Source organism: Polyodon spathula, chromosome 1, assembly GCF_017654505.1.
Source record: "Polyodon spathula isolate WHYD16114869_AA chromosome 1, ASM1765450v1, whole genome shotgun sequence".
In the NCBI taxonomy this organism is placed as follows: Eukaryota; Metazoa; Chordata; class Actinopteri; order Acipenseriformes; family Polyodontidae; genus Polyodon; species Polyodon spathula.
The window spans coordinates 832,813-903,816 of NC_054534.1; the positions used below are offsets into that span (position 1 = coordinate 832,813).

General features: G+C 42.2%; 4 protein-coding genes across 22 annotated transcripts in view; 2 read left to right on the plus strand and 2 right to left on the minus strand.

The window, feature by feature from the left end:
• The first annotated feature begins 434 nt into the window (after positions 1-434).
• LOC121303279 (aquaporin-10-like) lies at positions 435-4,046 on the plus strand. Its single transcript, XM_041233903.1, has 5 exons — positions 435-453; positions 556-588; positions 1,422-1,540; positions 3,172-3,389; positions 3,884-4,046. Exons 1-5 carry the CDS (start codon positions 435-437, stop codon positions 4,044-4,046), a joined length of 552 nt encoding a protein of 183 aa, XP_041089837.1.
• Positions 4,047-6,041: 1,995 nt separating this feature from the next.
• Positions 6,042-16,382, minus strand: tpgs2 (tubulin polyglutamylase complex subunit 2). Of its 2 annotated transcripts, none has more exons than XM_041237904.1 (7): positions 16,209-16,382; positions 14,983-15,062; positions 13,497-13,584; positions 11,804-11,935; positions 11,165-11,278; positions 10,901-11,064; positions 6,042-7,135 (listed from the first exon to the last, which is right to left on the minus strand). In XM_041237904.1, the coding sequence occupies exons 1-7, from the start codon at positions 16,324-16,326 to the stop codon at positions 6,938-6,940; spliced, it is 894 nt and encodes a 297-aa protein (XP_041093838.1). In that variant the 5' UTR covers positions 16,327-16,382; the 3' UTR covers positions 6,042-6,937. The 2 variants fall into 2 exon arrangements, with proteins under 2 accessions (XP_041093838.1, XP_041093757.1); XM_041237823.1 differs by having other exon boundaries at positions 6,043-7,138.
• A 605-nt stretch (positions 16,383-16,987) lies between these two features.
• On the plus strand, positions 16,988-54,027 carry kiaa1328 (KIAA1328 ortholog). 3 transcript variants are annotated; one of them, XM_041238004.1, is made up of 11 exons: positions 16,988-17,049; positions 18,211-18,246; positions 18,421-18,638; positions 19,616-19,713; positions 20,646-20,761; positions 25,064-25,191; positions 38,126-38,742; positions 39,694-39,801; positions 43,240-43,349; positions 43,612-43,693; positions 52,704-54,027. In XM_041238004.1, the coding sequence occupies exons 1-11, from the start codon at positions 17,019-17,021 to the stop codon at positions 52,957-52,959; spliced, it is 1,800 nt and encodes a 599-aa protein (XP_041093938.1). In that variant the 5' UTR covers positions 16,988-17,018; the 3' UTR covers positions 52,960-54,027. The 3 variants fall into 3 exon arrangements, with proteins under 3 accessions (XP_041093938.1, XP_041094078.1, XP_041094006.1); XM_041238144.1 differs by having other exon boundaries at positions 38,129-38,742; XM_041238072.1 differs by lacking the exon at positions 18,211-18,246 and having other exon boundaries at positions 17,013-17,082.
• A 13,388-nt stretch (positions 54,028-67,415) lies between these two features.
• The window catches only part of LOC121306465 (CUGBP Elav-like family member 4), a 257,123-nt gene continuing 253,534 nt past the window's right edge, over positions 67,416-71,004 (minus strand). For all 16 annotated transcript variants that reach the window (XM_041239102.1, XM_041238388.1, XM_041238701.1 and 13 more), the window contains one exon: positions 67,416-68,365. The gene's annotated coding sequence lies outside the window, so the exon portion shown is untranslated. The remainder of the gene's footprint in view (positions 68,366-71,004) is intronic.

Genomic DNA, 71,004 nt, shown 5'->3' on the forward strand with positions numbered 1-71,004 from the left:
CACTGCAGTCCCTGGTTCAGGCTTGGTTCCTGTGCTTGATCTCTGCAGGGTCTCATATGAACACTGCAGTCCCTGGTTCAGTGTGTTCAGGCTTGGTTCCTGTGCTTGATCTCTGCAGGGGCTCATATGAACACTGTAGTCCCTGGTTCAGGCTTGGAAAACTGTGGTAAATGCATATTCTAACCATGGAAAAACTGCAATAATACTCTGGTAAACATTCAAAAGGGTAGCAGCTGTATGGTCCTTATTAAGCATGTTTGAAAACACACCAGGCGTTTAAGCGTATTTCACCCTGTAAAAGTTTGCCTGTGGTAAAGCTGCAGTTCACCAGTTCTCCTGCTTGTCCTATGCATTTGCAGTGCTGTGGGTAAGCGTGTGTTTTTCACAGCGCTTGACAGACGGCTTTCTGATTGACCTTGCTGTTCCACTTCAATATGCTCCTGGGTGTTTCATGTCAGTCACAGCTGCAGCAGCAGCCAATGTTTCCAGTTGTGAGTTTGCCTTTATAAAAGTTTACCACAGTATATTTACATGGTGCTTTTGCACTTTCCCCAGGGTTATACTATGCATTTCCCATAGTTTACCCTGGTTTGCCACGTTTATTAATGTGATTTGCGATACCTCACTTTTCTTTACAATGCTTATTTATGCTTTCCCATGCTTTCACTGTGCTTTATTAAACTTTTAAAAGGGTGTGTAGTGCAGTGTGTGTGCTCCTGTCCGCAGACTCTGTGTGCAGTGTGTGTGTGTGTGCTCCTGTCCTCAGACTCAGTGTACAGTGTGTATGTGTTCCTGTCCTCAGACTCAGTGTGCACATGTATGCTCCTGTTCTCAGACTCTGCAGTGTGTGTGCTCCTGTCCTTAGACTCAGGGTAGTATGTGCTCCTGTCCTCAGACTCAGTGTGCACGTGTATGCTCCTGTCCTCATACTTTGTGCAGTGTGTGTTTGCTCCTGTCCTCAGACTCTGTGCAGTGTGTGTGTGCTCCTGTCCTCAGACTCAACGTACAGTGTATGTGCTCCTGTCCTCAGTCTCTGCAGTGTGTATGCTCCTGTCCTCAGACTCAGTGTGTGTTCCTGTCCTCAGACTCTGTGCAGTGTGTGTGCTCTTGTACTCAGACTCAGTGTAGTATGTGCTCCTGTCTTCAGACTTAGTGTGCACATGTATGCTCCTGTCCTCAGACACTGTGCAGTGTGTGTGCTCCTGTCCTCAGACTCAGTGTGCAGTGTGTCTGTGTGCTCCTGTCCTCAGACTCAGTGTGCAGTGTGTGTGCTTCTGTCCTCAGACTCTGTGTGCAGTATGAGTGTGTGCAGTATGTGTGTGTGCTCCTGTCCGCACTCAGTGTGCAGTGAGTGTATGTCTGTGTGCTCCTATCCTCACTCAGTGTACAGTGAGTGTATGTTTGTTTACTCCTCTCTCCAGATGCTCTGTTTGAGTTCTGTGGAGGGAACTTCACAGTGACGGGCCCGAGAGCAACTGCTGGGATCTTTGCTACATACCTGGCGCCATACCTCTCAGTGGGAGGAGGCTTTCTGGACCAGGTGAGCAGGCATGCGAGCACAGTGACTGAAAATCAAACTACTGCAATACTACAATAATGTACTGCTTCCTGTTTTCCATGAGTTGTTGATCTTTATGCAGCTGAAACAGATTTGTAGGTTTGCAGAGAGCTGTCCATACTGCTGCAGGACCACAAAGTGTGCAGCTGTAATAATTTGCTCACCTTTCCTGCGACTCCATTCAACAAGCTTTCATTCATTGAAAGCTTCTTTTAAACTCCAGTAAGACAAAAGCTACGAGATTCTCCGCCAGAAGGACAAATGCTGCTGTTGATTCAACTTTAGTTAAGTTAGATAACAAAGTCATTGAGTTAGTTGACAGCTGTAAGTATCTGGGTTTTTGGCTGATAGTAATCTCGATTTCAAGGCTCATATTAACCATCTTGCAAAGAAAATTGAAATTCATGATTTCTACCACAAATGGATTATGATGACAGTCCATAGGTTTGCATCACCCTTAACATTAAGCAAATAGGGTCCCATAATAGGATGCAGCCTTGAGATATATTACAAACTCAAGTTATAGTTCTCATCATTGTGTGTTATATGGTGCTCATCATTGTGTTATATAGTACTCATCATTGTGTGTTATGTGGTTTGGTTGGCTGGACCTCTTTGGCATTGTGCAGGTTGAAGTCCTGGTATATATATTTTTTTATACAAGGCTATACTAAGTTTTAAATAGCAATTCAACTTTAGTTAATGTTGATAACAAAGTTCATTGAGTTAGTTGACAGATGTAAGTACTAAGTATCCCTGCGAGTTTTATCGGCTGATAGTACAATATCGATACAAGGCCGTCATATTAACCATCCTTGCAAAGCAACGTGAAATTCATGCCTTTTCTACCAGCAAATGGAATTATGATGACAGTCCTCCATATATAAACGAATGCTTTACAGTTGCTTGTAGTAACTACGATCTTGGATCACACTCATTTTTGTATTTCACAGTTCCTAAAGTGTGCACTGAGGCTGCTAAAAGATACTTTACTTATTTTGCTCCTTGGTCTTGGAATGAATTACTGCCTAACTTCAGTTGCAGTCCCAGATAACTTTAGTACAATTCCAGAGTAAGCTGCATGATTATCTAATTGAGAGTTGTGCTTGTTTTAAGTAGTTGATTACACCTGTATTGATTGTCAATGACTGATTGCTTATTGTACTGAGTATGACTTGTCTGTGTTTTAAAAGTATTTTATTTCTGTATTTGTATGTTTGTATTGTAATATGTTTTATTGTATTGCTGCTGCCTTTCTTGGCTAGGTCTCAAGAAAGAGATTTTAATCTCAATGTGATTTCCTAGTAAAATAAAGCTTTAATAATAATAATAATAATAATAATAATAATAATAATAATAATAATAATAAATAATAATAATAATAATAATAATAATAATAATAATAATAATAATAAATACCATGGATATATATCTTGTAAGGCATAGAAACTGAGAACTGTCTTTATCCTCAAGTAGTACCATAGATCATGTTTTAAAATGCAAGGAATTCTCAACATTATTAGAGGTAGGCACCGAACACTGTGGAAGTGCACCGCAGGTAAGAGTTCTGAAACGGTTTAGTTAGCGACAGTCATTCTGTGGCGCTGTTCCAGGTGCTGGGCACTGCCTTGCTGCTGCTGTGTATCCTGGCACTGAATGACCGCAGGAACAGCCCGGCGCTCAGCGGCACGGAGCCTCTGCTCATCGGCCTCCTCGTGGTGGTGATTGGCATCTCTCTGGGCAGCAACAGCGGGTACGCCATCAACCCCGCCCGCGACCTTCCCCCGCGCTTCTTCACCGCCATGGCAGGCTGGAGTCCTGACGTCTTCAGGTAGAACAGCTCTCAACACTCTCACAGCTGCTGTTAGGTGAACAAGGCCACAAACACACTGACTGATCTGTAAAAGCAATGTAGGCTTTGTTGGAAGTAGGGCTCACTGCACTAGGGAAAAGCACTTAGGGGCTGGTTAAACTCCAACCTGCCTACCCCATGCTGAGGATGCATACTGTATGCATGGCACAGTTTTGCATTTATCTGGAGAGCTTGTCCAATTGTGAGGAAGCTTGCTAAGTACATAATTTAGCGCAAGTTATCGATAGGATCATAATATGATCTGTCAGTATGTCATTTTACATGTGTGCATGTGCGCACACGATGTAAGATGTAGGTCCTGGTGATCTACTGTGCTTTATGTGGCTGATTTTGAATGCACAGCCGTGGTGTGGGGTGAATATCACTGACATGCTTGTCTGAATCAGCAAAGCTTTTCAAGTTTTGACTGACTGATTCTGCTGACCTCATTCTGTCTGTCTCTGTCTCTGCAGTGCTGGTAACGGCTGGTGGCGGAAACCTGTGGTGGTGCCCATGGTTGGCAGTGTGACTGGCTCTCTGCTCTACAAATTCTTCATCGAGTATCACCACCCGGCTGAGGAGCATCAAGAAGAGGGGGGAGGCTGCTCTGATCAAAAACACTGCCTTCGCTTTTAACACAACCCTGTGCGGGGACTGTGCCAGAGACACTGCCTCCGCTTTTAACACACCCCTGTGGAGGGACTGTGCCAGAGACACTGCCTCCGCTTTTAACGCACCCCTGTGGAGGGACTGTGCCAGAGACACTGCCTTCGCTTTTAACACACCCCTGTGCGGGGACTGTGCCAGAGACACTGCCTTCGCTTTTAACACACCCCTGTGCGGGGACTGTGCCAGAGACACTGCCTCCGCTTTTAACACACCCCTGTGCGGGGACTGTGCAGAGACACTGCCTCCGCTTTTAACGCACCCCTGTGCGGGGACTGTGCCAGAGACACTGCCTCCGTTTTTAACACACCCCTGTGCGGAGACTGTGCCAGAGACACTGCCTTCGCTTTTAACGCACCCCTGTGCGGTGACTGTGCGGAGACACTGCCTCCGCTTTTAACACACCCCTGTGCGGGGACTGTGCCAGAGACACTGCCTTCGCTTTTAACACACCCCTGTGCGGGGACTGTGCCAGAGACACTGCCTTCGCTTTTAACACACCCCTGTGCGGGGAATGTGCAGAGACACTGCCTTCGCTTTTAACACACCCCTGTGCGGGGACTGTGCAGAGACACTGCCTTCGCTTTTAACACACCCCTGTGCGGGGACTGTGCCAGAGACACTGCCTTCGTTTTTAACACACCCCTGTGCGGGGACTGTGCCAGAGACACTGCCTCCGCTTTTAACACACCCCTGTGCGGGGACTGTGCAGAGACACTGCCTCCGCTTTTAACACACCCCTGTGCGGGGACTGTGCAGAGACACTGGCCCCTCCAACTTAACTTTTGTTAAATATATACACCAGGGATGGTAGTCTGCTAAATTTCCTAAACATTTAAACTTCAAAATATTGGGCATTTTGTAACCAAAAAACACACCAATTAGAAGCTTTTTATTACAGTGCTGCTACTTTTTTTATGATAGACCAGGGGTTCCTTTCTTACCTGAGGCCCACCTGTTCAGCTGCATTAGGCACTGTGGCCACTATTAGCGCTCCCTGGGAAAATGTCAAATTAAAAACATTTCATACATTTAAACCTGAAACATTATAACTAACCCTAATCTAAACTGTCCTTCATTCATTTCAATAAACATTGTGAAAGACGGAAATCACATAGAATATGCACTGAGTCAAAATATTGTTTTAAACACTAATTTTAGTAATTAAAATAAACTGCAAAAACTAAACAGCCGATTTTATCAAACCTTTAAATTAGGCTCCTTTGTATAACTGAACATTTTAGAAATTAAAAAATAGACAGAATGTCACTGCTGCCGCGGCCCACCGTTTGGGAACCCCTGTGATAGACTACAACATAAAATTAGTTTCAGACTACATGCACACAACATTTACGTTTGCGTGGAAAAGCCTGAATGAATAACCTTACACTACATACAATATACTTTATAAACACTACAGCTGACCTCTATTTGACATGCATATCTTTTACAGTGGTTAAATGTTGAAGAAAATTTAAATTCTTAAGGGGTCATCCAAAATGATCATAATGATCATTCAAAACAACTATCATACACAGCATGTTCTTTTCAATACAACAACCCCCCCCCCCCCAAAAGTGTACATAAAAACGATGAGATCCAAAGCAGGCCCTGGTCTGTTACACTGCTGTGCACTAACACATAAGAATTCAGGGAACTCTGACACCCTTCCCAGCGTATGCTTTAAAAAAATGCTGATCATCTTGGACGGTCCCTAAATGCTTAACCCATGTGACATGTTTAAACTCTGAACTAATAACATCCCTAATATTCAAGCACACAGCAGGCCTTGAGGGTTGTCAAGGTTAAGAGCTTCAGAAATTAACAATCATGTTTGCTTGTAAATAAATTAATTTTAGACCACTATACCACACTGCCTCCCAGTCCTCAGCTCTCACTGTTAGACCACACTGCCTCCTGGCTCCCAGTCCTCGGCTCTAACCACTAGACCACACTGCCTCCTGGCTCCCAGTCCTCAGCTCTAACCACACTGCCTGTCCTATTAGCTAACAGTATTTTTCACTTACCTGCAATTTAGCACTAACAACTCGCCAATTATCTCTTGTAGAAAGAAGGAATGCATTCTTCACCTGGTTAAACAGCTTTAATAAATAGATAAATAAATACATATCACAGGTGAGCAGGCACAAGTTTGTACAAAGACTCAGGAAGTCAAACCCGCTAATGCGGCAATGGAAAAGGAATCACAACATGGTCAACTGGAAAGACAAGGCCACGTCCCCAAGCATCCCGGGGCTTAAACAGGCAAGGGCTGGATCAGCAACCAGGCACTGGAAGAATCCTTTAATAAGGGCTGGCAAAGGTCTCGCTTTCTGGCAAGCTGCACTTCAGGAAACAACATTCTGGAAGTCAGCCTCTCATTTAGGTAAGGCGGGATGCTGGGCAGACCTGGGGTGAATTTCAATGTAATTGTGCAATTTGTAATTAATTGCAGTTACAATGGATTTGTAAATTGTAGTTAAACCTTGGCACGCCTGCATAACCGCAATTGTAATTATACCCTATAATTGATCAATCAAATTTCAAAAGCGGATTTAATTATCATTCAATCATTATTCTTGTATTTTCAAACACTTTTTGGGACCCCGTTGTTTATGTGTCTGTATGTGTACCTGTGATTATTGCTGGTTATTTAGAATAGATAGAGTAAACCTGCTAATGTGTGGAGTTTATGTAACTTTTAAGTGTAATTGTAATTACTGCTGTATAATTGTAACTGTAATTGAATTGTAATTGCAATTCCAGCACACAATTCTGCTTTAAATGTAATTACAATTATAATTGACCACAGCTCTGCTGTGGGGGTCACTTTCTGGCAATTGTTCAAGGGGTATGAGAGCTCACTTCCTGACAGCGCTGGCCACCACATTCCTCCCTCTCTGAGCCCCTGTGGACTGGGTGGCAATCTTCTTTTTGGGGGTGGGCAGCTTGGCTTTGCCCCTGAAAGCTCTGTTGGGATCCAGCTTGTTAAGGAAGGGCTCCCCTTGGTCAGTATGGGAGTCACAGCTGGAAGTGAGGGGCCGGTACAGACACGACCACTGCTGCAAAGAGACAGGGATACTCTGTGAATATTCATAGCCTACTGCTGTAAATCCACAATTCAGGTAGGTTGAATAACCTAGTGAGCGAGTTAAACATACTACACCGTTTATATAAAAACTACAATCCATCCATCCAGCACTCCACCTGCACGTTCATGCACTACACTGTTTATATAAAAACTACAATCCATCCATCCATCCAGCACTCCACCTGCACGTTCATGCACTACACTGTTTATATAAAAACTACAATCCATCCATCCATCCAGCACTCCACCTGCACGTTCATGCACTACACTGTTTATATAAAAACTACAATCCATCCATCCATCCAGCACTCCACCTGCACGTTCATGCACTACACTGTTTATATAAAAACTACAATCCATCCATCCATCCAGCACTCCACCTGCACGTTCATGCACTACACTGTTTATATAAAAACTACAATCCATCCATCCATCCAGCACTCCACCTGCACGTTCATGCACTACACTGTTTATATAAAAACTACAATCCATCCATCCATCCAGCACTCCACCTGCACGTTCATGCACTACTGTTTATATAAAAACTACAATCCATCCATCCAGCACTCCACCTGCACGTTCATGCACTACACTGTTTATATAAAAACTACAATCCATCCATCCATCCAGCACTCCACCTGCACGTTCATGCACTACACTGTTTATATAAAAACTACAATCCATCCATCCAGCACTCCACCTGCACGTTCATGCACTACACTGTTTATATAAAAACTACAATCCATCCATCCAGCACACCCTCCACCTGCACGTTCATGCACTACACTGTTTATATAAAAACTACAATCCATCCATCCAGCACTCCACCTGCACGTTCATGCACTACACTGTTTATATAAAAACTACAATCCATCCATCCAGCACTCCACCTGCACGTTCATGCACTACACTGTTTATATAAAAACTACAATCCATCCATCCAGCTCCACCTGCACGTTCATGCACTACACTGTTTATATAAAAACTACAATCCATCCATCCATCCAGCACTCCACCTGCACGTTCATGCACTACACTGTTTATATAAAAACTACAATCCATCCATCCATCCAGCACTCCACCTGCACGTTCATGCACTACACTGTTTATATAAAAACTACAATCCATCCATCCATCCAGCACTCCACCTGCACGTTCATGCACTACACTGTTTATATAAAAACTACAATCCATCCATCCAGCACTCCACCTGCACGTTCATGCACTACACTGTTTATATAAAAACTACAATCCATCCATCCAGCACTCCACCTGCACGTTCATGCACTACACTGTTTATATAAAAACTACAATCCATCCATCCAGCACTCCACCTGCACGTTCATGCACTACACTGTTTATATAAAAACTACAATCCATCCATCCAGCACTCCACCTGCACGTTCATGCACTACACTGTTTATATAAAAACTACAATCCATCCATCCAGCACTCCACCTGCACGTTCATGCACTACACTGTTTATATAAAAACTACAATCCATCCATCCAGCACTCCACCTGCACGTTCATGCACTACACTGTTTATATAAAAACTACAATCCATCCATCCAGCACTCCACCTGCACGTTCATGCACTACACTGTTTATATAAAAACTACAATCCATCCATCCATCCAGCACTCCACCTGCACGTTCATGCACTACACTGTTTATATAAAAACTACAATCCATCCATCCATCCAGCACTCCACCTGCACGTTCATGCACTACACTGTTTATATAAAAACTACAATCCATCCATCCAGCACTCCACCTGCACGTTCATGCACTACACTGTTTATATAAAAACTACAATCCATCCATCACTCCACCTGCACGTTCATGCACTACACTGTTTATATAAAAACTACAATCCATCCATCCAGCACTCCACCTGCACGTTCATGCACTACACTGTTTATATAAAAACTACAATCCATCCATCCAGCACTCCACCTGCACGTTCATGCACTACACTGTTTATATAAAAACTACAATCCATCCATCCATCCAGCACTCCACCTGCACGTTCATGCACTACACTGTTTATATAAAAACTACAATCCATCCATCCAGCACTCCACCTGCACGTTCATGCACTACACTGTTTATATAAAAACTACAATCCATCCATCCAGCACTCCACCTGCACGTTCATGCACTACACTGTTTATATAAAAACTACAATCCATCCATCCAGCACTCCACCTGCACGTTCATGCACTACACTGTTTATATAAAAACTACAATCCATCCATCCAGCACTCCACCTGCACGTTCATGCACTACACTGTTTATATAAAAACTACAATCCATCCATCCACTCCACCTGCACGTTCATGCACTACACTGTTTATATAAAAACTACAATCCATCCATCCAGCACTCCACCTGCACGTTCATGCACTACACTGTTTATATAAAAACTACAATCCATCCATCCAGCACTCCACCTGCACGTTCATGCACTACACTGTTTATATAAAAACTACAATCCATCCATCCATCCAGCACTCCACCTGCACGTTCATGCACTACACTGTTTATATAAAAACTACAATCCATCCATCCAGCACTCCACCTGCACGTTCATGCACTACACTGTTTATATAAAAACTACAATCCATCCATCCAGCACTCCACCTGAACGTTCATGCACTACACTGTTTATATAAAAACTACAATCCATCCATCCATCCATCACTCCACCTGCATGTTCATGCACTACACTGTTTACATAAAAACTACAATCCATCCATCCAGCTCTCCACCTGCACGTTCATGCACTACACTGTTTACATAAAAACTACAATCCATCCATCCAGCACTCCACCTGCACGTTCATGCACTACACTGTTTAGGAAAAGCTAAAATCTTAGCAAACACCCGCTCTTGTGGGTGGGGTACTCTGTGTGGACTGACAGGTGAGTCAGCTGGTATAGATTGGGCTGATTGGTGGAATATGGCAGGGCACCTGTCCTTTGTGTTGTCCATGTTAGTGTTATTATGTTATTTTAAATGTTTACTGAAAAAACAGAAGCAGCTCATCCATGGACTTATCTCTGAATCGATCTGCTCACGCATCCGACAAATGGTAATAGTGGATACCCGCTACGAGCAACTCCGACAAGACGACACAGACGCTTAGGGGCAAGTGCTGGTAACCTCTGCCTCATGTCGTGGACCGTCTCTGTTTTCAGCTATTCGAAGGTCCAAAGAAGGAACTGAAGAGGCAGCCAGGACGGCACTTGCAGGGTTAAGGAGAATGGCGTGATGTTTTCAAGGCAGGGCGGTCAGTGCAAGACGACTGTTTTGTTTTCCATATACTGTTTTGTTTTTGCTACTGTTATGCTTTTCATACAAAATGTTCTAGTGCAGAGTGACTTTGTTTTACTTTTGATGCAGCCGCGCTTGCAAAAGATTAGGGAAAGAATGTGTTCAAGGTTGCTGTATTTGTGTGAGTGTAGAACTGCTTACCTGGGCTTTGAGCAAAAAACAGCTCCTTAAGGGAGGACTTTGAGACTGTTCTATGATATTGTTGATGTATTAATCTGCTCAATGTTGCTACGCTGAACATGTATAAGTATTGGGCCACCTCGTAATAAGCTAAGAGAGAGTGTGTTTGTGTAACTGCTGCTGTGCGTTCATGTAACTGCTTCTCTTCCCTGTAATAAAACTTCTTGAACTCCTACCGATCAGAGTCACCATCTCTTGGCAGTCAGGGAGTTTACCTTGGTCTGTGGGCTGGGCCCATACTTGGTGAATCGGTATTGCCACTCAGGCAGCCCCAGGTGGGTGACCATGAGCCGATAGTAGGCAGTGAAAGACTCAGTGAGGAAGTGCCAGTATAGCGCGCGGTCCAGAAACCACACCTCACATTGCTGCGCCACCAGCTCTGGAGAGAGGGGAATACAAACACGCACAGACACAGTCATACTACAGCCAGGAGGTACAGACACTGATATAACTGACTGGCGTGTGATAACAATAACTACCTGGTTTGGTGTTTCTGTAAACAAGGCAGACTTTTCCATTTCCGTTGCAAGCGTCCAACTCAAATATCCGACTTCGGGAATCAAAATGGGGCTTCTCTGGCTGGCTTTCCACCCCTAGGAACAGAAAGCAGAGTTACTGAGAGTAGTGAGGGGACTGAGAGGCAGTGCTTAAAGCTGTGTTTACCAACCTAGGGTCCAAGCCCAGGTCACCCTTGTTAAGACTAACATTACGGGCATGTTGCTGCGCTATATTTCCTAAACTTGAGACATGTTCTTTGAGTAGATTTGCTGACTTTTAAACAGGTAGAATAAAGCTGGTGAACACCATTTCTAACAGTAATTTTCAAAAGAATAAACTTTCCATTTTGTACTGCAATGTGTTTTTTCCCTGTTAAAAGTAATAATGCACAAAAAATGAACAAAACATGTTAAATGCAGATTCTCTCCCTACTTGTAAAAACAAAGATTTACTCAAAACAAGTTACCAAGCTTAAAGATAACCCCCAAAAAACAACCACCAAGAAACCCAAGTAGACATTGTAGTGCTATATTAGGGGGTTGTTCACATCTATAATACTCAGGTGAGAGAATGATTTGATTTTGTACACCCTGTTTATTCTACCTTTAAGCAATGCTTACCCTCGCTGTCTGACTCGCTGTCCAGGTCTGCCAGGGTGGGTGCGCTGGGCAGGGAGTACAGAGCAGACTCGCACAAGGGGCTCAGTGCACACACGCTGTTGATAACCATGGAACCCAGCGGCAAGGGCTGCCCTGCCAGAGAGAAGCAGGGGAACAGTCAGCACGCTCTGCACAGCCACAAGGGGGCTCCTGACAGTGTGGCTCCTTCAGCCAGGGCTTTACACACATAATCACAGATTCAGAGTTAGAAGCTAAGGGATAGGTTCAATCAAAATACAGTGACTTTTTGATCAGTGAATTGGAACAGAACAGGGTTACTACATGCTTCATATAGCAAGGCTGTACTGTACTTCTTACAGTATTGGTGTTCGTACAGCAGACTTTCTTCAATACATTAAACTGCTGTTGTCCTGGATTGGGCAGCTTGCATTCTAGAAAGTATAAGAGTGCAAGCTGCCCAAATGATGACAACAGCAGTGCAGTGGACTGAAGGAAAGCTGCATTACTAATATCGCTGTTAGTGATTAATAGAGAGGCAGCTGGGGGTCCACTATGGATGCTGTATTTGAGAAACACAAGTCAGAAAGGTAAGTTCTTGAACCAGTGAGAAACTACTATGTAGTTTCAATGTTCCCAATGTGCATTAGTCCTGCACTCAGTCTTGGGTTTCAGAACTGCCCTTGTTTAGTTATATTAATAAAATGAGCAGGGGCCAGGATCTTGAACAATCAGGCCCCTGCTATCTGCTCTGGATTAACTGACAGCACTTCCTTATAAATAGTGAAATTAGGAGTTTTTGTTGACTCAGAAATGTCTTCATCTAGACAATGTGGGGAAGCTATAAAAAAGGCCAACAAGATACTCGGATATATAGTGAAAAGTGTTGAATTTAAATCAAGGGAAGTAATGTTAAAACTTTACAGTGCACTAGTAAGACCTCATCTAGAATACTGTGTTCAGTTCTGGTCACCTCGCTATAAAAAAGATATTGCTGCTCTAGAAAGAAGAGCGACCAGAATTATTCTGGCTTCAAAAGGCATGTCATATACAGACAGGCTAAAAGAATTGAATCTATTCAGTCTTGAACAAAGAAGACTACGCGGCGACCTAATTCAAGCATTCAAAATTCTAAAATGTTTTGACAATGTCAACCCAAGGGACTTTTTCGACCTGAAAAAAGAAACAAGGACCAGGGGTCCCAGGTGGAGATTAGATAAAGGGGCATTCAGAACAGAAAATAGGAGGCACTTTTTTACACAGAGAATTGTGGGAATCTGGAACCAACTCCCCAGTAATGTAGTTGAAACTGTTTCCGGGATCCTTCAAGAAGCTGCTTGATGAGATTCTGGGATCAATAAGCTACTAACAACCAAACAAGCAAGATGGGCCGAATGGCCTCCTCTCGTTTGTAAACATCGTTTCATCATAGCATGAATAAACCACACCTCAGACTGTAGGCTTATTAATACGAGTTCATGCAGCTATAACGGAGAAACAGTCTGTTTATAATCGAACTCCAGATCATTTAAATACTATAATTAAAGAACCCAGGACTGGGTGCAGGGCTAGTGTGAGTTTCAAGCACTGCAGTGATGGGGCTTTTGTAGCGTTACTTCCCTCCAAAGTACCAAACAGGCAACAAAATCCATATTTCAAAAAGTGCCGTGTGACAGAATTACTCTTCATAGCATACCATCAAACTTGACGCTCCAGGTGAGCTGAAAGCCATCTGTGGTGAGGTAAAAATCTCTCAGGTCCTCAGGCAGGATGCAGCAGTGCCTCTGGAGACACACAGACACACTCTGGTTATACAGCAGCTCTGGATCTGGAGGGCCATTCTAGACATGATTTAACAGGTACAATGACTGCTTTAAATGCAGGTTTAATCAGCTCAATTAAACAACTTGGAACATGGGAGAACAAAGACACGGTCTGGAAGAGCCAGAGCTGCCCATCTCGGCTACAGAGACACATACTGCTGCGTTCGGGTACCTTTGCTGTAGGTCAGAAGATCTGATTACAGATAAACCACAGGGGTGAGACTGAACTAAAACACAACAAATAATAAGGGAAAAGGAAGCAGGAGCAACTTCATCTATAGCCTTGTCCTTTTAATATCTGCACACTTCAAACAGAATTGTAAAATTCACAAACCAAAAGACTTCCAAAAGAATGAAAGGGGAACCGATGAAGGCATTGCTGGTGCTAATAAGAAGCATGGAATCTTGGTCAGCATTCCTTTTAGAGACAGTATTGCTTTTGAAACGACTGTTTAAAGTGCTAATTACACGTTACTGTAAGTCTACACAGTGTTGGTAGTAAAAGCTACTCTAGCTGGTTCTATTAATGCTATTATACCCATATGTTTAACTATTAACTAACAAAAAAACAAAACAAGTGGTAGTTCAGGTTTAGAGTTGAATCCTACCTCTCGCATGGTTTCAGTGCTGCCACCTGGTGGTTCTCTCTTGCACCTGCCTCCATTCCAAACAGCAGTGACAACACTACTTACTGGTTCAAAACCACAATGCAGAAACTACTGTCTAACTGCTGTTTTCAGTAGCACCCTATCAGTGATGATGCAAATGTAAACCCAGGGACTACATTTGCATCATCACTGATAGGGTGCTACAATTAGCCCTAACATATACTGAGGGGCCCTACCTGCTTTTTATGAATTGCCCTTAAATACCTGGATTTATATTTGAGATCTGCTGTAAAATAAAATCTGTCCTTTATTATAACTTTATTATCATTATGTGTTTCCAATAACATTAAGAATTATTAAATATTAAACCATGCACTTGAAAACAGGATATTTTATTTTACTTTCATAGCCAGCTTTCTATATTTTTTAAAAATGTAAAAGACACAGACACATGAGAGAGAAAAAAACAGGGCCCTAGGCACATGCCTGTGAGGCTGTGAGGCTGGGCGTACACCGGTGAACAGTGAACCAGGGCACCGCAAGCGAGCGTCTTAACCTTCAGTCGTGGTTACAGAGCTTTTAACCTCATCTCATCTCATCTCACCGACAGGGGACACAATCCGGAACGGCAGCACATCACACAACATTCCCCTTTCCACTTGTTTCGTGTTAATCCAGCCTATCAATGGCATTAGCGACCCCTCCTATTCCTGAACAGCCACCCTTACTGCAGGCCCAGTATTGTACCCACCAGTTCCCAGGACAAGATGACGTGGCGCTCTGCTGGCTCCTTCTGCACAAACTTCACGGCTGTGACACCTGGGCGGCTTTCTGCAACGACACGGGAGGCAGAACTGACACGCCAGCAGGACAAACACTGGCAGCCACCTGCCTGCTGGGGCTCAAGGACAGAATGCCACTCTTCAGGGAAGGTTCCCTTATAGAAAATTCCCCTCAAATGAAAGCATGGCAAAGTGTAATAAAACACAGTGGTATGGCAAGCCATACAGAAGTATTGTAAAGAAGTATGGTGAAGCACACTAAAACAAACCTGGTATACTATGGTGAATGCACAGTACAGAACCATGGGACAATGGCCGTGGTAGAATTTATAGGGTTTGACACTACAGTATAGGCTGTTTCAATTGTTTCTGAACACTACAAGCTCTGAATATATAAAGCAGAGCGACTTAAACCAGCAGAACATCTACTGGCAGCACCCTATTGGATGACAAACATGTGCATGCACTACAGGTGCTGGATGTGTGCAGTAGCTGGTATAATAACCAAACAAGCAAGTGCTAAACCAGTGCTACAGATCACTTCTAGTGCAAGGCTTCTATCTTCTTATGCCTGCAGCTCATGGCTCCCAAGGCAGTACCTTCAAAGCTAGACCCTCAGCCATAAGGTTACCACATGACTCCACTCACTGGAACCGTTCAGACTTTTTAACTCACATCGCAATGCATCCCGGTACGTCGTACCTGTCTCAGGTACCTTTCGCGTGTTTCTTTTCTTTATGAGACGCAGGACTACACTTCCCAGCATGCATTGGGTTGCGAGTTAGAAAGCCCGCATTACCCCAAACTGCCGCTGTGAACGCGGAGTCATGTGATAACCCTCTCAAACCTGCTGCCACAGCAGGAGTTGTTCTGGTAAAATACCACTGGGAATTCAAAATGTATTTAGAAGTGTCGTATATGATAGCACGTTTCTAATATTCTATTCTAGTCTCTGTCTCTAGGCAAATGTGTCTGTCTAACATAAAAAGACGGACGATACAGCTTGCATTTTTTTTATTATTATCATCACTATTATTATTATTATTATTATTATTATTATTTTGCTCAAAACCGTTAACAGCCTTGAATCAACACACTTGTTCCCCGTCTTTATTGCGCTGCAGTTAGTTACCACAGCAACCTTGTTTTTGCTACCTGCCAATCACCCGTCTGTCCGTTATGGTGTTTGACTTACCCAATATCCGCGTAATACCCAACGTGAGCACGTCCACGAACCCTTTCATACTGCCCCCATTCCTCACTTCACCCATAACTGTATTACTCTGCTTAATGAATGTGACAACACAGCGCATTCATTCAAACTGGTCCAGCATTGCCAAGCCTTCTCCGCCGCACTTCCTGCCCCTCTGTAACCAGGATATACAACCGCAGCAGCAATTTCTGGGAAGCGTAGTTTTTAACTACACTTACGTTTGCCCAGATCTATGCAGCGACAAAGATAGAAAAAACTACAAATACCACAACGCATAGCCCAACCCAATTCCCCGCACCGATCAGCACCAGCGATGCAGAGGCAGTGTCTACAAAGGAAGTCACCACCTCCCGTCACTTGTTCTTTTTTAAAGTAACAAAAACGCTTCTTCACTGCCAACCATGAACTGCTTTAGATGTGTGAGGGCTGCAGTAGAGGATACTGACATTAGTGTTAGGGTTTCGGTGTTGGGAGAGGATTATTCACTGTTTTATTATCAATAATATGATAAGCAGTCAGAGTGCAGTGTCCTGACAGGAACATTTAGAGGCCCCTTTGCAAGGACAGCACTTTAACAACGCAGCCATATATACAGCTTCCCTTCCAGCAATTTCCTCCAACCCAAAAAACTCCAAGATCCGCCATGCAAAGCAACCGTAAGTTGAGTGATATTAGCTATATCCAATAGAATCGTAGAAATGTAGGATCCACCCAATCAGAATTTGACAAGGAGGCCGTGCTTGTGCGGTACCCGGCCGCGCTTGGGTCGCTGGGAGTGGCGGTTGTTTCAATATGGCGGATGTCGTTTACTGGAGTAAAGACCGTATCCTTTCTAAAAATAAAACCGTGTTAACAGGTCAGTTATATTCAGCCCTAACAGTGTAATAACTGTACAGTACTTAACGGATTCAGTAATACGTAACATGTTTAGAGAGGGTGGTTTTAGAGGTAGCTGAATATATTTTAGAAAGGTAATTTAGAGCTTTTTGAACAGCCTCAGTCTGCAGAAACAGGCTGTCCTATCTCATATATTTCTAAGGTACTGTACGGTATTAACTGTGTGTATCTAAGTGATAGTTGTGTGCTTGACATTGCAGGTGCTCGAACCCTCCTTTCCTTCCTTCATGTACTCAACCAGTCATTCTGTCGGTATTGCATAGTGATTGATTGCTTTGCCACAGTCCTAGTTGTATACATAGTTAAAATAGCTGTAAAGGGTACGGTACCCTTAACTCAAAAACGCACAATTCCACCAAATGTCTCATCTCTGACTTTTATTAAATTAATATAAGAAGAAAAAAAGCGCAAACTAAAACAAATGGAAACTGATTTACAAAAATATAGTAAATCAAAATACAGATGTACCATGCATACAACTAAAAAGCACAAAAACCAACGCTGGAAAAAACAACTAACCTTAAACGGGGTAACTTTGATAAATCATTCAGTTAAAATCTTATTTTTCCCCTTCACAGATCTAATTGAACTAAACGTCATGTTAATCCGTCATTCCCCTTACCTAATTTATAATTACTAACCACACCATTTATTTGTCCTAGCGCAATTTCAGTCCGTGGCACGTCATATGCGACTTACAACAAGTACTAAGAAAGGAAGGGAAAACGACAAGCACGTTGTTTTTGTACTAGTCTCTCTGTGTCATCAAAATAATGCAATATATCGAAGTATTTGAGAAGTTTCAGCTGTCTCTGCACCTTTCTGTGACTTAATTGACTCCAAAATGTTTGTGTATATACTTTAAAAACTTGAAAGTAGTTATGGAAATAATGGAGAGGGGAGGTTAAATATATCTGCTTCTCTTGTTTCCATTTTGGATAGCATGGCAGAGCAGAGTCATGTACAGTACTACTGTAATCAAGAATGTCACCTTTAATTGGTAAAGGGATAAACCACACCCGGTAGTAAACATAGTACAATAAACTATAATGCAACATCAGCGTATTTCCGTAACTATAATACACAGTATCTGATGAAGACCAACCCATGGTGGTTATTCCAGGCAAGTACAACTAACCCTTTAAAAAAACAGGTGTTACTCTTTCCCTAGAAAACAAACAATCCCAAACCATTCAAAGCTGAAACAGAAAAATGAAATGAAGTTTGACAATGTGAAGTTTCACATTTTGGCTAAAATAACGCTAATTCTTTCATTGCACTGTGTATTTCTCTACAGGCTTGACCAACAAAGGGAATCTGCAAATGGGTTTGACTGCGAAAGGTCGGAGGAGTGTGGAGGGGATAAAGAAGGTGGCAGCGCGGGTCTCTGGTGGTCCTGACGGCTCTCTGAAGGAATCTAAGGAAGGGCTAAAGAAGGTGGTCGCGCCCCGAATCTTGGAGGGTTCGCACCACTCTCTGAAGAAATCTGAGACGAGGCAGGCTAATGCCAATCAGGTGAGATGCACACTGTGGGCACTAGCAAAAAACGCAAACGTTAGGGATGAGCATACCACAGGCAGTTGTCAGTTTAAGGCATTTTACAGGCCACAGACTTGTATGCTGTCTGGTATCCTGAGGATTAAAGTCCAGCAAAACCATCCAAAAAAAGTTGGTTTGCTGTAACCAGACTGGTTTCAAATTGTGTGTATGTAAGTAGGTACAGAAATATTTTATATTTCTTCTCAATAAAATACAATGGCAAGACTTTTCTGGTATGAAGATGCAGGTAGGCATATAAAAGATATAAATGATAAATCTCGAGGTGTTCTAGTAAATTTGCACACAACTGTACTACTTTCTGTGCTTTGATTGTCAAAAAATGTATATGTTTATATTCTCCATGGACACAATATATTGCTTAAGGCTGCATTGATGAGTAAGGTGACTTAGAGCAAATCCATGTTTTTTTATTATTATGGTTCTAAAGGCTATTGGTCTGTACAAGTGAAAGAACTCATCTTAACTTTTATAAGAATCTCTCTACTCTAGTGCTGGAAATACTAAGGAGACAGCAACATAAAGTAGTGACAATCAAGAGTGTTTGTGTTATAAAAATAAATACACTAGCCTGACCCTGAGGTTGAGACATTAAACTGAGTGGGCATTAATTACCTCATGGACATCTTTAGAAGAGAGTCCCCTGGTGTCTCATGGTTAAAATCCAATACAGGTCAGAAAATGATGGCCTGGTTGTATTCCCCCCTGGCAAATTAAATGTCTTCAAACAGTATTTCACCAGAACTTGGATGTGAACGACCAGCTTGTTGTTTTTGTTGTATATATATATATATATATATATCTATTATATTATATATATAATATATATATATATTTATATATATATATACATGTTCGGGAAACATGACATGTAATTTAATCCTTAAGTGCAGCTCGCAGCTGCCTGAACTGCGAACGACTCCCCTGTTGTGCAGATTCTGGCTGATGCAGCAGAAGGCAGGAGTGCTTCCCTGAAGGATCTGTGCCCAGAGGACAAGCGGCGCATCGCCAACCTCATCCAAGAGCTTGCCAGGTACCAGGGCTGTCATAATGAGGGAATAGAAGTTTGAAATCGGGGTTTAGTTTTGCATAGGGATATTCTGTAGACAGGTGGTATTTAGTGAATAATTCCAGTCTGCAGTTTACTGATGTGCAAACAGATCAACACAGGCAGCTGCTGTAGTGTTCTTGGGGGTGCCATAGGGAGCTAATTAAAAGTGAAGGGACTTGACTCTAGGAAAGAGCCTTGGGAATGTAAATGAAACCTGGCAATACATGCTACTTGCTTTCAGTGTGATCCTTGCTTCTGTATTATGAAAAGAAGATACCAGAGAGCCAAAACTACCCATCTTAGAACTGAAGAAAAGCAACAGAAGAATTAAGCTTGGCACTAGTTTGTGCTTGGTATTTAAAGGTGTGATAATGTCTTACCTTTTGTTAGGATATCATTATTCTGTTACCTGTAACATAGGAAATTAAGGTAAAGGTACTTCACGTGTATGGCTGGTTTCTTTTTCAGGTAGGAGTATGGAAGGCACACAGAATCAAGGACAAGTCTCCATTACTTTGCAATAGAATTCAGTATTGTCAAGAAATCTGTATCGGGTTGAAAGCTGAGAGTTGTAACCATAAGTCTTGCCATGCAACAGCTTCCTAAAAGCATTCTAGAGACACATTTAAAATGTTAACCATAGACCAGAGAAAGTGTAACCTTTCTTGGGTTACTCAATGCATTCTAGGAAGGCTCATTTCATACCTTTTTGACAATAAAAGATATTCGTTTGGTAGCTACAGAAGAGAGGAAAAATAAAAAAAATGAGCATTTAAGAACAATGATTTTTAAACTGAGTTAGAACAATGGAGGTCAACAGGTCATCTAGGTGTTGTGAGGATTTCTTATAAAGCTTTGACCGTGCAAGCCACCCCAGACTGTCTGTAGCCTGCTGTTGTGTGTTTGACCTAAAGGGTGAGCGAGGAGAAGGATGAGACGGCGGAGCGACTTCGTGTAGAGCAGGAAGGCTTCTCGAAGAAGATCCAGCAGCTGGAGGCGCAGAACGAGCTCATCGCCAACGAGAGGGAAAATATCCTTCCACACAAAACAGGTCCTGCATTTGCAGCCTGGGGATGGGTTTGTGACAGGGGGTATCTCCTATATCAGAATTCAATTAATTTGAACAAATCATAAGCTTTGAGTTTGGTGACTGGAAAGGCAATATTTTTTTACCAAAAACACAGAACTTGCATGTAGCAGATGTTCACCTATTTACTCTTTTTACAATTGCAGACCTTCAGAAACTATAAACAAGTTTTTATCATTTTCCAAAAGGTGGGACTTAGCAAGTACTGGTGCATTGAAGTATATTACCCTTTGAAACTATTAAACAAATACAAAGAGGGCTTACTGGTGTTCTTTTTTTACCCTTTAACTTTCTTGGCTTTAACTTACTCTTTCCTAAATAAATAACCACTTTGATAACTAACTAAATAAGTACGTACGTATAAGAGAACATAAAGCCTGCTGTGAGACCTCCATTTGTTAGACATCTCCCTGTTTTCATTAGCATCCAGTAATTGATGCAGTCTCCCAGACTGCCGTGCTAATGAGTCTGAAAGATAATCACCTGTGTCTCCTGCAGCCCGAATGCATCTCAGCTGGGGCTTGGTTTCACAGCGCTGCACATTCGTTTTCCTCCCTTGCACTGTACCCTCTCCTCCCGGCCCTCTGCCGCGTTCCTGGTAATGGCTATTCAAGGAGGCTTCCATCCCATTAGCTGCCATCAGCACCATGCAAAGTTCCGCTGACCCCTTCGTGTTGTGCAGAAATTATTGGACATAATGACTTAAGTTTACATGTCAAAACTGCAGAAGTAGATGCAGATTTTTTTTTTTTTTTTTTTTTTGTACAACAAACTGATACAGTTCCTGCTTTTTTTATTTATACAAAGTTTAAAAAAAAAAAAAAAAAAAAAATGTAAAGATGAATACACACAATTGTAACAGTGGTGAAATCGGGTTAACAGTAACACCCAAGTGTTCTGTTTTGAAGAGTTCGAATATAGTTTACAGCTGGTGGATGGGGGGGCTCTCCTGTAGCACTGCACCCCCAGACACTGCTTGTTGATTGATTTATATCCAGGCTATTGATAAGCCAGGGTGGTTCATTGGAAATGTACTTGTAGGGCACTTCACCTCTTTGAAATTTTCTGTTGTATCTCAAACTGGGGTCCGCAAAGGTTGCTCAGGTAGCACATTTATTGAATGTGCTTTCACTGTTGTCATGAGACAGACTTCGTTACATTACAGCCTCTTTTCTTTCTATGTTTTCAGGTGGGAGATCTATCCAGAAGCTCTGGGCTTGGGTACACTCTGTCTACTTTACTCATTAAGGGAATGTTCATTTTTGCATGTTGTATTCACAGTAGACTGAGAATAAAAAATAAAATTTGACAGAAGAATGAAAGAGTGGTGCCGGTCAGGGCTGCATATATGAGTGAAGCTGCATTAGGATGTTTCAGCCTGCGGAGGTCAGTGTCTACCGATATGCGTATATTCCTTTGCTGCATTCAGCTTTGTCCTGTGCTGGCAAAGTACTAGATGGGACTAGTTTTTGCGGTACAGTTTAGGCTTGCATTCTTAGAATGGTGCAGGTTGTATACTAACTTGAGTTAACTAAACTTAGACATTTTTGACTGTGCTGAATTCACAAAGAAATGGTACAATCTAGGAACCAGCTGAAGTGAAAAAGTAAAACTGTGCTATCCATTGAAAAAGCAATGCAGAACCAAAGTGTTCAAGAAACAACAAAGAAAGCAAACTGAATACACTTATTAGCCAAAACTATTGTTGCATAGTCTACTGGCACACACACAGGGAGGTATGTTTTTTGCTGCTCTCAAGATACTTGAAACGGTGACCAAAATTTGAATAAAAGAGTGACTATTGCAGATTTTCAAAGCTTTATTTTTCCCATATTGTATACTGTCAGTTTTTTTTCTTTTTCATTTATTTCACACATCTGTGTTTTAAAACGCCAAGTGAAGTGTACCGAGTTGTTTTCTGCAATGGAGTGTGCTCTGAGAATGTGATTTATTATATTCTCTCTCTGTGTCCTTAGTAATGGCAGATGAAAACAAAAAGCAATAGACGAAAGAGACTCCAACATTAAAGATCAACAGAAAAGCAGTACATTTTCATATGTGCCACTATGGAGTTTACATAAATCCAGAGAATTGCTTGTACAATTGTGATGAAACTTGGTTTAGACTTTTATTAACACTTCTTATTGAGGGTATCTGGGGATATTACCAGATGCCTGTATGCCTGTCTTTATGGGTCATGCTTACATTTTAGTTGTATCTTGAGACCCTCACATCCGGTTGTGATGAAACTTGGTTGTAGCATTTAGAATCTGAGGATAGACGGTTAAGGAGGTAGTGTTCTTGAACTCTATATGCACAGGAAATCCTTCTCCCTCTCTCTCTCTGTAGTATTAAGAGCTCAGTTGCATGGTGTGTTTATGATCTTGTACTGCTGATGGAACTTGTCTTTGCTCCATAAGGAGTCCAGGGGAGCAGCTCCTGTTTTTGATTAAAGATTCTCCTGGATTATTAAATTCCAGTGGGGTCTGGTATAATGGTATAAGCAGTAATGTATTTTAAATACCACAGCCCTTGAACTATACATTAATCACACTGGCGTTTGCTGACAAGGGTGTTTTATTGATTCCTTTGTTAGATATGATAAAAGTGCAATGGAAAGAAGACTGCCATAAAGCAGGGTTAAGAGTTTTTTGACAGCAGTATTAATATTGGTTTGCTGTTTGTATAATTTAAGTCGCCCCACCCCAGATGTTCTAAATCTCATAGCTGTGAGCCGTTTGGTCCCAGTATTAGCTGACCATTTATTTACACTGGGACCCCAAGGTATAACAGGCAACTGCAAAATCCCCAGTAAGAAAACAGAATTACTCATTTAAAGTTATTTTCTTGGATTTAGATGCCCTGTGTTACAAAGGTAAGGCTTGAACGAAAAGCTTTGAGAATCAGTTGCCTGTTTCTGAGAGCTATGGGCCCGAGTGCCACTCTCTGATTTGAGTTTGTAGAGCACGTGCCGGCTTTGCTGTAGGCACCCATCTCTGCTCTGTCAACAAACTGGCTAACCGTGCTTGATGAGTATCTGTGGACTCATTCTGCTAGAGGCACCTCGCTTGCTCTCTCTCTCTCTCCATCCATCAGAACCGTAGTCATGCTGTGGGACAAAGCTGCAAACGATGCTCGGAGTTACTTTGGGCTCATGTTGTTGGAAGCTCCCTGGGCTTTTGTCCATCTCTCTCTCTCCCTTCCCATAAGGATGAGAAATGGGACCAGGTAGGCAGCAGTTGTGTTTTTAACCAAATTAGTTAGCAAGTACTCCTCTGTAGTTTTTGACAGTTCTGGATGTGCAGCCAAACTACACAGAGAAACCACCATAGAAGGACTATATGACTAGCCTGATGACCACACTGATTTATCCCTATTTACAGTACATCTTTAGATGTAGCCTATTCGTAGACTCCTTTAGAACGGTCCCTTCTGCAGTCGTTAAAAGCATATTTTACTTTTCCTGTTTTATACGTGCTCATCACACTTGATTTGTCGATCCCTTTAAGTCACACAATGCAATGGAAAGAGAGCTGCCATAGAGCAGGGTGAAGTGGCAGTATTGGTGTTATACTCCATGGTTGTTCGGAGCATCATGTCTTGACTGCAGCCTGGCTCGAGGATAGATGGGGCCCTGTATAAACAGTGTGGCAGGAGTCCTGTACCTTCTCTGTTCACACCAGCAGCAGTGGATGAGAAATTGTCCACTCTGTGTGCGCTGAAAAGATTGCCTGGAGCCACCTGCCTGCTGAGAGACAGTAATAAGTTTCCCTTAATTGAAATGTTTTTTGTGTGTGTTTGTGGTGGTGGTGGTGGGGGGGGTTATATCTAATTTAAATGTCCTTGAAAAGTTAAAACAAAGTAAGACATTTTAGAATTTTATTGCAGAGGATTTTAAAATTATTATTATTGAATTGAAAAGCACTTACTGAAATTCATTTTGAGATTGCTTGCCACTGTGGAACTGTGTTGTAGAGCAGAAAATGGATAATATAGGGTATGGAGCAATACGGAGTGACGGAGGGATGTTTTAAATATCACTACCTGCTGTAAAAGATATTAAGAAGCTGAAGCGTTGTAACGATTTCTAGTCTCTTGTCATGTCTGTCTAGCTGCAGCTGCAATGTATCTGGTCACTAGTGGTGAACCAGCCGTTTCTGTTGCAAGGTTAAAATAGTGTCATGTGCGGGGTCCTCATGGTCAGGTTGTGTCTCTTGTTGCTTGTTGTCCTTGACTGCCCCCCACGTCTGCAGGATCAGTACCTTGAGTGTCAGGAGCTGCTTGCTCTCTACCAGCAGTACCTGTCTGAGCAGCAGGAGAAGCTGACCCGCTCCATCTCCCAGCTCAGCCGCACACACACAGCGCAGCAGCAGGTAAGCACCCTAAACCATGGCACTACCTGTCCACTCTCTCTCGTTAGTAACACCATGAACAGTGCTATCATATTTTACTTATTTTGTAGAACCAGAATATCTTCAGTGAAAACATTGCTAGTGTGTTGGTTAAAGTCATTTTACAGGATCCTGTGAAAGCACAGAGACACAGACTGTCTGGTAGCCAGGGACCAAGCTGCATATAGTTAAGGGTTCTTCTGGACAAAATGGAAAAAGCAAAACATAAAATGTTGTTTATTCATTGCTTTAATTCTTTTTTTGAAGAATGACAAAATATTACTTTAATAACTGATCATTGCTTCTCCTGTTAACCTTTGGGATAAGATTTTGAAGAGCTGGAATGAACACAGGGTTTTCAGGTTACAATATAAAAATATTTTTTAAATTAGGAATTTGTACCATATTACAGGAAGAACTCTCTTGGGAGTAAAATACCCCATCAAATGACCTGTTCAATGAAAGTAGAGAAACACTCGTAGTGGGTTTTTGTTTTTTTTTGGTCCAAATTCTGTTATAAGAATGAATGCAAACCCAGGAGAATCATCAAACCCAATACATTTCAAGTAGTGTTTCTTTGTTCTGGGGATGGAAATTAGACTTCTTGCATTGCAGTTTAACCCATTCTAGGTTTTAATAGAGCTTGGTTAGCTATAGTGCACAGTCTTGCAGCACCTGATAGAATCAACATATTGAATTACGTACCGCTTTGTAGTTTTCCATATACTTAATGAAAAACTGACAAATTAAAAAATGTGACATTTCGTAATCCAACTTGAAATACTGTACTACCATTTTGGCTTCCAGTGGACTTTTGCGATAGCATTTTGTAGTTTCTTTGATAACATGATGTCAAATAAAAGATCGAAATTATTTTTTATTTATTTTTATATATATATATATATATATATATATATATATATATATATATATATATATATACACACACACACACACACACACACACACACACGCATGCATGCATGCACACACTGCTCCCTCGTTATAACATGGGTCTCGGTGCACACACAATATGAGCGTTATAACAGGGAGGGGGCGGGGGGTGCCGTGGGACACACAGCACACATCTGACTAAAATTCTAAATAAAGTAACTCCCTCTCTGTAATGCACATATAGTGAAGCAAAAATATAACTTTCCTTGAATGAACCATGCATAAAGCACCATGTAATCAGCGCTATGTTTTTTACAAAAAAAAAAAAACCTATCATTCCCATGTGTGGATCATTTTAATTAGCAGTTTTTAAACTGTAAATAGCCTGGCTAAATGGAGGCCTGGAGTTCAGTTCAAGCAACAAACAAGCAAATCAAGTGTGAGAAGGAGAGTGGCTCGGGAGAGGGAAAGAGGGAATGGGCTCGCCCCAGGTTTGGCTGCTGGAGCGGGGCTGAAGCGTCTCTTCTCCCAGAGAAAGCTGCATTAGGAAAGATAACCATGTAATAGGCCTAATATTTATGTAGTTATTAAGCGAATGCTGAGTAAGATGTCTGTTATAAAGTGCCAGCGCAGCTTCTCACCAGTTCAGATACTGTGTCAAAAGGGAGAGACAGAAACGGAAGTTACACTGAGACGTTGTTTACAGTTTGAACACCGGTACTGTATTTACTGTAGAAATATTGCATGAATCACTAGTGTAGGGAATTGGGGGATGTGCTGTAGGCGCGCTATATCTGAGGGGCATTATAAATCCAGTGAGCCTTACAGTGAGGAAGCACTAGAGAGAGAGAGAGAGAGAGAGAGAGAGAGAGAGAGAGAGAGAGAGATATATATAATATTTATTTATTTACAGTGCCGGAAAGTGCCGAGGGTGTGAACTATTAATACCTTATGGGTATTTCCATAATTCCCGACAGGTCCACGTCAAGCCCTCAAATGTCACAGAGTTGAAGCAGTTCTGTAAGGAAGAATGAGCCTAAATTCCTCAAAACCGATGCGAGAGACTGACCAACAGTTACAGGAAATGCTTAGTTGAAGTTATTGTTGCTCAAGGGGGTGCCACCAGTTACTGAATCTAAAGGTTCACATACTTTTTTACACATGGATAATGTTGAGTCATTTGTGGATAAATAAATGTTGAAAAAGTAGAATGTTTTCATATCATTTGTTTAATCAGGTTATCATTATCTATTATTAGGAGTTTTGGTTTGTAATATGTGAAATATGTGAAAATCCTAAGGGGTTCACAAACTTTTTCTTGGCATTGTATTTTTAAATCGTCTCAATCCTAAAATTCCAGCTGATGCAAACCTTTTACACAGCTGTATTACAAGCTTGTGTGTCTTATTAAGCTCCTAGTACAACTAGAAATAGATCAAACTGTTGTGGAACGGGAGTCTTATTGGCATCCCTGTGTTCTAATATATTTCCTAGCACCTGTTAACCCTGGTGCCCTGGCCAACATCCCAATATAAGTTAAATTATGGCCTGGCAAAACTAGCCTCAATTTTCAGGCCCTTATACAGACTTTTATAAAGGATAAAGGCGACTGCCAAATAAACAAACAATAATAATGATGATAATATAAAACTTCCCTTGAAAGAAGGGGGTAGTGTCTCACTGGAGTCGTCCTGTATGAGTTACGATCGTTACACTGTGTAACACAATTTTTGTTCCTGGGTAGTAAGTGTTATTTACTAATTGCTTATGCCTCAAAAGTATAGAAAATGGCTATTACTATTTACAGTATAATTGTAAATCTCCAAAAACTACTCACTTCTAAATCTTTTGTAGTCATTTTTGTATTACTTTAGTATAAATACATGTTAATTTAGATTCATGTGTTGTTTTTTTCTGACTTTATGTGAACGAAAAGACACACATTTACCCGTTTTCCCATTGGAAATAGTGATATTTTGAAATATCACTGTCCTGGTCACAAAAGCAAAGTTTGTGGGGAACATTTTCTATACTTTTGAGGCATAAGCAATTAGGAAATAACACTACACAGGAACAAAAAAAAAAAAAAAAATTTGTTACACAGTGAAGGTGAAAAAGTGTTTTGAAGTGTATCTAGTGTTCAGTTTGACTTTGAGAAGAAGGAAAGTGTCATTTCTCTACATGCCGTCGGTCCCATGTGTAGCTGTGCCTGTTGCTTCAGTTTTAATTTCCTGTGTCGCTTTACTGACCAGACACTGTCCTGTCTTGATTGCTTTGTGCTGCAGTGATTAACTGCCTGCCCGTCCCTCCAAACTCGTATTAGTACCACAGCTTGACATCATTACAAATTTAAATGCAGCAATTCCTTGTGCATAGCACATTAATCTCTCAGTCAATGTTTGTCCATCCACACTTCCATCCACCCAGCCTTCCCACTAGTTATCATCAAGTATAACTGGTTGTTATAAAATATCTGCATCCCACAAACTGCTGTGGAAATTGTCGTAAAATGATATGTGAAAATTTGCTAAAGGCACACAGACTAAATCAGTAAAGTGTACTCTATTATCTTTCTCTCAACTCTAACCACTGGTCCATGCTGCCTCCAGGCTGCTAGTCCTCACCTCTAACCACTGGTCCATGCTGCCTCCTGGCTGCTAGTCCTCACCTCTAACCACTGGTCCATGCTGCCTCCTGGCTGCTAGTCCTCAACTCTAACCACTGGTCCATGCTGCCTCCTGGCTCCTAGTCCTCACCTCTAACCACTGGTCCATGCTGCCTCTTGGCTCCTAGTCCTCAACTCTAACCACTGGTCCATGCTGCCTCTTGGCTCCTAGTCCTCAACTCTAACCACTGGTCCATGCTGCCCCCTGGCTTGTAGTCCTCAACTCTACCCACTGGTCCACGCTGCCTCTTGGCTCCTAGTCCTCAACTCTAACCAGTGGTCCATGCTGCCCCCTGGCTCTCATTAGTCAGCTCTAACCACTAGACCACACTAGTTCCCAGTCTTCAACTCTAACCACTGGTCCATGCTGCCCCCTGGCTGTGTGGTCGGCTCTAACCAATAGACCACACTGCCTCTTGGCTTCTTATACCCTAACACATACCTTCCACCAGTTTTTTTTATTTTGATTTCTCTATTTCTCTTATACTTTTTTCCCCCAGTGAGTTAAAAGGTACATTGTCTACAGCATATACAAATAATCATTTTGAGAGAGAACACAAACACAGGTTAAAAACAGAAACATTTTACTGCCACTCAGTCCAGGAGTGAAATGTCAGTAGTGATTACTAGGTAATCTTAATGTTTTTAAATCCAAATTGGCTACATCCTTGGCTGATTGCTCTGTCTGTATTCATTGATGCTCTCGGACTGATTGCTGTTTGCTTGTATTTGTTTATTTATTCTTTTCTCCTCTGTGCTGCTCTATGCAAGACTGCCTTCTGTCATGGGGCTTACCTCAAGCAGCCCTCCGTTTCAAATGCCACTGGGGTTTTTATGTTTGATTAACTTTAATGCATACGTACAATTGTTTTGGATGCATATCAGTTTTAAATTTAAACATTTTGAAAGGCTACCTTTTTTTTTGTATTTTGTATGAAATATATTTTCTTACTATTCAAGCTAAAATTAATTTACGTTGTTGTTTTTTTTACTTTTGGGCCATTTCATACAAACTGATAAGTCATCAATACTGGACTAATGGAAAGACAAGCCAAGATATATGTCTCAGTGGTTTGAGTTCTGTGCTCCAGTCTGGAAGTTAGTAGGTTTGAATAGCTCAGTGGTTAGAGAGCTGGGCTCCAGTGTTGAGGGCAGTTGGTTTAGTAACTCAGTGGTTTGAGTTATGTGCCCCAGTGTGGAAGGTGGTGGCATTGAGTAGCTCAGTGGTTATAGTGCTGGGCTGCAGTGTGGAAGGCAGTGGGTTTGAGAAGCTCAGTGGTTATAGTGCTGGGCTGCAGTGTGGAAGGTAGTGAGTTTGAGTAGCTCAGTGGTTATAGTGCTGGGCTGCAGTGTGGAAGGTAGTGGGTTTGAGTAGCTCAGTGGTTATAGTGCTGGGCTGCAGTGTGGAAGGCAGTGGTTTTGAGTAGCTCAGTGGTTAGAGAGCTGGGCTGCAGTGTGGAAGGCAGTGGGTTTGAGTAGCTCAGTGGTTATAGTGCTGGGCTGCAGTGTGGAAGGTAGTGGGTTTGAGTAGCTCAGTGGTAATAGTGCTGGGCTGCAGTGTGGAAGGCAGTGGTTTTGAGTAGCTCAGTGGTTAGAAAGCTTGGCTGAAGTGTGGAAGACAGTGGGTTTGAGTAGCTCAGTGGTTATAGTGCTGGGCTGCAGTGTGGAAGGTAGTGGGTTTGAGTAGCGCAGTGGTTAGAGTACTGGGCTGTAGTGGGTTAGAGTAGCTCAGTGGTTATAGTGCTGGGCTGCAGTGTGGAAGGCAGTGGGTTTGAGTAGCTCAGTGGTTATAGTGCTGGGCTGCAGTGTGGAAGGTAGTGGGTTTGAGTAGCGCAGTGGTTAGAGTACTGGGCTGTGTGGGTTTGAGTAGCTCAGTGGTTATAGTGCTGGGCTGCAGTGTGGAAGGTAGTGGGTTTGAGTAGCTCAGTGGTAATAGTGCTGGGCTGCAGCGGGTTTGGGTAGCTCAGTGGTTAGAAAGCTTGGCTGCAGTGTGGAAGGCAGTGGGTTTGAGTAGCTCAGTGGTTATAGTGCAGGGCTGCAGTGTGGAAGGTAGTGGGTTTGACTAGCGCAGTGGTTAGAGTGCAGGGCTGCAGCGGGTTTGGGTAGCTCAGTGGTTATAGTGCTGGGCTGCAGTGTGGAAGGTAGTGGGTTTGAGTAGCTCACTGGTTAGGGTGCTGGGCTGTAGTAGGTTTGAGTAGCTCAGTGGTTATAGTGCTGGGCTGCAGTGTGGAAGGCAGTGGGTTTGAGAAGCTCAGTGGTTAGAGTGCTGGGCTGCAGTGTGGAAGGCAGTGGGTTTGAGTAGCTCAGTGGTTAGAGTGCTGGGCTGCAGTGTGGAAGGCAGTGGGTTTGAGTAGCTCAGTGGTTATAGTGCTGGGCTGTGTGGGTTTGAGTAGCTCAGTGGTTATAGTGCTGGGCTGCAGTGTGGAAGGCAGTGGGTTTGAGTAGCTCAGTGGTTATAGTGCTGGGCTGCAGTGTGGAAGGTAGTGGGTTTGAGTAGCTCAGTGGTTAGAGTGCTGGGCTGCAGTGGGTTTGAGTAGCTCAGTGGTTAGAGTGCTGGGCTGCAGTGTGGAAGGTAGTGGGTTTGAGTAGCTCAGTGGTTATAGTGCTGGGCTGCAGTGTGGAAGGCAGTGGGTTTGAGTAGCTCAGTGGTTATAGTGCTGGGCTGTGTGGGTTTGAGAAGCTCAGTGGTTATAGTGCTGGGCTGCAGTGTGGAAGGCAGTGGGTTTGAGTAGCTCAGTGGTTATAGTGCTGGGCTGCAGTGTGGAAGGTAGTGAGTTTGAGTAGCGCAGTGGTTAGAGTGCTGGGCTGTGTGGGTTTGAGAAGCTCAGTGGTTAGAGTGCTGGGCTGCAGTGTGGAAGGCAGTGGGTTTGAGTAGCTCAGTGGTTAGAGTGCTGGGCTGCAGTGTGGAAGGCAGTGGGTTTGAGTAGCTCAGTGGTTATAGTGCTGGGCTGCAGTGTGGAAGGCAGTGGTTTTGAGTAGCTCAGTGGTTAGAAAGCTTGGCTGCAGTGTGGAAGGCAGTGGGTTTGAGTAGCTCAGTGGTTATAGTGCTGGGCTGCAGTGTGGAAGGCAGTGGGTTTGAGTAGCTCAGTGGTAAGAGTGCTGTGTGGAAGGCAGTGGGTTTGAGTAGCTCAGTGGTTAGAGTGCTGGGCTGCAGTGTGGAAGGCAGTGGGTTTGAGTAGCTCAGTGGTTATAGTGCTGGGCTGCAGTGTGGAAGGTAGTGGGTTTGAGTAGCTCAGTGGTTAGAGTGCTGGGCTGTAGTGGGTTTGAGTAGCTCAGTGGTTAGTGCTGGGCTGCAGTGTGGAAGGTAGTGGGTTTGAGTAGCTCAGTGGTTATAGTGCTGGGCTGCAGTGTGGAAGGTAGTGGGTTTGAGTAGTGCAGTGGTTAGAGTACTGGGCTGTGTGGGTTTGAGTAGCTCAGTGGTTATAGTGCTGGGCTGCAGTGTGGAAGGCAGTGGGTTTGAGTAGCTCAGTGGTTAGAGTGCTGGGCTGCAGTGTGGAAGGCAGTGGGTTTGAGTAGCTCAGTGGTTATAGTGCTGGGCTGCAGTGTGGAAGGCAGTGGGTTTGAGTAGCTCAGTGGTTAGAGTGCTGGGCTGCAGTGTGGAAGGCAGTGGGTTTGAGTAGCTCAGTGGTTATAGTGCTGGGCTGCAGTGGGTTTGAGTAGCTCAGTGGTTATAGTGCTGGGCTGCAGTGTGGAAGGCAGTGGGGTTTGAGTAGCTCAGTGGTTAGAGTGCTGGGCTGCAGTGTGGAAGGCAGTGGGTTTGAGTAGCTCAGTGGTTATAGTGCTGGGCTGCAGTGTGGAAGGCAGTGGGTTTGAGTAGCTCAGTGGTTAGAGTGCTGGGCTGCAGTGGGTTTGAGTAGCTCAGTGGTTATAGTGCTGGGCTGCAGTGTGGAAGGCAGTGGGTTTGAGTAGCTCAGTGGTTAGAGTGCTGGGCTGCAGTGTGGAAGGCAGTGGGTTTGAGTAGCTCAGTGGTTAGAGTGCTGGGCTGCAGTGTGGAAGGCAGTGGGTTTGAGTAGCTCAGTGGTTAGAGTGCTGGGCTGCAGTGTGGAAGGCAGTGGGTTTGAGTAGCTCAGTGGTTAGAGTGCTGGGCTGCAGTGTGGAGTAGCTCAGTGGTTAGAATGCTGGGCTGCAGTGTGGAAGGCAGTGGGTTTGAGTAGCTCAGTGGTTATAGTGCTGGGCTGCAGTGTGGAAGGTAGTGGGTTTGAGTAGCTCAGTGGTTAGAGTGCTGGGCTGTGTGGGTTTGAGAAGCTCAGTGGTTAGAGTGCTGGGCTGCAGTGTGGAAGGCAGTGGGTTTGAGTAGCTCAGTGGTTAGAGTGCTGGGCTGCAGTGTGGAAGGCAGTGGGTTTGAGTAGCTCAGTGGTTATAGTGCTGGGCTGCAGTGTGGAAGGTAGTGGGTTTGAGTAGCTCAGTGGTTACAGTGCTGGGCTGCAGTGTGGAAGGCAGTGGGTTTGAGTAGCTCAGTGGTTAGAGTGCTGGGCTGCAGTGTGGAAGGCAGTGGGTTTGAGTAGCTCAGTGGTTAGGGTGCTGGGCTGCAGTGTGGAAGGCAGTGGGTTTGAGTAGCTCAGTGGTTAGAGTGCTGGGCTGCAGTGTGGAAGGCAGTGGTTTTGAGTAGCTCAGTGGTTAGAAAGCTTTAGGAGGGGTTTGAGTAGCTGCAGTGTGGAAGGCAGTGGGTTTGAGTAGCTCAGTGGTTAGAGTGCTGGGCTGCAGTGTGGAAGGTAGTGGGTTTGAGTAGCTCAGTGGTTATAGTGCTGGGCTGCAGTGTGGAAGGCAGTGGGTTTGAGTAGCTCAGTGGTTAGAGTGCTGGGCTGTAGTGGGTTTGAGTAGCTCAGTGGTTAGAGTGCTGGGCTGCAGTGTGGAAGGTAGTGGGTTTGAGTAGCTCAGTGGTTATAGTGCTGGGCTGCAGTGTGGAAGGTAGTGGGTTTGAGTAGTGCAGTGTTTAGAGTACTGGTCTGTGTGGGTTTGAGTAGCTCAGTGGTTATAGTGCTGGGCTGCAGTGTGGAAGGCAGTGGGTTTGAGTAGCTCAGTGGTAATAGTGCTGGGCTGCAGTGTGGAAGGCAGTGGGTTTGAGTAGCTCAGTGGTTATAGTGCTGGGCTGCAGTGTGGCAGGTAGTGGGTTTGAGTAGCTCAGTGGTTATAGTGCTGGGCTGCAGTGTGGAAGGCAGTGGGTTTGAGTAGCTCAGTGGTTATAGTGCTGGGCTGTGTGGGTTTGAGAAGCTCAGTGGTTATAGTGCTGGGCTGCAGTGTGGAAGGCAGTGGGTTTGAGTAGCTCAGTGGTTATAGTGCTGGGCTGCAGTGTGGAAGGTAGTGGGTTTGAGTAGCTCAGTGGTTATAGTGCTGGGCTGCAGTGTGGAAGGTAGTGGGTTTGAGTAGCTCAGTGGTAATAGTGCTGGGCTGCAGTGTGGAAGGCAGTGGGTTTGAGTAGCTCAGTGGTTAGAGAAAGCTTGGCTGCAGTGTGGAAGGCAGTGGGTTTGAGTAGCTCAGTGGTTATAGTGCTGGGCTGCAGTGTGGAAGGTAGTGGGTTTGAGTAGCTCAGTGGTAATAGTGCTGGGCTGCAGTGTGGAAGGCAGTGGGTTTGAATAGCTCAGTGGTTAGAGTACTGAGCTGTAGTGGGTTAGAGTAGCTCAGTGGTTATAGTGCTGGGCTGCAGTGTGGAAGGTAGTGGGTTTGAGTAGCTCAGTGGTTATAGTGCTGGGCTGCAGTGTGGAAGGTAGTGGGTTTGAGTAGTGCAGTGTTTAGAGTACTGGTCTGTGTGGGTTTGAGTAGCTCAGTGGTTATAGTGCTGGGCTGCAGTGTGGAAGGCAGTGGGTTTGAGTAGCTCAGTGGTTAATAGTGCTGGGCTGCAGTGTGGAAGGCAGTGGGTTTGAGTAGCTCAGTGGTTATAGTGCTGGGCTGCAGTGTGGAAGGCAGTGGGTTTGAGTAGCTCAGTGGTTATAGTGCTGGGCTGCAGTGTGGAAGGCAGTGGGTTTGAGTAGCTCAGTGGTTATAGTGCTGGGCTGCAGTGTGGTTTGAGAAGCTCAGTGGTTATAGTGCTGGGCTGCAGTGTGGAAGGCAGTGGGTTTGAGTAGCTCAGTGGTTATAGTGCTGGGCTGCAGTGTGGAAGGTAGTGGGTTTGAGTAGCTCAGTGGTTATAGTGCTGGGCTGCAGTGTGGAAGGCAGTGGGTTTGAGTAGTGCAGTGTTTAGAGTACTGGTCTGTGTGGGTTTGAGTAGCTCAGTGGTTATAGTGCTGGGCTGCAGTGTGGAAGGCAGTGGGTTTGAGTAGCTCAGTGGTAATAGTGCTGGGCTGCAGTGTGGAAGGCAGTGGGTTTGAGTAGCTCAGTGGTTATAGTGCTGGGCTGCAGTGTGGAAGGTAGTGGGTTTGAGTAGCTCAGTGGTTATAGTGCTGGGCTGCAGTGTGGAAGGCAGTGGGTTTGAGTAGCTCAGTGGTTAGAGTGCTGGGCTGCAGTGTGGTTTGAGTTTGAGCTCAGTGGTTATAGTGCTGGGCTGCAGTGTGGAAGGCAGTGGGTTTGAGTAGCTCAGTGGTTAGAGTGCTGGGCTGCAGTGTGGAAGGCAGTGGGTTTGAGTAGCGCAGTGGTTAGAGTGCTGGGCTGTGTGGGTTTGAGTAGCTCAGTGGTTAGAGTGCTGGGCTGCAGTGTGGAAGGCAGTGGGTTTGAGTAGCTCAGTGGTTAGAGTGCTGGGCTGCAGTGTGGAAGGCAGTGGGTTTGAGTAGCTCAGTGGTTAGAGTGCTGGGCTGCAGTGTGGAAGGTAGTGGGTTTGAGTAGCTCAGTGGTTATAGTGCTGGGCTGCAGTGTGGAAGGCAGTGGTTTTGAGTAGCTCAGTGGTTAGAGAAGCTTGGCTGCAGTGTGGAAGGCAGTGGGTTTGAGTAGCTCAGTGGTTAGAGTGCTGGGCTGCAGTGTGGAAGGCAGTGGGTTTGAGTAGCTCAGTGGTTATAGTGCTGGGCTGCAGTGTGGAAGGCAGTGGGTTTGAGTAGCTCAGTGGTTAGAAAGCTTGGCTGCAGTGTGGAAGGCAGTGGGTTTGAGTAGCTCAGTGGTTATAGTGCTGGGCTGCAGTGTGGAAGGTAGTGGGTTTGAGTAGCTCAGTGGTAATAGTGCTGGGCTGTAGTGGGTTAGAGTAGCTCAGTGGTTATAGTGCTGGGCTGCAGTGTGGAAGGTAGTGGGTTTGAGTAGCTCAGTGGTTATAGTGCTGGGCTGCAGTGTGGAAGGTAGTGGGTTTGAGTAGTGCAGTGTTTAGAGTACTGGTCTGTGTGGGTTTGAGTAGCTCAGTGGTTATAGTGCTGGGCTGCAGTGTGGAAGGCAGTGGGTTTGTGTAGTGCAGTGTTTAGAGTACTGGTCTGTGTGGGTTTGAGTAGCTCAGTGGTTATAGTGCTGGGCTGCAGTGTGGAAGGCAGTGGGTTTGAGTAGCTCAGTGGTAATAGTGCTAGGCTGCAGTGTGGAAGGCAGTGGGTTTGAGTAGCTCAGTGGTAATAGTGCTGGGCTGCAGTGTGGAAGGCAGTGGGTTTGAGTAGCTCAGTGGTTAGAAAGCTTGGCTGCAGTGTGGAAGGCAGTGGGTTTGAGTAGCTCAGTGGTTAGAGTGCAGGGCTGTAGTGGGTTTGGGTAGCTCAGTGGTTATAGTGCTGGGCTGAGTTTGGAAGGCAGTGGGTTTGAGTTGCTCAGTGGTTAGAGTGCAGGGCTGCAGTGTGGAAGGCAGTGGGTTTGAGTAGCTCAGTGGTTAGAGTGCTGGGCTGCAGTGTGGAAGGCAGTGGGTTTGAGTAGCTCAGTGGTTAGAGTGCTGGGCTGCAGTATTGAGGGTGGTAGTTTGGCTTTACTGACTCCGGTTTAAGTGCAGTTTCTTGCACTGTATCTTTTTCTGTGTCTCTATTCTAATAATAAAAAAGTTGTTAGAATGCTGAATAAATGATTAAACTACTTGCACACAATACATTAGCATTGAACTGTCAAAAAGTGAGAAGCTTGATGACAATTTAAAAAGGCTGCTGAGTGCTGACCAACTGGTGCTTTCCATTGTTGTAGCCCTGTGTTGTTGAAGGTGTAAGAGTATTGCTCCCCTGTGTGGGGGCGCAGTCTACCGAGGGCAAGTGAATCTCTACAGGGTCCCCCCGTTCCATTTAGAGGAGAAGCCCTCCCCTTCCTTGCTTGGGTAAGTGGGAGACATGGAGAAGTCGCTTCACTTCCACAAGCAATACACCTTTCTGTTTTGTCTAACAGCCGCTCATTAAAAACATGAATTATCCCCAGGCCCCTCTTCCTAAGCAGCCATCCAGACGGGAAATATAAACCTGTCAAGCCAGCGGTGGAAACATAAGGCCCCAACTGCATAGTGAAGATGCTAGCCTGCTCTCAGAAGGCTCTTTTAAAGATTTAATGTACAACGGCAATTTTTTTATCATCAGCCTTCATCCTGACTCTTCAAATACTAGAGCCTGGTAGTGACAGCTTCTGCAAAGACAGGGGAGTGGGTGGGGGACTTGAGGGAGTCCTGGGAATGAAGCAGCTGAACCCCCCTCCAGCTAATGCTGCCTGTCAGTGTGGCGGCTTCACCACTGGAAAACGTAGTGCGTCAAACACCTTCCTTTAGGAGTACAGCCACGAGGCGGCTGCTGTGTTGTTTTGATAACTCACAATTCTCAGCACAGGTTCAATTTGGGTTTGTTTATTTTCTTATGCATGTATATTGTCTGTAATTCACTTGTTCTCTGATATTACTATTAGCTGTATAATAAATAAGTTAAAGTATCTTTTTTTCATAGAAGCTCATGTTAAATAAAGCAAGTACTTTAATTTTTCGAAAGCGATACCTAGTACAGTACTATACTGGGTGAAAGGAAGCTGTTTGTCTTAGTATTGGTGGTGGGCTTGGTTGTGAAAGCATGTCGCTGGCTGCAAAGCATACCAGTCATTAGGGGAAGTTGCTGAATGACAGAAAAGATGATGTTTTTAAAAGGGTGGGGACAGTTTCACATTGCTGATGTGAAATAACCAAACAAGTATGTGTAAACACACTACCTGCAAGTAAGGCATAGAGCTTTCTTTAACCTTGTATGGTAACCAACATCATGTTGTTTCAATAAAAATACATGATTGCTACAGCATGCGATCCTTTCAAAGCCAAGATCTACATATCCAATGGAAGTACATGACAGATCGGATGTACAGAATTACTTCATTAATGATAACTTCTTTAAAGGTCACATGTAAAACACATTTATTTTGCAAAGACAACCAGAATGTGAGGGCTTAATATTCTATTCACTTATCTAAAAGGTTGCCTCTCCAACAGAACACCACCACCTACTTCCATCATTGTTTGACCATACTTTACTCTGGTTTAGCTTCTAATGTCTATTTTTTCCCTGTGTCTTTCAGCAGCCCTGTAGTAAGAAAAGCCCAGCTCCACTACCTCAGGCAGCCGTGGACGGCTCTTACCTCGGCTTGCCTTCTCCCAGAAGGGGATCAGGTGGGCTGAACTTTCAGGCGCTGCCTTCTCACAGAGACAAGAAGCGGGTTGCTTTAGCGAGCCAGGCACACAGCCCCCTCCAACAGGGTGCGCCTTCAAGGAGCGGTTCTGAGGACGGCTCTCCAGAGTATTGGGGGCTCCCATTGAGGCCACAGCTGGGGGGCAGCGAGCCTCGTCCGGGACGTCCTGATCAGCTTAGAGAGGCTCAGCTCATGAACAGAGAATTGAGACGCGCAGGGATGACTGAACCACATGTGGGCCGGCACTCTCGCCACAGGGAGGCACAGGGTTTGGGCAGGCAGGTTCCTGAGGTTTCCCTGACCGGACCGGAGCCGCCACCCCCAGTTGATGTGGCAGAACCCCAGGGCAGCAGGGGGCTTTTGGATGAGAGGAGGCACAAGCTGGTGCTGCAGAAGCTGGAGCTGGAGGTGGAGAGGGAGCGGCTGCAGTCTCTACTGGCACAGCAGGAGGAGAAGCTCCTTCGGCAGCAGAGGCAGCTCAGCCAATCCCGTCTGGACTACAGCAGGTAAGCTCTCCAAATAGCTTGAACAAAGCTTCTCATACTTGCAAAGCTTGAACAGAACTTATCATACTAAACAGACATTAATTTGATTTAAATAAATTTATTTATTTATTTTTAATTTTTTTGTAGTAGTACCATAGTTGCAGCTCAACAGTACCTCCAAACTGTAAATTTAAGGGTGTTGGAAATGGTGGTTTGTGAATAGTTACATACCAAACTAAATTACTCAATCTTAAATAAATACATAAATAAAGCAAATTATTTGTCATTGTGGCATCCTCTAAATGTGAACTGCAATATGTGAACTACAAGAATTTAGCGATGGAGTACGCCAGAGAAAAATCCCCCTCGCTCATCCCATTACTTTTACTTCTCTTTCTTTGATTTCTTCTTTCTGTGTCAGTCCAACACATGCTTGTTACTTAAGACTACTTTGCTTTTTATAGTGTGTTCAATTATTAAAGCTCCTGGTTGCAGCACTAAATAAACCTGGTTTCAGTGGGTCTAACACAGAGCTCAATTGTCTATTTGGGACCCCATTGCACTGTTATCTGAATCGCTTTGGTGCTCTAACGGGGCAAGACATGTTTTCAGAATGCCATTTCAGTGCAGTATTTGTTTTATTTTATTATTTTTTTTTTTTTTACGTACTCGCATTTGTGCTGTGATCAGAATACAGCCATGAGAGTTTTAGTTTAGACAGTAAGGGGTTAAGATGCTTGTGTTAATAAAAGGTTTTTAAAACATACTTTTCATGTATTTTCTAAACTATATATAAAATAGGTTACAGGATTGTTTACCGCTCTGGTACAAAATCTGCAGGAGCAGTTGAATTCATGCTGAAACTGTTCTGGAGCAGATGTAGCAGGAGTCTGGCGCAGAGTCTGTGAGGTTGTTGGTCTGCGTGTTTAGTGTGTTTAAAAATAAGTGTTTTTGTGTTCTTTGTGAAATAAGGTTTCAGGATGCAGCTATGGCAGAGCTGGAAGAATCGATCCATGATGTTCCCCTGAGGGAGCCTGGGCAGAGGGTTTACATGAATGGCAGCACCACTCCTGGACCCAGGTATGGGCTGGCTCCACAGTGCTGCTCACCCAACATTTATTTCTGGATGTTTCGGACAAAAACTTTTCTTTCTACACAGCTAAAGGGCTTTTGTTCAAAACGTCCTAAAATGTATATTTTTTTATTATAATTTAAACCTTTTTGTGTACATCCAAAAAAAACAATTTTTATACACTGCAGTTATATCTCCTTACCAGCATTCCCTCTAAAGGCTAAAATGTGTGCATTTTTCACAGTAACTGGCAAAAACCTTCGCACTCAGTTTACTAACTTTAGCAAGTTATTGCACTATGTAACACAATTTTTGTTCCTGGGTAGTAAGTGTTATTTCCTAATTGCTTATGCCTCAAAAGTATAGAAAATGGCAATTATTCCCCACAAACTTTGCTTTTGTGTCCAGGACAGTGATATTTCAAAATATCACTATTTCCAATGGGAAAACAGGCAAATGCGTGTCTTTTCGTTCACATAGTCAGAAAAAAACAACATATGAATCCAAATTAACATGTATTTATACTAAAGTAATACAAAAATGACTACAAAAGATTTAGAAGTGAGTAGTTTTTTGAGATTTACGATTATACTGTAAATACAGTATAATCGTAAATCTCAAAAAACTACTCACTTGCAGGTCATACTTTCACACTGTTATCCTCCTCTCCAGTCTGTACTTATTATATATACATTACTAATGGGGGTGAAAAAAATAAAGACTACCATGTCAAACAGGCAATCAAATACCACTGTTTCAAAGGTCTTTTAAGACCGATCAAGTGTCCTGCTACTGATTTGGTGTAATGTAGGAGTAATCGGAAGTGACTGGTCAGTAAAGATGGTTGCAGAGCGTCGTTTATCTGAAAGGAGTCTAAAGGTGCTTTCACACAGAGGAGTTATGACGCTTCAGAAGTTATGTGTGGTCCAGTGGTTAAAGAAACAGGCTTGTAACCAGGAGGTCCCCGGTTCAAATCCCAGCTCAGCCACTGACTCATTGTGTGACCCTGAGCAAGTCACTTAACCTCCTTGTGCTCTGTCATTCGGGTGTGACTTTCTTGTAAATGACTCTGCAACTGGTGCACAGTTCACACACCCTAGTCTCGTATCTTGTAAAGTGCTTTGTGATTGTGGTCCACTATGAAAGGCGCTATATAAAAGTAAAGAGTGTTATAGGTCTGTGTGAATTGCCTATACCGCCACAGAACCGTCATATTTTATGCAAGGTGGTGGTTCAGAGACGGCACTGAACCGTCATAACTGCCTGTGTGAAAGGCTATACCTCTACAGTGGGTGTGGTTTCAAAGTCAACATGCCATGACACTAAAGTGTAGGTAAGGGGCGTGCATTCAGTGCTTAATTTGTGCCGGGGGCACAGTGCTGGAACCTCTAGTTAAAAATCTCATAAAATGCGCTAAAGAGACACAGTCCACTTGTTTGTAGCCTACTTTTAAATGACTTTACGATTTCAGCTTGAGTGCCTCTAAGGTGACACTGGCTGCAACTCTATTGTCATTTTTTATACACAAATAAGCTTACTTGATTTGAAAAACATCATGAACGATACAAGCAACTTCTTACACTACTTGGTTTGATTAAACGAGTAGCGCACAACAAAATATGAAAGCTGATCATTCATTTCAACAAAGAACAACTTTTTAATGAAAAAAATATTATAGCCTACTTCAGTAGGAACATTAGCCTGCTATAGTATATTAAACAAAACAATAAAATTAATAACGATCTAGTTCTTTTGCCTTTTTCAATGAATATAATTTAATTTTAATACAGAATAAAAACATACTAAGTTAACAACTACCTAGCCTAAGTTTAATCGTTTTTGTAATCTACCAGCGGCTTCCGTTGCAAACTCATTGCTAATGATTGTGCAGACCATAGGTGAAACCAGTGTTCGTGTTGGGTGCGTCTTTTCATCAATGTCGTCCTTCTGGAGTGCCTCTGAATGCCTTTTAATTTGTTTGTATTTTAAACCATTTAAATGCAAAACCATAACTAAACATGTATACAGGCTTTTATTTATTTTAAAATATTTGTCCTGCGGTTGCCTTTAACTTTTTTCTGCACGTACTACTGCTTTGTATGTGATGTAGAAAACGTGATTGTAAACATCTAACACAAGTACGTACGTTACTCTTTCAAATAAACGTTATAGTTTCGAATATGCGCTGCTTAGGGTTGGTGTTATTGTCATTGCTTGTACCCCGGCACCTCTTTCTTTACAAATTTAGCACTGCGTGCATGTGTTAGGTCTTGCCAGTGTCTGTTGATTGACAGGTTTGAAGGTTGTATTCGCGCAATCTCTTTGGCTGTGTGAAAGGGTTAGGATGTTAGTACATTGGCACAGATAGCACAATTTCATGCTGTGTGAAAGAGTATCTTACACACTCGTTAAAAAGTTTCAGAGACGGCACAGTAGCTGCATTTCTGTGTGAAAATGGTATAAGAAGTACTAATACTGAGGGTGTGGCCACTTAAGCGCTTTGGTTCATCACTCCTGGCTTTGTTTATAATGACAGCGAATTAACTTCATGAAGCTGTACGCAGGTGAATCCCTTTCAAAATTACAAAGTCACTTTAGATGTTAACCAAATGTAAAAGTCGGTATAAAAGACAAAATAAAACATTTAGACCTTGAAGGGAAAAAAAAAAAGACTAACGGGTGGCAGTCAGTGGGTAGATGTAACACATCCATTCTAATATTATGATCTTCTGATGCCAATTGACAAGCTGCGGTCCCCACACACAGCGAGCCATCTTGCACTTGCAGTGTGAGTTGGTGGCTAGCCTGGCAGCAGGCTTGTTTCCTTTGTCAGGCTATTTAGGGATCACACTGTTTTCTTGATCACAGTCACCACCATGGCAGCCTTTATCTCCCTGGTTAACGTATGAAACTTAATGCTTCAGTAGGAAGCGATGCAGAAATCGGATAGTGACAGGCTGTCATTCTGTAGTGTTGCTTAATGAACAGCAGCAAATCTGGGGTAATTAGAGTAAATTAAATGTTCTTAAGTTTTCCTTCCCTTAAGAAATATTCAAATGGAAGCCTTATTCAGCTCTTGAAGGCCTGTTGCAGTGCCGTGTATTTTAGTGTGTTTCATTTGACAGGAATACCAATCTTGCGTTTGTCGAAGGAAATAAGGGTGTTGGAGGTGGTGGGAGGGGAGGGGGAGGGGGAAGGTGGTGCACAGTCACATAATTGTTTCCTTGAGTCTCCGCAAATGACAGTCATTCTTCTTTTATTAAGTGTCTTTGCTCCCAGGGGGAATCCTTGCTAAATTCATTGGCACTGAGAGAAAAGACTAAACATCTTACTGCAGCAAAGCAAGGAATAAGGTGCTTTCATTACATGTATATTCTTGATGGCAAACAAAACATACATCTCTCTTTCTTTCTTTCTTTTTCTCTCTCTCTCTCTCCTCTTCCCAGTCTGTTCCCAGCCCAGCCAGAGAGCCGACTCAGTGCAACCCCAGTCCAGGAGAAGAGCAGAGCACCCCCTGTGCAGGAGGACTGGGAGGACGGGCCCCGCTCTGTTCTAGGTACAGCAGCAGTGATTGCTATAGAAGGAAAATACTGCTTTATCACTTATTTTTTAAAGAAAAAATAGTTAGCAGTTAGACATCCTAGCTGACATAGGTATATAAATATAGTACACGATAGCCTGGAATCGGCTATCCCCAATTGTAAATCCTTTTTTAAAATAGCTTCTAATAAATCTGTAGATAACCAGGTGATAGGATCAGGATCTCTGGTAATTTCACCATGCCTTGCTGATGTATCTTGTCTCCATGTCTCATACAGAGGATCTCTGCAGCTCCAGAAGAGACGCTTCCACCTCTCCTGCCTTCCTTCCCACAGCCGCCTTTCCTCAACCAGACCCAGGGTAAGCACATTACTCCCTAGGCCAGCCGAGGTTCAGTTGTGTAAAAGATTTAGATTGCATGTCTGAACTGCTTTTAGTGGAGACTGACTTGAGAGAGGTTAGGAGACACTTCTTTATGTAGAGAGTGGTGAGGGTATGGAATGGGTTATTAACCTATGTAATTGATACTGAATATTTGGAATCTCAATGGTAACACACTAATTGGAGCAATATGTTCTACTGAGAAATATGTTACCCGGTTTATCAGGCAAGTTTCAAGATGAGGGTTACAATCAATGCAGGTTACAGCTGTAATGTATAAAACTGTGCTTATTTAAAACTTTGTGAAGCATTTTGCTGCCATCGTACATTTAGCCAAATATCTTGAGATTTAACATGTCATTTTTGACTGCTGAAAGCCTGATTTACAGTAGTGTAACGTGTTACTAAAACCATCCACGACATATCGTACAAACATGACGTCTTTTAAACCAGTGGCCGCAGGAGAGTGTGCTGGCATACAGGGCCCCCAGTGTTCACACAGCAGTGAGAATGGCTGCTGATTCATCCCTGGGAGCTTCCTCACTGAAGAGCTGTACTGCACTGGGAATGTGTGCTGGTCTACACTAGATGGTTTTCTTGCATTGGAGACCAGGCTGTGTATTTATTTATTATAGATAGTGTCATTTTAATGCAGTGGTTCCCAGGGGTGAATCAGATATGGTTTCAGGGGAACTGCAGCACAGAAATATTCTCTCCCAAACTGCCCTGATGCCTGACCAAGCACAAATCCAAGGACCGGGGCTCAGTTGATTAACATGAATGCTGCTGTTAGGTGCTCGGGGTTACACTGAAACAATTCCTACCTGGATATCGGCTTTATCTTAAATTTTAAAATTCTTAATTTCCAATGCTCAATCTGACAATATGTACCATTATACAACAATGTATATGATAGGTACAATAGGAGTGCACCTTTCACATTTCTATAGATTCACTAGGTGGGGGTTTGCAGTTGGGATGCCTCATGTCATGGTGAGCTGCAAACCAAGAAAGTTTGGGAAGCTTTGATTTAATTTGCTACTATTGCAAATCAAGTACCGGGGTATAGACTGAACTCATCGCTTTGTTTAATAGTCTACAGAGGGTGAAACAGTAAAGTTTCCTGCTGTTCTCGTTTGCACTATTGGCTTCATGATGGGTTTAGATAGGCTAACAGCAATGTTGTGCATCTTATGAGTCAGAACTCCGAACCTTGTGACGCAAACACTGATTCATGTACAACCTAAGGATATGCAATAATAAGAAGCATTAAATCAGAGTAGGTATGGACGCTTATAAGTAATAAACCACTAAATAGCTGGTAGGTGGTGCAGGTTTCAAATAAACACGTCCAACTGAATGTGATTTTCTCATACCAGCAGAAGTCTGGTCAGTTTAAAACTTTAAAAAAAGACCATTTGAGGCTGAGCTAGCAATACCTATAAAAATTGTGCTCTGCGCTGTCCCGAGGTGCTCACCTGGTAATAGCAGGACCACTTGTTTTGTGCAGGGGGTTTCAAAAAGAAAGATGAATGCTGGTTTGCATCCTGGCTGTGTGAAGTTGCCGGTATTTGATGGGAATTACACAGCGAGTGTCACGTTGGCTCTGGTGCTCCCACAGTTTAGGACTGAGACCAGCATGGGTGAGCTAGCTAATGGAGGGGGTGACCATCGTTTGAACAGCACTCTGCTCATTGGGAATGATTTGCACACAGGGGTAAATGTAGAAGGGAGTACAGGTTAACTGGACTCGCGTTAGCTTGCAGTCTTTAGTTGGTCTAATTCTCATAATAAAAATCTGCAAGGACTCTTAACTGCAATGCAGTGTGTGTCTTATTTCCATTCCTGTTACGTAATATTTGTGTGTTTATTTGATTTCTCAGTTAGGTTGCTTGTAGTACTGTGAATCAGAGAATGACTTGTTCGCTACTGATATGTAATCTGCTGTATTCACAAATTGACCACCTTTGTCTGCTTCTGTTTAAACAGCCCATCTGTCATGGAGAAAGAATTTGTGTAATTACTGTTAAAGACTGCGTGATGCTCTCGGCATAACTTTGAAAAAGGGGAAGCTAAGAATTAGGCAAGCGTTTCAGACCTCTGACAGGGTTGCATTCAAGTTGGGACACATTCAAATGTTATGTCGGTACGTACTCCTATTTGACTGGTGATAGGACTTGGTATGGACATTCTATAGCACTTGGTATGGACATTCTATAGCACTTGGTATGGACATTCTATAGCACAAGTTCTTAGAGGTCTCAGAATCTAGGTGATGACCTACTGATGCATGAGTTCTGCCCTCTTAATTCTTCAGCCTAATAAAGGCTGTACCTTCAGAACATCCTCCCCACATTTAATACAAATGTTCATGAATTTGTTACAATTTTATAAACCACATATAGGAAAGTATAACCAGTCACAGTGTGACAGGGTCTTCCTCGAGTCACGCGTGTGGGTCGCCGCTGTTCAAGCACACAGAGAGACTGAGGTGGTGTTGAAACGCCGGCACAGGCGCGCAGGATTTATTAACAAAAACAGAAAACGAAAGTAAAATAAAGGCGGTCATGTGACGTTACCAGCGATGGTAGCGCACAGAAGACAAATATAGCAAACTATACAAAAAGTGCAAAATAAAACACACTACCCCAAGCTATAACTCAAAAGGTGCCGTGAAAACGGCAGGCCTTGCAGCAGCCCGAGCAATCTCCCGCAGATGTTTTTAAACTGACGGACACTCGGTCGAGACCCGCCCACGTGCTGATTGAGGACCAGCACAGCCAATCACTTGCTGCCTTTCCCTCAACCAAGCATAGCAGGCAGCAAGTCTCAATCGAGCGCCCGTCTGTAAACAATAATACAATCAAACTAATCAAGTCCCAAAACGTCACAAAATAAACCCATTCCCACATATAAACCACACCAACACTAATTTACCACTGTGCAGGGCAATCGCACTGCCACACACAGATTTGTCAGAATTCCAGTACATCTTGAACTGTATGGATTAAAAAAAATAAATACATAAAAATCTCAAATTGCACAAGATGTCTCTTATCCAGTACGAGACACAATACATACAATCTTCAGGAAGATTTCACATTCTGCGTGTATCCTCATTGCAAAGAGTTTGGTTTAGTAAGGATCACTTAGTACTGGTGTACCTTCAGATATTAGTTTTAGAATGTTTTGATCCTCTGCAACAGAACTCCTCTGAAAGAATGCGTGAATTTGTTTATTTTAATTTAAGAGAAGCTTGGTATTGGTATGAAATACCAGCCCTCCTGCAACACACTGCTTCTAATGGATGTAAGTTTGAACAAATGTGGGGTTCCTTACATCCACTAGAAATAGAGAGTTGCAAGTAAGAGACAGACCATGGAAATCAGTTTTTTGGACATTGGCACATTTGTGTATTTGTTGAGGGCAGGATCATTTCTCTTTCTCATCATTTACCTAACTCTTTTTTTTTTCCCAAAATGTACAATATAAGGACATTAAAAGACAGATTTATCGAATGGTTCAGAAGCAGAGATAGCGAGCATAGCAGGGTGGTGAAGGGTGAAGATTTTAGTTCCCCTCTTGGTGTTGCAGAGAGAGAGAGAGAGCACAGCAGGGTGGTGGAGGGTGAAGATTGTAGTTCCTCTCTTGGTATTGCAGAGAGAGAGCACAGCAGGGTGGTGGAGGGTGAAGATCGTAGTTCCTCTCTTGGTATTACAGATAAAGAGCACAGCGGGGTGGTGGATGGGGAAGATTGTAGTTCCTCTCTTGGTATTGCAGATAAAGAGCACAGCAGGGTGGTGGAGGGTGAAGATTGTAGTTCCTCTCTTGGTATTGCAGAGAGAGAGCACAGCAGGGTGGTTGGGGGTGAAGATTGTAGTTCCTCTCTTGGTATTGCAGATAAAGAGCACAGCAAGGTGGTGGAGGGTAAAGATTGTAGTTCCCCTCTTGGTATTGCAGTATTCCAGTTTATCAGTTGGTGTCACGGGCACTGATATGAAATTACCCACAGCCTCGGTTTGAGGATGACCGATACAGATGTTGACTTTATGTTTATACAGTGGTACGGGTACAGAGTAACACTAATATATTTTATTATATAGTCAGGTTTTTTCCAGACGCATGTCTATATTGCACAGGTGTCTCCCTGTATACAAATGCTGTAGACATGTCCAGGACTGGTCACAACCCAGCTTTTCAGGTCTTAAGCTGAAATCCTTTAATTGAAAGATCCAGATATGAACAGTATTAGATGCTGCTGAATAATTATTGGACTGGATATTCAGTAATTAAATAATAAATGCATATTTTATGTCAGCAATGTAATCATGCAGAGAAAAATACTTTAAACAAAGAATATTGAAAGGAATATGTTGCAAAGTCTAACAAGCTGAATAAAATGTAGTGAAGTGTTGCACTTGTACATATTCATGACATTACAATATCATGTCAAGAGCAGTTACTGACATGCAGCCTATTAGCTGTTATATTAGCGAACATGTGTGAAGGATTCATGACAAAGGTGGAGGGCATGTGAAGTTATGCAGCTATTAATTAGATTCAGTCATTAGAGAAGAACAGGAGTGAATGGACATGAAGGATGTGAGAAGCACTAGCTGGAAGCTGTTGCTTGCCTCCAGGCAGTAGGGTCATAGGTTCCGATTATACTTGGAAATGATGTTTCATTGCTTTGCTGTAGATGTGCTAGGTGGACAAATCAGTGCTGGGACAAACCTTGTGTTTTTCCCATATAGTTCAATTGTCTTTAAAATGTAAACATATATTTAAATATGCTTTTAATTATGAAATAGCTGGAAAACAAAAGTATAATTTTGTACCATTCTACAAGAAAAAATAAATCTCTCTGGAGTAAAAATAAACCTGGTAGAATGTGTGGTTTATTGCAGACTGCAAATATACATCGGTTTCTTTTGCATATCATCTTTTTTGATACATTCATTACAAACACTGGTGTATGAAATGAACACCGAATAGACTTCAAGCAGTGTTTGAATATTCCAATAACCAACCAGCATGGGATGTGGGGATGCTACACTGTTTATAGATAAGACACTGAAACACATATGGTACGATAGGTAGTAGTGGTGCTGTGCAGTTTAACACAAACCTGTGAGAGATACCCGCAGTCTGATATAAGCAAGGCTTCTCCACCTGACTGTTTGTCTGCTACTGGGCCTCTTCAAAACAAACATGGAAACCTATTCACCATGCCAGCACATGTGCACCATGTACAGAGCAACCCTGTCCTTTTAAAAATGTATTCAAATGAATAAATAATAGCACGGGTGCGGTGCGGGCATACGAGAGGTGCACCGTATTTACATCATCCCATCATGCTGTCCCATTTCCCCCTGAACTTCCTCTACTACTTAAACATCCATTTGGCCCCTCCTCCTCATCAACCAAAGCATACATTTTCAACATATGAAAGATGCCGGATTGAAATTGGGCCTAAGTGATATTAATGTTCCACGGCCACCGCTATTGAACCTTGAAAAAGCAATAAAGCCTGGTGTGCCTTCGATAAATATTACATCGCGAGGGTATTAACATTCCGACGCTTATTATAGATTGTAACCGGCGGTGTAAAATACATTATTCATATTTGCTGTGTCACCCAGTGATGGATTGCTGTTTGAGAGGCTGTCCGTTAAATAAATCAACAAATAAAAATGCAAATGCTCACATTTCAGCACTGGCTCACCAGGGCCTTAAACGCAGAATGAAATCCCCTAACCAGTATTGACAGGCAGCCGGGAGAACAAATGAATAAGACAGATTAACTTGCTGGGACTCAAGGTTTCTGTCTCCGGGACTCTCGCTGTCTGCCTCCTTCTAGCCGACACATCAAGTTTTGTTTATTTTTATTATGGTTTTTGGGGAAAGTGTTAAAGTGTTTTCTATAAAGAAAAAAAAAGTTATTTCATCTCTGTTAAAAATAGTATGAGTTACTAGATTGCGTGCTCGTTACAGAAACTGATCGATCTTGAATCCAGTTTTGGGAAACAGGCCCCTAATAACCAACTGTGGTGTGTAGGACAAAACATGGTGTGTGCACATTTTTGAAGGCATCACGTTGTAGTTGTTGTATTTTTTTTTTTATTTTAAAACATGATATGTGCTACGACACTTTGTTAAACAAGTCTCTGTTTCCAATCCATGCTTTTCTGTTAGTGTTGAAGTAGCTTGGTTATTTCATCCAGAGAGTGAGATTGTCCTGTCTTTTTCAATGACTTCTCTGTCATTAACAAACCAGCTGCTGCTCCTATTGAATGTAACATTCGTTGACCCAGAAAGTGCAAATGTAACAAATCTCCTGGGAATAAGGCATAGAAACTGAGCACTTTCTGTAAAGTTCTGACTGTTTCTTTTTCTTTGAGCCAACTTTAACGTTTTAATAATTCATAATTTAAAAAAGTGATGCTTGTTATTTGTATTATAAGAAACCATTATATTAAGGCCTTTGTGTTTGTTGTATGTGGAGAGGTACAGGTTCAGTAGACAGAAAATTCCAGGTCTTGGTGGTTACCGATAATTGTAAATTTATTTATTTGGAAAAAAAAAATGCTAATACCTTTCCTTATCCATAAGTAATGGACTTGGATCACTCTGGAGTCCCGTATGTATTTCAGTCCTTTTAAACTCAATTTGGTCACAGGTGGAAGAAACTGATAAACAATATTATTGATGTCAGATATATATTTATTGGTATAGCTCAGAAAACAAATAATATGTTTTTTATATTTTTTTTCTCCAGTTTTTTTACCCTGGTTTTTCTTCCCAATTTTGTATGCCCAATTATTATCTGCATCCTCGGCTCACCGCTTGCAACCCCCCTGCTGACTCGGGGAATGGAGGCTGGAGCACGCGTCCTCTAAAAAGTGCTCCTGCCAATCTGTCATTTTTCGCACTGCGGATCCACAGCGAGGCCACCAGACCTATAGCGCTGGAGGACAACACAGATCTGGGGGCTCCACTGCAGAACCACAGACGCACTGTTGGCCACGGGTCGCTGGTGTGCAGTGAGCAGTGGATTCCCCTGCCAGCGCTTGGCCAGTTGTGCGCTGCCCCCTAGGAACTCCGGTCACGGTCGGCTGTGACATAGCCTGGACTCGATCCTGCGATCCCCAGGCTATAGGGCACATCCACGTGGAGCGCCTTTGCTGGATGCGCCACTCGGGAGCCCCTGAACAAGAATAATTTTAATGAACAGAGTCGTGTCAGGCACCGGACAATGCATTCACTTTAATAGATTCCAACACAGCCCTTTTAAAGGTGTCATTTGTGACCCCTCCTTCCTCTCTGTTCAGCATGTAGCTAACAAACTATCCTTTTTAATCTGTTATCTCTGAGATTCACCCATCCCCCCCATGCAAGCAGAGGCCCCCTCTCCTTACATTCCTGAGTGCAAATACCACCCAGCTTCTCCGTTAGGTAGCTGTAGAAAATCACATTATAAAAGAATAATTAATTTTAATAAACACTATTACAAAATTCTACACAGGAGTACAGTAGGTCAGCATGAAGCGGTCTGCCTGAAACCACATGCAATCAACACGCTTCAGTTTATCAGGCGAGTGCAACAAAGAAGGCAAATGAGTCCTGTTTAATACGAATAGAGCATGCTGCTGGCAGCACCAGAGAATTTGATTTAGAATTCATGTTTTTAAATCGGATACATGCTTATTCTTATGTGTACATGTGAATTATTTATCTAGTGCTCTAACAGGTTGTGCATTTGAATCCCTGTTAGTGCTTGTTTCTCTTGGGAGCGTGCTGGGTGAGTTGATTTGCACTTGCGCCCTTCATTCATTCATTACTGGAGTCCTCTCAATATGAGACATGGCGGCATGGCGGCATGGCTAGATGTTCTAGTTTTCAGACGCCTTACTGCAGCTGGTTCACTCTGCTGACTTGGCAGGTTAGTAACTATCTCTGTGTACCGGAGACAGTTTGTTTTGAGAAGCTAGACATGCAGAGTGTGCAGTGCTTCATCATGACATTAACAGTAGAGGAATCTTTTATTATGTAACCATATTTCCTATACTTGTTAATGGTAAAAAAACACAATCTATTCATTCAATAAAGATTAAATAAACTTCCATCAGCCTCTGGCATTGACTTGAACACCATTTGAAGTTAATCTTGTTCATTTGCGTTAGCAGCAGATTGAGATCAAATCGGTTTCAAATGGGACTATGCCAGCCCAAATAAGGATTGTGGGTTGGCAGGACTTGATCTCGAAATATATATATAATATATTTATTGGTGTGTGTGTGTACCGATTAAAAAAAAATAAAATAAAAAAAAAATAAATAAATAAATAATTGCCTTTGTGACTTAGCTAGCACCATTCACTCCTATACGAGGTTGGTTAATTATACGTGCAAAATTACTATGCACATATTCTTCATAATGGGACCATTAAGAAATCCTCTGTGGACAATTGTAGGTTTCCACCCATCCCTAGAATAGCTTACAGTGGTGACCAGTACCCACAATGGTTCAGGTTTTTGATTCAGCCAGTATGTGAACCATTTGCTTTAACCTTGTTTTCCAGTGTACATAAGACAGCGCTTACAGCCTCAGACATAAAGAGGGTGTAGCATCATAGAGAGTCAAGCATTCATCACCATACTGCAGTACAAATTAAAACCCAATGAAAAAGAGCAACCCAATGAACAACTGACCATGAATGGAGACTTTCTGGGTTAATAAGGTGATCGTTGATTTAGGGTGCCCAAGCGAAATTCCACTACAGGCATGATAGCCACCTCAACAGATCTGTCTGCATAACACATATATGTTGTAAAGGGACGTGTTTAAAAACAGTAAAATGTATCATCGCCACTAAATAAGCAGAGAGAAATCTCTTTGACGTGGGGTTAACTCTGGTTTCTCTGTATGTAAACATGTGACCCCTAAAGCCTGATGAATAACTGCTATAACATTTTTTTCCCCCCTGAAGCTACGATGCATCCCTTATTGAACTGCTTGAAGCTCTGACTCCTATTTCGAAGCGCAGCCTGCATAGCCCTTCTCATCTGCAGAGGAGACCGCCCATCACTCTCACCCCCACCCTACGAGGACAGCGCTCCACTCTGAAACCCCGGCCCTCGCCCTCGTGCAGGAGATCCCCCCGGACCCACTCCTCTTCACTAGGGTATCCCCTGGAGGAGCTGCAGGAGAGCCAGATCCTGGAAGAAATCTTCTTCATCTGCTGAGGGACGCAGGATGAACCCTGGACTGGAAAACAGCTGGGGTGGGCTGCTCGACTGGCTTTGAATGCCTTTTAATTACTAGGGGGAGATGAACTGAAATGAACTTGGTCTTTTTATTTTTATCACCGAGTTTTCAGTAGGTCTTGGGCTTGACAGCTATTGAATGTACTGACATACCGCTCAGGTGCAATAGCTCTGTTCCGAAGCCCCACATGTCATCTTTGTAGACCATATATATATATATATATATATATATATATATATATATATATATATATATATATATATATATATATATATATATGTTGCCTTTATAATATTTCCTTTGAAAAGTACACTAGAAGCTTCAGGTCAGGAGCAAATACTCATCCACACTACTGCAGAAGTCTTGTCATATACTGTCTTATACTGAACTGCAATCTAATTTATGCACTGCTGTGAATTTATGTTGGTATGCTTTAGGGGGCATTTGTTTATTTAAGGGAGTAAAAGCAGTTGCACCAGACTGTAGGGAAGGAGGTTTTGAAACGGGCTTGCAACCTGTTCTGCAGATTCTGAGCTTCACTGCACTCTGTCTCAATTAAAATGTTTGGATCATTTTTCTCTACTATGCATCCCACCAGAAAACATTATGTACTACGTTGTTAGATGTTATATACCCTTATCTTGCCATAATGCTTTTAAATGTTTAAATTAACCTGTACACTGATGTTTTAACCAAATCAAGTTGATTTAGAATTTGTGTTGTGCCTTTTTATTATTATTTTTTTATTATTAATCTATGTTTGGTATTAAATATTTATTGTGTTTAAGGATTTTATTATTTTTTTATTCATATGTTTTCTACCACACTAATAAACTAATATTTTCTGACATGTAGCCTGTTAGCTGTATCCTCAAACTGACTGAAAAAGCAATTTGAAAACTCACCTACCTTGCAAAGTAACCCATTGCATGTGGGGTGTGTAGTCCTGAAGCTCAATTATATACAGAGTCTGTATTCAGACCCCTGACCAATTCTCTCATATTACTGAATTACAAATGGTACACTGAAATTTCGCTCTGTTCGATATTTTTTTTTAAAAACACTTAAACTCAAAATCAATTCTTGTAAGGTGACATTGGTTTTATGTTGGGAAATATTTTTAAGAAAAATAAAAAAACTGAAATATCTTGCTTGCATAAGTATTCTACCCCCACACATTAATATTTGGTAGAGCCACCTTTCGCTGCAATAACAGCTTTAAGTCTTTTGGGGTAAGTATGTACCAGCTTTGCACACAGTGTCGGAGTGATTTTGGCCCATTCATCTTGGCAGATTTGCTCCAGGTTGTTCAGGTTGGTTGGATGACGCTTGTGGACCGCAATTTTCAAATAGTGCCACAGATTCTCAATGGGATTGAGAGCAGGACTTTGACTGGGCCACTGTAGGACATTCACCTTTTTGTTCTTGAGCAACTCCAATGTTGCTTTGGCCTTGTGCTTGGGATCATTGTCCTGCTAAAAGGTGAATTTCCTCCCAAGCTTCAGTTTTTTAGCGGACTAAAGCAGATTCTCTTGCAGTATTTTCCTGTATTTTGCTCCATCCATTCTTCCTTCAGTTGTAACAAGATGCCCTGTCCCTGCTGATGAGAAGCATCCCCACAGCATGATGCTGCCACCACCATACTTCACTGTAGGGATGGTGTGTCTTGAGGCATGGGCAGTGTTAGGTTTGCGCCACACATAGCGCTTTGAGTTTTGGCCAAAAAGCTGTATCTGGTCATATCTTACCACAAAACATTTTCCCGCATCGCAGCTGGGTCACTCTCATGCTTTCTGGCAAACTCCAGATGCTCTTTCAGATGGTACTTTTTGAGTAATGGCTTCTTTCTTAGAAACATAAGAAACATAAGAAAGTTTACAAACGAGAGGAGGCCATTCGGCCCATCTTGCTTGTTTGGTTGTTAGTAGCTTATTGATCCCAAAATCTCATCAAGCAGCTTCTTGAAGGATCCCAGGGTGTCAGCTTCAACAACATTACTGGGGAGTTGATTCCAGACCCTCACAATTCTCTGTGTAAAAAAGTGTCTCCTATTTTCTGTTCTGAATGCCCCTTTTTCTTGCCACCCTCCCATACAGGCCAGGATTATGCAGAGCTCTTGATATGGTTGACTGGTGCACCATTACTCCACTCCCAGCCACTGAACTCTGTAGCTCCTTCAAAGTGATTGTTGGCCTCTCTGTGGCTTCTCTCACAAGTCTCCTTCTTGTTTGAGCGCTGAGTTTTGAGGGTCGGCCTTTTCTTGGCAGTACCTGGGTGGTGTGATGCAGCTTCCACTTCCTGATTATTGATCCAACTGTGCTCACTGGGATATCCAAACACTTGGATATTATTTTGTACCCTTTCCCTAATCTATACATTTGTATTACTTTATCTCGAACTTCTGTAGAATGCTCTTTAGTCTTCATTTTCCTTCAGATTCACAGCCTTACCAATGATCCTTCAACAGTGGGGTTTTTATCCAGAAAATGTGACAGCAACTTTAATGGTTCACAGGTGGAGGCCAATGGTAAGGTAATTGTGTCCTCGTTAGGGCAATTTCTTTGGAATTGGTCAGGGGTCTGAATACTTTTGCAAGGCACTGTATATATATATATATATATATATATATATATATATATATATATATATATATATATATATATATATACTACAAATAGAGGGAAGTACACAGGAACATTTACTGCATTTCTAGATGTGTGCTATTTTTGCAGCAAGTTTGAAAGGGTTGGTTCAGTTAATATGGAGACTCAAACAATCTGGGTTCTACTGTACATGGAACAGTTAGTTATTGTGACATAATTAAAGCAGAAAAAAATATCCAAGAATCACACAGAATACATATATACAATAAGTTAGAAATGAAATGACAGGCAAATGCAAACGGTATAAACTACTCCTTTATCTGCCAAATCTTTCTTTAAGCCACTATATGAAGAAAAAAAAATCAGTTTATCAATTAAAACCAATATGTAGTTTACATTAGAATATAACTTAACTTATGAGAGAGCTGTTTTTGATATACAAATAGACAAAGCAAAGAAATTAGTAATGTTTAACATACATTGTTTGAAATTAATGTTATATGTATTGTGCAATTTCCTGTTTTGAGTTCGATTGTAATTGCCATGCTAATCAGTATTAAAGCCAGTGTAGCGGGGAAGCCAATTTACGATGCACAGTGATCAAAAGCCTTTTGGTGAACGCTTGTGCACTGCAGCAATGATATACTTCCCCAACCTGTTTCCTTACTAACACATTGTGCCCCATATAAGTGTCGCTCTGTCTCAAAGACTAGCCACGTTTTTCATCTTGCCTGACGACTTCACGGAGATAATTTAAATTATTAATTGGTTTAATATAAACAAAGCCCTTTTCATTGGTCAATATACAGCATAATGACATGTTTGAAATTATTTTGATTGGTTCTTTTAACTAAGAAATTCATTTTGACACCGTACTGTTTTAAAAGCTTAGAGCAAGCTTAATATTTTTTGTAAAACATCTTGACAAAGAATAATCCAAACATTTAGTATTCTACAGTCAAAAATATTTGCTTTTCTGCATAAACTATGCAGAATAAAATGGTTTCGTTAAATATATATATATAGTGAAATGTTTGCTGTTTTTCTTGAAATTGAATATAAGAATGATTTTTACCTTTATTACAGTGCATATTCATTATTTCGCGTAGTTTATGCAGGCGGGTAAACACTGTAGAGAGACTTAGAGATTTAAAGGCCCAGTGGCACAAAAATGTCCTTATTACAGACTGATGAACGTTCAGGATTTGTTGCTCAAGGTTTGAAGGCATTTATGAAGTGTGAAGCATGGCAGCATCACAGATTTTTATTTTTTCAATGGAACAAAATAAATGTATATATTTGTTTAATGTTGGTTTATGTTGAAAGATGGTGAAACACAGATTTGTGTGAAGGTTTAGTTTTTGTGAGCAAGAAAACATTTTGTTATGTATATAAATAAAAGATAATGCGGTGCAGTTGAAATGTTTCTGTTATTTTCACAGATACTATTAGAGTTGACATTTATGCAGTAAAAGCATAAATTGCCCAAGCAGTTAATGTCTTGAGTACTATTCTAAAGCATTCAAAAGAGAATAAGCTGGAATTTAATAATTAACTCAAACTTCTGAGTTCCTTAACCAAAGAATCTCAAAACACGTTACAGGGAAAGTAATAACTTTTTTTTTTTTTTTTTTTTAACTCTTGAGGAAATGGAAGGAAGGTTTGAATGATTTTGTATTCAATACACATTAGTTAACTATTGGTTACCTGAAACCAGTTGCTCAATTGTATTTCTCATGGGTCTCAAACAAGTCTCATTGCATGTGTCTCATTTGTTGCTCATTTTATTTCTCCAATAGCGCTTTTAGGAGAAACATTTGAGACACTGAAGAGATGTAATTGATAGGAAAATGAGATATCGCTTATTTCTCATACTGCTCAATTTTATTTCTCTTCTAATGCGCATGTGTCTCAAATGCATATCATTTTGTTGCTCGTTTTATTTCTCCAATAGCGCTTTTAGCAGAAACATTTCAGGCATGATAGAGACACATGATATGAAACTGAGGCTTCAATTTCTTCTCGGGAGAACTAAAAAAGATAAAGATGAGCAGTAGAATCTCCCTCTGGGATGTGCTATTGGAAACCGATTCACCATTTTTTTTTGGCACTTGAGTGTACTCCATGACGCTTTCAAATTAGACTTTACATGTAGAATCTACACAAACTAATTCACATTGCTAGTTAAAAAATGCATATAGAATATAAATAAGTAAGATTTACAGAGGAAAACAGATTCATCTCAGTTGCATAAGTATTCAACCCCTTTGCTACTGCAGCTCAGGTGTAAATGATTTGTTTGAAAGGTCACAAAATTAGTAAAATGGTTTTAGCCTGTGTGTTCTCAAAGTGGTTTAACTTGTAGATAATTTCCCTCAGGTATATAAAGATTTTCAAGCTGCAACTTACATAATGATCCAACAAAGCAACCATGAAGACCAAGGAGCTCTCGAAACAAGTCAGGGATAAAATGGTAGAGAGGCACAGAGCAGAAGAAGGGTACAAGAAAATTTAAAAGGTGCTGATTATCCCTCTCAGCACAGTGAAGTCCATTACACTGTGTAACAATTTTTTTTATTTTTTTGTTTCTGGGTAGTAATTGTTATTTCCTAATTGCTTATGCCTCAAAAGTATAGAAAATGGCTATTATTCCCCACAAACTTTGCTTTTGTGACCAGGACAGTGATATTTTGAAATACCACTATTTCCAATGAGAAAACAGGAGCTTTTGTGTCTTTTCGTTCACACAAAGTCAGAAAAAAACAACATATGAATCCAAATTAACATGTATTTATACTAAAGTAATACAAAAATGACTACAAAAGATTTAGAAGTGAGTAGTTTTTCGAGATTTACGATTATACTGTTAATCAACTGTGTGTGTTCCTGTCTGCCACAACTAAGTGTAAACCTGAAACAAATATTTTATATATAAATCACCCTGCCTATCTTCAGAAGTGTGAAAATGTTACCATGTTGCTTTTTGAACAACAGAATCCCACCTGGAGGCTCCTTTGTTTGCATTACTAAGTGCTGGTCCTTGAGCAGAGCGCTTTCTAACTAAATAAAGCCAGGAGACCCTATGGAGCTCTGCACTAAGGAAGGATTGCTCGTTTTCCAGTTGAGTGGTCTCGCTGTGCTGGAAGGGAGTGGGAGAAGTATCATTTTAAACGTCCAGAGAAGTGCCAGTTTTACAGGCCAGGCTAGTAATTAAAGAAGTGTTGGAAACCTTGTCAGGAAGAGATGGCTTAAACATCCATCATTGCAGCACACCCTGCCAGTTTTCTGGCTCACTGCTTGGGTAGTACTGAAGGAGTGAGATTGCCTCAGCAAGATAGAAACAATCCTAGTGCTTACAGCTGCCCTGTTAGGACTGCTTTGCTGTTACTGTCAAAAGAGATGCTGTTTATGAGATGTCGAAGGCACTTCCTCTGTTTAATACTGCGCAGTGTCTCCAGAAGGCTGGTATTAATAAAAACAAATGTTATCTACTCCACAGCCTTCGTTCACAGTTTCCTGTCTAACTATCCCAAAAGATGCCGTTGAGTTTGAGAAATGTTTTTTAATCACCATGGATACATGAGAACTATGGTGTGGCTAGGAGGTGCGTGTTGAAATACTGCGGTTGTTTCGTGGATGTGGGAATGGGGAGATTCTGTAGTCTAATTCCGTTTTGGGAATAGCTCACATACAACCATTTGAGAACCTTGTTGCCAATAATCCCATCTTTTTGTTGCAGCTTCTTTTGTATTTAATATTTGTATGTGCTGGGTTCACTTTGTCTGTAATTAAAGCAGTGAGAGGAAATGTATACGGTTATCGGGTACTATATGATGTTCAGTACAGTGCTATAGAAGGCATTGTGAAAGTAAGGCTGAGACCCTATTTATACATGCAGAGGTGATTGAGACTCAGCACAACACTTTGGTCAGGCCAATGTATCCTACCAGCACACTAACAGTACACAATCCTCACCTGACTGTGGGTCCAAATAAAATCTGGAAAACCAGATGATGTACAGCAGGGCTTCCCAACCCTGCTCCTGGGGACCCCCTGTGTCTTCAGGTTTACATTCCAACTGAGCTCTCAATTACTTAACTAGACCCTTAAGTAAACCAATAATTTGCTTAATTAGACCTTTTGAATTGTTCTCAGCTGCTAAAAAGTGTTCAAGTTGCTTATAAAATGTTATAGCTAACTTGAAATCAGCAACTGTTTAAGAGCTGAAAACGAGTAAAAAGGTCTAACTAAGCAAGGTATTTGTTCAATTAATGGTCTAGTTAAGTAACTGAGAGCTCAGCTGGAATGAAAGCCAGAAGACACTGGGCTCCCCGAACCAGGTCTGGGAAGCCCTGGTCTACAGCCGAAAGATAAGAAATGTGGACAGCGGTGTCATCTGGAGAACTGTGAGCCTTTCAGAAAATGGGGGATAAAAAACAAAACAAAAACAAACATCCCATTTGATCTAGAAATCAGGGGCATTGATCCAGTTTAACCCAGAAAACAAAGTATTTCGTCTAGCAAAATTGCACATTAGAATGTAAACACCAGGGCGTTGCATTTTATCACAGATCCCAGGTGGGTCATTTGTATGGAAATTGAGAGAAACATTCCCCATGTGTTAGCAGAGAAAACCCTTTGAAAGACGAGCGTGTCGTGAATGTCCTTTTCCCGTGCATCTCTCCCGGCGTAGAAATCCATTAAGACAAGCCGAGACATTGCTTTATCCTAGACTGTGCTTTATTTAGGGCTAAGCTGAAATGCATCATTCAGTAATTACAGAAGAGTAGAAGGACTTTTGCCAGGTAATCGAGAGTGACAGAATGAGCAGTCAAGCATGAACTGCGAATCACAGCTGCAGAGGTGCAAAAAAAACTACAAGGAGTGGAAAAACAACAAAACAAAAAGTCCGGGAAACAATGAAACGTAGGAAACAGTAAACAAAGGGGTGTTCACGACAGATGCACAAGCCAGCCTTACTAGTAGAGGCAATAAATTATAAATATGATCTCTGAAAAATAAATAAACAATTTAAAAATAGCAGAATCACTACGTAACATTTGTCATGTGCTCCCCAACTGCTCTAAAGTCTATTACCAAATATAAATCTCCTTCCTTCAATAAATAAGTTCATTTTCTCCTTGTAATCTTTTCCCCCAGTCATTATCAATACAAGAAAAAGTCCTATAAAATTTGCAAACATATTTACAGAAGAACAGAGCTAAACCCATATACATATATATTATTTATTTTAAAACCTGCTCTGCTTTTATTTATTTTTTTCATGTAAACAGTTGCAGCAATTTCTTTAGAGAGCTGATGAGGTTCTAAGCCCCTTGCCCTGAATGAAGGTCTAGAAACAAGAATCTAGAAGGTAGCGGGAAATGGGAGCTGGATGGATGAACGAAGTTGAAAAGGAAGGACTAGATGTTCTAGTCAAAGTGTGAATGGAGCAGAGAGGATGTACTTGAGGTGATTAAAATACACTGATCTAGAACCTAGAGGAAAGAGATTCCCGAAGAGTATTGCACTTGTGTGTTTTAGATAAAGAATGCAATATAATAGGAATGAAGTTCTAGACAATAGAGAGTTCTGTGGTTTCCTGGCAGTACAATGTTATAAACAAAAGGAATATCATACAGTATGGGACTGAGAATTTAAAAAAGGGATAAGATTCAGTATAGAGAACAAGGTTGGAGAACAGGGCTGGGCTGCACCAGCTATGTGTTCGTTCCTAAGTTAGAATTTAAAGTCTGTTCTAAGTCCTTAGCTGTTACTAGTTAGTTTGTAACTGAGCGCTCTCTTATTTCAGTTGCACCACACGTACTTGAGACGATACTTTGTTAATTTATCACTAAGAACGGTTCTTTCTACGTCGGTGATGTCATCGCTGCTCGGTAGCCAATTAGAAGTGAGGATGTTTCAGAGGGCTTGGTCAGTGACACAGATCAAAACTCACACTGAACCTTTAAACTACCAAAAATAAACATATAACGTAATGGGAATGTTAGGAATGTTTAGTTTTAGAGATCAAAACTGCGAGGGCAAGCTCTTTTGTTTGTACTTCAGGCATAGATGGAGATTAAGGGGCCAAGCAACTTAACTAGTTAAGAATAGGGGGAGAATGCAACGTTCTGTGTGTGCAATGTTCTGTGTGTGTCGGTTTAGGGGGCCAGTGCAATGTTCTGTGTGTGTCGGTTTAGGGGGCCAGTGCAATGTTCTGTGTGTGTCGGTTTAGGGGGCCAGTGCAATGTTCTGTGTGTGTCGGTTTAGGGGGCCAGTGCAATGTTCTGTGTGTGTCGGTTTAGGGGGCCAGTGCAATGTTCTGTGTGTGTCGGTTTAGGGGGCCAGTGCAATGTTCTGTGTGTGTCGGTTTAGGGGGCCAGTGCAATGTTCTGTGTGTGTCGGTTTAGGGGGCCAGTGCAATGTTCTGTGTGTGTCGGTTTAGGGGGCCAGTGCAATGTTCTGTGTGTGTCGGTTTAGGGGGCCAGTGCAATGTTCTGTGTGTGTCGGTTTAGGGGGCCAGTGCAATGTTCTGTGTGTGTCGGTTTAGGGGGCCAGTGCAATGTTCTGTGTGTGTCGGTTTAGGGGGCCAGTGCAATGTTCTGTGTGTGTCGGTTTAGGGGGCCAGTGCAATGTTCTGTGTGTGTCGGTTTAGGGGGCCAGTGCAATGTTCTGTGTGTGTCGGTTTAGGGGGCCAGTGCAATGTTCTGTGTGTGTCGGTTTAGGGGGCCAGTGCAATGTTCTGTGTGTGTCGGTTTAGGGGGCCAGTGCAATGTTCTGTGTGTGTCGGTTTAGGGGGCCAGTGCAATGTTCTGTGTGTGTCGGTTTAGGGGGCCAGTGCAATGTTCTGTGTGTGTCGGTTTAGGGGGCCAGTGCAATGTTCTGTGTGTGTCGGTTTAGGGGGCCAGTGCAATGTTCTGTGTGTGTCGGTTTAGGGGGCCAGTGCAATGTTCTGTGTGTGTCGGTTTAGGGGGCCAGTGCAATGTTCTGTGTGTGTCGGTTTAGGGGGCCAGTGCAATGTTCTGTGTGTGTCGGTTTAGGGGGCCAGTGCAATGTTCTGTGTGTGTCGGTTTAGGGGGCCAGTGCAATGTTCTGTGTGTGTCGGTTTAGGGGGCCAGTGCAATGTTCTGTGTGTGTCGGTTTAGGGGGCCAGTGCAATGTTCTGTGTGTGTCGGTTTAGGGGGCCAGTGCAATGTTCTGTGTGTGTCGGTTTAGGGGGCCAGTGCAATGTTCTGTGTGTGTCGGTTTAGGGGGCCAGTGCAATGTTCTGTGTGTGTCGGTTTAGGGGGCCAGTGCAATGTTCTGTGTGTGTCGGTTTAGGGGGCCAGTGCAATGTTCTGTGTGTGTCGGTTTAGGGGGCCAGTGCAATGTTCTGTGTGTGTCGGTTTAGGGGGCCAGTGCAATGTTCTGTGTGTGTCGGTTTAGGGGGCCAGTGCAATGTTCTGTGTGTGTCGGTTTAGGGGGCCAGTGCAATGTTCTGTGTGTGTCGGTTTAGGGGGCCAGTGCAATGTTCTGTGTGTGTCGGTTTAGGGGGCCAGTGCAATGTTCTGTGTGTGTCGGTTTAGGGGGCCAGTGCAATGTTCTGTGTGTGTCGGTTTAGGGGGCCAGTGCAATGTTCTGTGTGTGTCGGTTTAGGGGGCCAGTGCAATGTTCTGTGTGTGTCGGTTTAGGGGGCCAGTGCAATGTTCTGTGTGTGTCGGTTTAGGGGGCCAGTGCAATGTTCTGTGTGTGTCGGTTTAGGGGGCCAGTGCAATGTTCTGTGTGTGTCGGTTTAGGGGGCCAGTGCAATGTTCTGTGTGTGTCGGTTTAGGGGGCCAGTGCAATGTTCTGTGTGTGTCGGTTTAGGGGGCCAGTGCAATGTTCTGTGTGTGTCGGTTTAGGGGGCCAGTGCAATGTTCTGTGTGTGTCGGTTTAGGGGGCCAGTGCAATGTTCTGTGTGTGTCGGTTTAGGGGGCCAGTGCAATGTTCTGTGTGTGTCGGTTTAGGGGGCCAGTGCAATGTTCTGTGTGTGTCGGTTTAGGGGGCCAGTGCAATGTTCTGTGTGTGTCGGTTTAGGGGGCCAGTGCAATGTTCTGTGTGTGTCGGTTTAGGGGGCCAGTGCAATGTTCTGTGTGTGTCGGTTTAGGGGGCCAGTGCAATGTTCTGTGTGTGTCGGTTTAGGGGGCCAGTGCAATGTTCTGTGTGTGTCGGTTTAGGGGGCCAGTGCAATGTTCTGTGTGTGTCGGTTTAGGGGGCCAGTGCAATGTTCTGTGTGTGTCGGTTTAGGGGGCCAGTGCAATGTTCTGTGTGTGTCGGTTTAGGGGGCCAGTGCAATGTTCTGTGTGTGTCGGTTTAGGGGGCCAGTGCAATGTTCTGTGTGTGTCGGTTTAGGGGGCCAGTGCAATGTTCTGTGTGTGTCGGTTTAGGGGGCCAGTGCAATGTTCTGTGTGTGTCGGTTTAGGGGGCCAGTGCAATGTTCTGTGTGTGTCGGTTTAGGGGGCCAGTGCAATGTTCTGTGTGTGTCGGTTTAGGGGGCCAGTGCAATGTTCTGTGTGTGTCGGTTTAGGGGGCCAGTGCAATGTTCTGTGTGTGTCGGTTTAGGGGGCCAGTGCAATGTTCTGTGTGTGTCGGTTTAGGGGGCCAGTGCAATGTTCTGTGTGTGTCGGTTTAGGGGGCCAGTGCAATGTTCTGTGTGTGTCGGTTTAGGGGGCCAGTGCAATGTTCTGTGTGTGTCGGTTTAGGGGGCCAGTGCAATGTTCTGTGTGTGTCGGTTTAGGGGGCCAGTGCAATGTTCTGTGTGTGTCGGTTTAGGGGGCCAGTGCAATGTTCTGTGTGTGTCGGTTTAGGGGGCCAGTGCAATGTTCTGTGTGTGTCGGTTTAGGGGGCCAGTGCAATGTTCTGTGTGTGTCGGTTTAGGGGGCCAGTGCAATGTTCTGTGTGTGTCGGTTGGTAATGGGATGTTCTGCCTGTGTCAGTTACTGCTTCCAAAATGAGAAAAATAACAGCAGATATGATGACAGCAGATTTATTGGATATCTCGGTATACAACATCACTACCATCACTGATATTGCTGACGACCCGCTTAGGATCACTTATTTATTTCAAAAGTTTAATATTCTGAGCAAACTTTTCCAGTGTGAGAAATGTCATACGGGTCTGATAAAGAACAGCTACACAAGATTACTGGGATATATCTGACTGTCAGGCTAAAAAGGCTAAAAAATCAGTTCTGTCAGAAAGCTACTTTCAAAACACTTGTTTAAGCCTTCAGAAAATCTTGTTTGTGATTTATTTCTGGGCTTGCAAGTCACATGTCACCATCACTGCCATACATGTCGATACAGACAAAAAAACAGCAATCGACGGGGACAGCTTTATGAGGTGCATCTGCTCATGAAAGCTGATGCATGAACCATGCTGCTCTGTGGCCCGGGTTGTGTGGTTCAGATTGATGGGAGTTTCATGATCCAGGAAAAATATAGATGTAGCCGCAACCTGGGAAAGCCTGATAGGTGGGTACTTGGCATTTACCAACCAGATATTCAGCTTGGGTCCCTTACCTTTGTTGAGTGCGAGAGTTTAACGCTCCTACTGATCAACACCAGAGAGCAGGGACTGAAATAGCCAGTGATCAGTGGCCTGCATACCAACGCATTGCAGCCCTACCTGGTAATCTCGGCTAGATTCATAAAAACCATCAATCACCTGGAACATTTCAAACCCGGACACGGGAGTCCATACCAACAACATGGAGAATTACTGGACCTGTGCTAAAAAAACCATTTAAAACTATGCAGGGCACGGCAGCAACAATGACCCTGTCGCACCTGCACTAATTCACGTGGAGAGAAAGGAGCAGCAGCCACAGATAAGATCATGAGGGGAAGCAGCGGAAACACCCCCAAAGGCTCTTACACCCACTCACATCTTTTCTAAAAGAGTTCAGTGTTATTTAATTTAAGATATATATATATATATATATATATATATATATATATATATATATATATATATATATATATATATATTATATATATTAAAAAAAATTGATGAGACTAAAAGTCCGCGACGATAGTGAAATGTGTGAAACGCTGCAATGAGTTCAAGGAGACGATTACAACAGTGAATTTTGAACTGAATCAGAATCCTCTATTATGAATGGGCCCCTTTATCATTTTCTTGGCACCTTCATTTCCAACTACTTCATATCTTCAACCTTCACACTTCCCTGTGTTATTTATAAAAATCCAGTTGTTACGAATAGAAAAACAATAATTCCCACGGCTCCTCCTAGTGCTGCCTCCCTGTCACCTCTGACAGACAGGATGACAAGACAGCTAATTAATTCAACAATATACTGTACTGGGAATCGCGGGTATGTCATTACATTCATACATATGTATGATATAAAATATTGAAATTCAAAAGCAAGTTTTAGGAAAGTTTATAAATGATTAATATAACTGTAATAATGTTAATGAATGTTCTGTATGAGGCATTACGGATAATAAATCTACATATTTAATTATACATTAAAATATAACCCTGGTGAAAAAATCCTATGTGAAATTCTATCAGAAATTTTATAGGAATGTTTCAGAAATTGAAATAATCGGATCATATAGGAACTTTACAATTATTTTTATCCTATTAAATCGTATAAGAAACTTTAGAATCAAATAGGATTTAAAAGGATGTCCTATAATTATCAAGAGAGTGTATGCTGTCTGGCAACAAAAATCATCTTCAAAGAGAAGCTGCAGCAGTTGAACAAAGTTGCCTTGTCCTCTTGTATTTTGATTCTATGAACAGCTTACACCTATCTAAAGGCATGCGGACAGTGTAAGCAACAACTAGTCTTCCATTGTGACTATCATAGCAGGTGCAACCTGTACAAAGATAGAAATCAAGCTAAGTAAGAACGTACACACAGCGGGTGCAAACAGTCCAGGACCTTGTCATCACCAGCACTAGAATTAAAGATAGGGTTTTTAGGAAGGATGGGGGTAGAAATGGGAAGGATTTCTTAACGGAGAACATTCTAGAATGGGAGGGACTGGAAGGAAGTTCTAGAATGAGTAACTTGTAGGTGGCTGATGATAGGAACAAAGGGCTTGTTTTATTTTGGTAGGTTTTTTTTCTAGATGAGGAAATAGAGCATGAGAGGCTTGTAAAGACAAGGCTTACAGATTACAGGAGGTTTTAAAAACATGTGACACCATGTAGTGCGCAGCGCACAGTTTCATAACTGCCTGCGTTCTGTAACCTCAGAGGTGAAGAGGGGGTCATTTCTAGAAGAGGACAATGAATGGACCGAAATCCATATTTCTGTATAAGAAGAATCATGAAGAGACACAAAGCATGAAAGTTAGCCTGAAGATTTCATTGAAAAAAGTGTATTTTCCTCAAGTTTACTTTTGTAAATATGAAGACCACCTGTGTTTTTAATTTCTTCTTTGTAGTCATTGGTCAGTTCCTTATATATATATATATATATATATATATATATATATATATATATATATATATATATATATAATATTATTTTAAATACGGAATGCTTGCAGTTAAAGAGCTGCCAGTATTGCATTATTCCCATTTTAATAAAAGCATGAGCGATTGGCAGAATAGGAATTGAAACTTCTAAAATCTAAAATCTACAAAAAGAAATTACAATTCTACGTATTATTTTTTAGAGTAGTATAGGATAATATATATCTATATATTATATATATCTATAATATATATTATATGTGTGTGTATGTAAACGTACATTATGTAAATATATATTATATATATAAATATATATATATATATATATATATATATATATATATATATTCAGGTTTTGCATTGATTCTGTACAGATATTAATAAGAATTTAAATGGGAGGTCCAAAAAGCCTTTCAAAAACAATCAGATCCTTCATCCTGTAAACCAATAGGTTTCCTGCGATCTTCCCTGTCCTGGTAAAGGAAGGAGCTAGTTTCTCACTGCAGACCAACATGCGAAAACTGATTGAAATCTAATCTCAATTCTCACAGTGCCTCCTCCCCTCCTGGCTAGTATCAAAGAAGTATAACTTTACTATTTTTAAAAAGCATAGCATCAATATATCATCAGTATATTTGTGTGTGTGTGTGTGTGTGTGTGTGTGTGTGTGTGTGTGTTTGTGTGTGTAATTTTTGTACAGTCTCTTTTTTATATAATAACTCTTCAGACTGTTTACGGAACAGTAAAGAGAAACAAAGTTACTTCCAATATATTACATATACAGCTACAAGTCTGCAATAAAAATTGTTTGGTCCGTTGGTCCCTAAAATAGCTAAGGAATGACAAATGAGACTCCCTAGTAACTGTTGCTGTTGTGGATCACCACGGCAACGCTATCCATTGGTGACAAACAGGCACTCCTTGATGCGATCCATAGTTTTTTGTTTTGTTTTCAAGCTTCATGTGTGTTCTGAAAGCTCGAAGTCTTTTCAAATTCACACTTTCCTCGAAATAAATGTTTGTCTTGTTTCATCATCCTTGTCCTTCATTTCCTGCTCGTCACGTTGCATTGCATTGAAAACTACACAGAAGAACATTGTTTATTTCCAAGCAGATATTTAACAGTCTCTCACACTCCAATACAACAGGAAGTGTGAAACAGATCCTTCAGTCTGATTGACGTTATGCTGATCTTTCCCAAAAGCAGTATCCAAATGTACTTTTTTTTCTTCATCGCTTTTTATTATTTTTTGTTTGATTATTATAATTTTTTTGTACATGCGTTTCCACTCCAAAAATCTGGTCCTAAAAACATGGAAAGAAAGAAAGAAAGAAAGAAAGAAAGAAAGAAAGTCAAAAATCCAAATCAGCAAATTACAAACAACTAGATGGTAGGCAGCCTGGCTTATTCAAAGTGGGAATCAAGGTTAGTCATTGACATCAGAAACTGAAAGGCTAGCTGTTTAAAAAAACAGAAAAAGAGATTGCTTTTTTTCCTTCCCTTCATTTTGGCAAATGTCAAAGTTTGCAGTTACATTTTTTATCTTGATTTGCCTCTTTGGGTTTTGTAAGATTTGCATTTTGTTGGCAGCGGTGAGGGATAATGGAAGAGCTAAGAATTAGCATGAGGGGGGATGTGTTATTATCGCATTCATTTTAACCGCATTCATATTCACATAGAACACCTTCCCTGGGCTTTAACTAACAATGAAGAGTGTGCACAAACTGCCTTTAAGATGTATTTATCAGCAGGTATTCAATAAATCCATTCATTAATGTGTTGATTTCAAACAAGCAAAGCTGTCCTTTCCTCATGTTAACAATTAAGTACCAATTAATAGTAATTAACTTCTGCATTGTTTTTTTTTGACATTCAACATAAGAAAAAAAGGAGCCAGTGATAGTACTGTAAATCTAATGTTAGCAACCTTTGACAGCACTCCTTAAACTACCTTCAGTACCCTTTGCATGGCTGGCCCTTCCGTTTGTTTACTTCAGGTTTTCATCTCTGATAAGATTTCCTTAACTTGGGCAGTTTGTAAAAAGTATTCTAGTTTATGAAATAATTCCATAAAACTCCCCTCTCGTGCACTTTCTTCCATTCTTTAGGTAGGTCTCGTGCAGTTTTGAAAGAAGCACATGGTACATATGGGACATTAATGAGAAAGTAAAACTAATAATGAATATCACCTACTTGCTGTACCTATGCATGTAGTTAATGTTATTTTGCTTAAAGAGTTAAAAGATTGTGTTTTAAGAAGAAGCATATTCTGTAACATCCACAAGTCCTAGAACAACAGATAAACCGAATTGCGTGTATCCAAACACCTATCGTGTCCGCCCCCTTATTCAACACGCTTCTACCACAAGGGAATACACACCCTGTATACCTGGGGCCACACAGAGGGGCTGGTTTGGTCCTCCTATACCCCATCGGTATAATCCACAGCTCAGTTTTTTCAGCACTGGGGACTCACCCCTGATTTCATTAACCCCAGCACTGGCTGATAACATTCCTGTGGACTCCATAGTGCTGTGAAATGCAGCTCCAACAAGGTATAAATGACATTATGAAGTTCTACATTTTGGAACGCTGTCAGTCTGCAAGCCCTATTTCCGAGTAGCCTGTTACACTTCCTGGGGCCTCAGCAGTGTCTTTGGGGTCAAAGCATGCCAGCCATTGCTGGAAACTACATTGTGAATGAAAGCACATGACAGGAAAGCTTTCTGGAATTATTTCCTAAGCTAGAACCCCCTTTAAGGAAAGCTGCTCAAAAGTAATCTTCACTGAGAAATCAATGACCTTTAAGAAAAAGAAAAGCACAGTTCTGTGGTTTCAGTTGGTTTCAGTCGTGACTAAGCTTGAAGAAAGGTAAAGATGCTTTATGGCAGATGTCAAAAGAACACTTTCATATAACACTTGATATATAAATATATGCTGTTTTTTTAATCAAAAGCAGGCAGTTATCCACTACACATGATACAGTACAGTATTAAGGTGACTGAATACATAAAAAACCAAACAAAAAAAAACAGTACAGGTACTGAAAAGGATCCACTCTCGTGAAAGTATCATGCGCTATTGATATCAATCCATGCTGGCAGGTTGCCACACTGTTGGGTCAACAAACAGCAAACCTTAACACTGCAGTCGGAACAAAGAACAACAATCACCAAACACACCAGGACCCTTTTTCAGTTGTGAGGGGGACAGGCTTTACAGGAGACAGGCTCAATTTGGGAACGGGTGTTGGGAAAGGCACTGAACCTATCGCCTTTGGAATAGATTTTGTGCATTCAGGTGGGGAATTGTCTGGTGGGACCAAACGCTAATGATGGTTCAATTCTGGTTTCCGCTTCCATTAAACTAGAGTGCGGCAAATGAAAAAGGCCCCGTACCATATGCTTGAGAAAGGAACAAAAGAAAGAAAAACACAATATTTATGACTCTCAATAAAACAAAAAGTGCAATAAATATTCAACCACACGATTCTTTTTCAATCATCAGCAATTTCAATCCATTTGAGAGTCTCATTTAGGAATTCTTCTTCTTTTTTTTTTTTAACTTTTTGTGACATCTAAAGAAGCAACGAACATTGACATTAAAGGAACCAAATAAACAATCCATTAATAAATTAAAGTTACAAGGCAGGCACTAAAAAAAGAAAAAAAAAAAAAAAAAGAAAATATGAGCAGCAAGACTGTGGGAGCACAAACTTCAAAAAAACACACATGTGATTATGACTGGCCAACCATCAACTGATACAACATCCAAAGATATATAAATACATCTATACATCTATATATATATATATATATATCTACTTCTATACACAATCCAGCATAGACTGATATACATATATATATATATATATATATATATATATATATATATATATATATATATATATATATATATATATATATATAGATCTACAAAGAAG

Coding starts and splice junctions, on each gene's coding strand:
- LOC121303279 (XM_041233903.1), top strand. Junction 589..1,421: donor ATTTCCCATAGTTTACCCTG/GTTTGCCACGTT, acceptor TCCTCTCTCCAG/ATGCTCTGTTTGAGTTCTGT. Junction 1,541..3,171: donor GAGGAGGCTTTCTGGACCAG/GTGAGCAGGCAT, acceptor GCGCTGTTCCAG/GTGCTGGGCACTGCCTTGCT.
- tpgs2 (XM_041237823.1), bottom strand. CDS start 16,326: ATGCGCTGTGTTGTCACATTCATTAAGCAGAGTAATACAGTTATGGGT. Junction 11,936..13,496: donor CTGGAGCGTCAAGTTTGATG/GTATGCTATGAA, acceptor TCTCTCTGGCAG/GGCAGCCCTTGCCGCTGGGT. Junction 11,065..11,164: donor TTACAGAAACACCAAACCAG/GTAGTTATTGTT, acceptor CCCTCTCTCCAG/AGCTGGTGGCGCAGCAATGT.
- kiaa1328 (XM_041238004.1), top strand. CDS start 17,019: ATGGCGGATGTCGTTTACTGGAGTAAAGACC. Junction 39,802..43,239: donor AGCACCACTCCTGGACCCAG/GTATGGGCTGGC, acceptor TCCTCTTCCCAG/TCTGTTCCCAGCCCAGCCAG. Junction 43,350..43,611: donor CGGGCCCCGCTCTGTTCTAG/GTACAGCAGCAG, acceptor TGTCTCATACAG/AGGATCTCTGCAGCTCCAGA.